Below are 72,089 nucleotides of genomic sequence, written 5' to 3' on the forward strand. Positions count from 1 at the left end.
GACATTTGCAAAGTAAATAGGGCCTCCTTTCTCACAGCAAATGTGTGCCTATAACTGCCGTTGCCATGGTACTGACTGTCAGCATCATTGTCGTCGTGGCGGTATGGGCTGATGTTAATCTTTTCTGCGGGTGACACTTTGCGTGGTCAGAGAGGGAGCTCCAGAAGCAGGGGTGTGGTAAATGTGTCCGTCAGCTACTGTCCAGGCAAAGGACCAAGACAAAGCTGAGGGGGAAGCGTGTTTAAAAAAACACTTTTAATGATGCTAAAATGTTAGCAACACTGTGCTTATTCATGCTCCACAGAGGGTAAATCTTCTTTTAGCACCACTCTGGGTGAGTTTTCAAACAGTAAAATATCTCACATCAGCCAGAGCTGATCCACACGTTCATGAAGCTGTTCATGGTTGCCTGAGGATACGTCCAGACTGTTCCTGTTTGATTATGTCAACACACAGAGTGTGCGCTCAACCCACCAATCAGCCAAAGCGTCAAAAGGTAACAAAAGCGGAGTCGAACAGGTTCCCCTCACAGCCCAGCTGGCTGAGGCTGGTTCAGATAAAAGGGAGTTTTTCCTTCCCACTGTCACCAAGTGCTTGCTCATAAGGGTCATCTGATTGGTTGGATTTTTGCTCTATAATTGTAGGGTCTGTGCTGTTGTTGTCATTTATTTAAAAATATAAATAATATATATCTAAAAACTGAACTGAACTCATTGTTGCAGTCACACTCTAATACACTATATGTACAAAGGTACTGGGCCGCCTACACGTTACACCTGTGGGAGCTGCTGCCATGGAAACTCACGCCAAAAAGCATGAGACTGCAAACACCTGCATTCAAAGATTAAGAAGTGTGGCCCTGAGGTTTTGTCCATGTGGTGTACTTAAGCAGGTTATAAATAAAAACTGCTTTTTAGAAAAGGGTGCAGACACGACAAGTTTATTGCTCTATTTTTACCCGGCAATCACACAGGCCATGATGGCATGCGACACAACAGTAATGTAAAGAGTAGTGTATTACTTTGTTCAGGGAGTAAATAAAAGTATCAACCCCAAAAATGGTGCCGAGCAGCCCAAGTTAGCATGCTCCAATATTCACAGTAAGAGTGTGTTCGGCAGCTTGTAGCATGTAGCTCAAAGCAAACCACAGCAAACGCCTGTCCCCCAAAGCTCCCAGCACGGTGTGGTTGGGGACTGCAGATAAAAGCATGGCTTGTGTAACGATGAAAGAGCCTTGAAATAATTCTATTCATCTAAAGAGGTGACAAGGTTTATAAGACAAGAGTCCCTTGTAAAGCACCCAGTGTGGTCTGCTCTGGTCTGGAGGAGCAGCGGTGGAATATGAAAGACATTTTTCTTTTCTCCACCTCTCTGTTTGTTCAGTTTCGCTCTTGTGGGGGAAACAGATCAGAGCATGAAACACATCTGGGACCGGACTGGTGCAGACTGTGTGTGTTGGATGGGGGGTACCTACTGTAGACTGGGAGCTGGAGAGAATCACCACTGTTTTCTTTCTCAGTAGCGTGCCCCACGCAGGTTTACACTGTAGCCCTGCCATACGCTCTACCCAGGAAATGGGCTTTATTAATACATTTAAAAGCACGTCAGGCTTTGGTGACTTATGGTCTATGTAAGCCAATGTGAAGGTGCATTGTCGGCAACTTTTCACCAATAACGACAGCGTGAGAGACGGAAAGAAAAACATTCTCTGCGGGCCCGACCAGTTTGGGCCTTGCACGGGGGGAGAAGGCTGTTTTAGCTGAGCCGTCGCGTTCCAGGTGTTGCTTTTTAATTGGCAATTCCACAAGCAATAAAGCATTTCACTTACCTTCGCTTGTAAAGTGCTTTCATTCCATCTCCAAATGATGTAATTACCCAGCCGTCCCAGGCGAGAGGGAGGCAGGAGAGGAGAGGAGAGGAAGGTCTGCTGGCCTCCGTGCCGCTCGCTCTCTCAGCGAGAACCCTGGCGAAGGGTTTCTCGGAGAATGTTTTCATTTAGGAATCCAAATACCGTAAAGCGAGGTAGTCATTTGCACAATAAACATACGCCGCTTTAATTTCATTTCAAGCTCAGTGTGGGTCTATTAAAGAAAACACATCAAAACAAAACCAAAAAAAGCCTGAATATAGGTTTGCAGTTGTGTTTGATGTATGAAGGTCAGCAGGGGATGTTTGTTCTTTGTTCCTGGACACAGATGGCGAGTGATTTTTGTGTGTAGCCAACACTGATTTCTTTTTATTGCTGTTCATAAACCTACAGAAGCTTTTTTTCTCATCACAGTTACAGTTTGACTTCTTAAGTCAGTACGTGGGCACAGCCACGCTTGCCAAATTCAGTGCTGAGATGCAAATGAGTTTTAAACCTGTCCACTTCTTCACCCTTTTTTCTTCTACTTCTTCCTGAAAAGGCTTCAAATTACAAATATGCTAATGAAGTCAGCTAACCCATGCGGCGATGTTATCGTTTGAAATTTTATGTGAAGGGGAGATTTTTTTTTTCTAAAAACCCAAAAACACATTTTCCTGTTTAGCTTGTGTGGAATTCCCTCCGAGACACAGAAAGGTCAGAACCGAAGCCAAGTGTCTGTCGGCCAAGCGTGCAGAGACGTGTAACACTAACCTGAAGTCATTTGACTAAAACCGATCTCGCGATCCACCTTGAGGGGGGGATTGTGAACCCTCAAGAACAAGTTCAGTCTGTCAGCTTGTGGCGTGGAGCAAGCTCTGAAACACAAACGCCGTTTGATCAACATCGGCCGACGATAGGTGGAAGAAAAAAAACAAGAAAAAAAGTGGAATTCCACCGAAGCCGTGTGACCAAATAGCTCAGCGTGGATTTAGAAACACAGAGGAGAAAGTCAAAGGGAAAACATTCTTTTCACATAAAGCCTACCTGGCAGAGATTTTGCATATCAGACCTCCCCAGCGCCTGTCAGTATTCCAGCAGTGGCAACACTGCCAAAAACCACAAAAACAAGCTGTTCGCTATCACTGCTGTTCCCATGGGAACAGGCCCGCTGAGGGTGTGCCCGCTCCGACACTCATCTGGACAAACAGTATATGAGCTCAGTCTCAGCATGCTACACAGACCGGGAGGGGAGGGAGGCAGGGGGTTGGGTGAGGGGTGTGTGTGTCCCGTCAGCCTCTTTCTCTGAGAAGCAGGGCCTCATACGCAAACTTGCTATCAGTATAAGCGATTAGCTGGCCCCCGCTTGTGAAAAGTGCCACAAGGGGAAAAAGGATCAAGACTCCTGAGATTTTGGGCCCGCGGTGCTCATTCGCACACTTCCTCTCCTTAATAAAGACCACACATTCCCGGCGACTGGAGCGGCTGCCAGGGCTGCAGTTCAAAGTTAGCCGGGCCGGCAGAAGAGGGGGAAAGAGTAAACAGCAGGAAAAACAGCAAATTAAAAAAACGCCAGGCTGCAGCTGTGATTCACCGTTATTATGATCATTTTTGTTTTACACAGGAATATAGTTTGATCATCTCTGAGAGAATTACTTTGCTCTCTCTATCTCTTTTTTCTGGTGTGTTGTCCATTTAGCTATCAGTGCAACCCCTGCTCACACCTCTGCAGCATCACCGCAGGTGCAGCAAACTGCATATAATTAGCACAAAGTGTAGTACGGAGGCAAACGTGCCACAAAACAGGTGCTGGTGATTGTTAGCAGCTCTGCATTTGCATATGAAACTGCAACAATATGGCCAAAGCTTTCACCCTCGAGTTGCAAGATTTGGCCACAAGCTAAAAGTTAAAAGTGGTCTTTTTGTTTTTTATGGCAGCCTAAGAATATGAAACTAAAAAATCTATTCATTGGGCATATTATTGGCATATACTTACAATATGAGAGAGTTTAAACAGAAAATTTCAGTTCAGTTCTATTTACATAGCAGCAAATCACAACAACAGTTACCTCAAAGTGCTTTACATATTCGATACCAGGGGGTCGTCTGATTGTTGGGGTTTTATCAGCAAACACTTGGCGACAGTGGGAAGGAAAAACTCCCTTTTGACAGGAAGAAACCTCAAACAGAACCGAGCTCAGGGAAGGCAGGACAAAAAACACACAGATAACATTGCTATGCTGCATTAATTTACTTATATAACAATAATAATAAAAATATACGCATCTTTCACCCAAACTGTGGAAAATATCTATGGACTTGTTGATTATAAAAAGCCAGTTGTTTTTCCACCATACAGTTTGCTAAAGTTGCCTTTGGATATAAATGTGTTATTACAGACACAGGTTCATGCAGATTTCCCCCCCTTATTTGTTAAATAAGGAATAAAATAAAGACAGAATAAAAAAAGGTTAAAAATAGAGTCTTTATGATCATTATGTGAGAGGTGAAAATCAATTCAGGCTCTGTAATTACAAGACAGATTTCATCCACTTGCTAAATATTTCTCACTTTGATTACAGCTTTAATAATTTATTCCCTGTTAATTTATTAATGGTATCCGGGTACAATATCAGGGACCTCACAGGATCTCAGCTCAGAGGCTTTCACGGAGACGTATACGACTGTATGGCAGCAGCACAGCTAGGAAATCAGAATTATGCGTGTGTTTCCTGTAGGAATGAGAAGGGCAGTGGTCCACGTCAGCTGCCTTGTGGATCACCTTAATTTGGTGAGATTCATACCTGCAGCTACCACACTTCTATCAAAGCTGCAGGTGGATCGATACTCAGGACACATGTGGGTAAGATTTCTCAAACACACACAGAGTGCACTCTGAATGTGTCAGGGGGAAATTTCAGCCTCTGGGGGTTTGTAAATTAGTTCCATTATGGAGTTTGAAAATAGGGTTTGACCTGATTAGGAATTTCTTACCATGCTCCTAAGTAGTCATCAAGACCCAGTGGTTGCATATTTTCAGAAACAAAGCGAATTATTGAGTCTGTAACAATCCCACACCTGACTGTTGTAAAACCATTAATGTGAAAAACAGCATTAACCGGGGTTTAGTTCACATTTGGTTGAGAAAATCCAGGGCAGGGACAGAACTTTCTATTTAACCGCACAACATCATTGTGATTTACGGTGGAGTCTTTATAAACAGTGACTAGGATATGCATTTTGGGCTTATTCGCTAAGCCACGGTGATATTTTACCTGTTCTTCTTAATCTTCAGTGTAGCTGCCTGATCGAGGGGGCATTAGGTGCCATTAAACATATCCCTGCTCTTCATAATCCTTGCTGAAGTTGCACTGTGCAAATGAACGTATTATTCTTTTATGTGTTTAATGTAATTTTATAATCCGTGCCTCTGACCCAACACTGCTCAAAATATGAAAACAGCAGAAGAAAAAAAAGCGTTTGTCCCTGAGGAAAACACCGACCCTCTAAGTGAGCAATAAATCTGGCACTTAGACATGAATATGTGTGTGTGTGTGTGTGTGTGTGTGTGAGCGTGTAAATGTACTCGGTGTTCCTGAAGTCTGTAGCCTCCAGAGATGTCAAATGTTGCCGGCAACATCCGTAACCCGTGACCCCTGAGACTCCTGTTTTGTTCTCGACTCTCCGGGGCCCCCTCTCGAGATATCCATCCGCTGGAACTCCCCGGGATGACGGACTCCCCTGTCATCCCCATTCCTCCGCACTACACCCCGGTAGCCTTTGACCTCCCCGCCACCTCTCGCCTCTTCGCATTCCAGCTAAAGGCGCTGAAACCTGAACCCGCGGTGAGCTCATCGAAAATCAAGAGTTAAATGATACCAAAAAACCCTGAGAAATGTGAGAGGGAGAAAAGGGGAGAGGCAAGCCGCCGGAGCAGGACAGGTCTGGAACTGGTTGTGTGTGTCTGCTCGCCGGAGCTCCTCGGGGGGGTCAAGTTACAGCAGAGAAAGCGAGGCGAAAGAGGAAGAAGAAACTGCTGGCGTCTTTGAATCCTCTCCGCTTTGTGTCCGCCTCGTTTTCCTGCTCCTCGCCGGCCTGACTGACTTGTGCCTGCAGTTTCCTCTTGACACACTTCAGCGAGCTCACCGCTCTCAAGTTAACGAGCCCGTCGGTGTCGTCCCGGTGTCTGTGAGCCGGGCTGACACGAGAGTGTAACCCCGTGAGGGCTTCTCTCCCTGCCTCTGTTCGCCTTTGACCCCGCTATGACCACCGAGTGCTCAAAGACGGTAAGTGTGTGTGTGTGTGTGTGTGTTTAAATTGCCCGCTGTGTTTGGATGTGTTTTAGTGTCTGTAAACAAAAAAGAACAGAAAAAAATAGCAGATTTTTTCCCAAAGCTTTATCGCAAATGTCACAGCTCTAAATCATTGTAAGTCATGTCTCATATTGTGATGAGTACCATTAAGATGCCTAATCACGGCAAACATAATTAAACTAATCAGTGTCTATCTCAAGCTGAGCTCGGAGTATGACTGCATAGAAGTTGGCAAAAAGGCGCTTTTTTGCTTTAATTTGAGAGCATCTTCAGCTGAAAGCCAAAATGAACTTTCACAAGTTGTTATTTATTTTTTTCCACGCATGTATTATTCATGGCTGCCTGTTTCTAGTTCACTGGCTGTTGTTCACAGTGCTTCTTCCTGACCTCCTGCACTTGTCTTGTCAACCTTTGGGATGACGAATGCCTTCTGAAGCAAAGTTTTAAACAGGGCTGATGAATTTAATGGGTGGTCTACAGGAGACGCTAAATAAAAGGTTGAGTACACATTATTGTTATTATTGTCTTTAAAGAGCGTGATGAAAAGAGTGCACCCACGGCCTCTGCAGGGGTGGTTTAAAAAAAAGAAAGCATTCAGAACAGGGTAAGGGCCGGTTTACGTTGTGTAATCTGCCACCAGCTCTTCCTTTTCCAGCAGAAAGCGATTGAGAATAATTGTGAGCATACCAGCAATAACTTTTAAAATGTCTGAGGTGAAATAGAAACAATTATCTCTAACATCTTTCGCAATGGTCTCATTATTTAAATGGGTGTGAAGTCCTCCTCCGCCTCTCACAGGTAAACACTCCACGCTTCTTTGGAAATAATGACATCTCTATGATCAAAAGCCTTTTTCCCTTTTTTACTGGGAAAAGCTGCCCTGATTGCACTCAATTTACAAAGCTGTTTTATTCACCGGCTTTTACTTAACAAGCCTCCAGAACGCCAAGTCCCAGACCATGACTGCCAATGGACGTGATTAATGAGTAAACATAAGGCTACAGCATACAGAGAATAGTGACACACACCTCTCCAGCATCAACATATCACCTCTAATATTTCATTTTCCTAATATGTTCACAGTTGTTCCATATTGTGTAGCAGTAGCCTGGATATGTCTTGTGGCTGATGCTGCTTTTGTCCCTGTAGATTTTATTTTCAGAATCATATTGTTCATACAGAGTCATCAAACAGCTGTGCAGGAAGGGAACACTCCACATATATGTATTTTAATTCACTGCAAAGTAATGCTATAAAAATAAAAAAGGACTGAACTGTCAGCGTTTAGTCGCTGGGTCCAGTTTGCTGCACCGTTGTCAGAGGCTGTATCTGTCTGACAGCAGTCTGTCTGCTTTGGAGCTTTTATCAGCACTTTATTCATCACGCTACTTTTTGCTGTTTTAACTTTTTATCTGTTGGGTTTAACTAACAACTTTAGAAAGTGTCTGTTTAAAATGCGTCTCCTCTCTTAGCTAACTGTTTGAACTTGTAGCCAAAGTCTTTGATCTGTTATTTTGGGTTAACCATTTAAAACGTTTACTCGGCTAGCTAATGTCATGTATTAAGCTAAGTGTTTGAAACCTGAATGCTTTCTTGGCTTACCATTTTAATAATTGTCATTAGTCTATTTTTAGCTAATTATTTAAACTAAATATGAGCTTTAGTGCTCTGTCAATTTAAACAGTTCTATTCCTATTTAAAATTTTAACTACTTTTACATAAACAATTAAAATTCTTTGCTAACTATTTCAGCAGTTTTTATATTGATTTTTTTCACCTGTCGTTGTTACATTTAGCAAACTTTTTGACTGCGTTTCTGGTTTACTAACAATCTTTGAGCCAAAAAAAAGACAGCACATCTGAAAATACATTTCAAAGAAATCTTATTTCATTATCATTTATGATGTTTTAGCAGTACAGGGAGAAAAATCCCTCAAAAAACAAAAATCAATTAAGTAGAATAAAACTGATGCAATAAGAGGTAATACTTCAAGAAGACAGCTGAGTGTTATTGAGTATTTTATACACAGAATCAGCTGTAACAGAATTGCCTGTCCTTCTGTAGTTTATACAGATTATTATTGAGTTAATACTACAGATGGCTTCACATGTAACCGTGAGTTTAATATTTTAATGGTCAAAGTGGTGTTTGTTCAACTTTTTTTTTTTTTTTTACAAAACATCAATTTTGAGGCTTCATAATTTTTCCATATAATTTTCACACTGTAAACTTGTACATGATCTCTTTGTTAAATGCAATGACGCGTAAGTGTAAAGTGTCCGTCTAAAGGAACTGACGTCTTCTGCAGATTTTCTGCATCATCATTTATGCATCAGTTCTTTAAAGTATGCATTGTGTAATGTGTCAGTTGACAGCTCAGCAGGCACCTTCCTGGAGCTCAGGTTAAAGTGAGCTCTTTCACCTCCACAGTATAATTGCTTTGGGGGAAGGCAGAAGGCTTTTACACATTCGACAGCTGCAGTGTGTTTTCTACAACATGGGGGATAAAAGACGCATCGATTCAAACTGTTTTTTAATTTTTTTTAAAAACATTTTAATACAATTGGTTGCAAAAAAAATCATTTCACATGACTTTGACATTAGGAATGGCTCACTGTGTCTGAGACTATTAGAGAAACGGGAAATGACAGTCTGATCTTTTTTTTTAAGCAGAGCTTTTAAGAAGTCTTGAATTACTTTATTTAGACTCAGAGCGCACTCTCATTTATTAACGTCCTGACAGAATATTGAATCCTACACAAGCCCAAACCTGTAGCACTGAAGAGTCAGCTGACGGCAGCGGCCGACTCAAAGCATGAATCAGACGTTGTCTGGTGCTGGACGCAGCCTGAGGGCAGAGCTCAGATATGCAGCGATGGAGGAGCAGGAAAGGACGAAGACGAGAGCGAGAAAGAGAGGGAGGGAGAAGGAAGACCATAGGCTGCCTCTATGGCCGACTGGGAGATCGGACACAAGGAGAAGCTTGTTCTCGCTCCGTCTCGCTGTTCTGTGGGCATGTAGCAGGAGGACATGGCCTCTCCTGAACGAAAGGAAAATAGAGTCAAATACCAGAGGATAATGTGATTATAGGCAAATAGGAGAACGAAGGTTAATTAGAGTTAAGTGTCTATAAAAAACGTCTCTGTGTATACATCTGCATTTCAGCCTCCATCCCATCGACGGGCTCGAATTCTTTCTGCCTCCGTTAAAACAAACATAACTCGGTAGTTCAGAAGGAATGTTGTGAATGTATATTTTTGGAAGATAATACCTGGACAGAGTCATTAGATTATAGTCAACGGCTTAGACATTAACATACCATAAAGACCGATGTACCTGGAAAAAAGCCCCAAAAAACACAAAGCTGCAACTGTGACCTCACGCGCACGTCTGGAGGTCGAACTGAGTCAACATCAGCCAAGATAAATCCCACCAATAGCTGTTTTCATCAAACACTCATAATCTCCCACTTGTGACCGCTGGCACCCCATTAATGTGGGACCTGTCGTTCAGACAGAGACGCTGCAGCCGTGACCTCTGAAAGATACGACCAGAACTGAACCAATGAGGGAACAGCAGCTGATTTTCTTTTCTGTCTTTGGTGGTGGCGGGCGCTGACATTCGCCATGTTGCATCAAATGTATCTGAAGATTAGACACGGTTTGTTTTTTTCACAAAGTGAGTCAGTCAACATTTAGCTGCACCTCTGATTGTTCTTTACAGAGCAGTTTAAAAGGAAAATCACAGCTTTGATTGCTGCAGTAACAATGTTCTGAAAAACACTGCAATTCAAACCACTTAGGGACAAAGAAACCCCGTAAACATTCAGAAGAGTCATTTCAATCTGGCCCTTCTTCCTTCTCTCTCTGTGGCTGCGACCCAGGAACCGCCACGCTGTAAATAAAAAGGCATTTTGAATATTAGTTGTGGAAAATGTGACCATGGATTCTGGATTAAAGCTGATTGGTCACACACACGAGTTGTTTTCATAATTCCTTCGTTCTATAACCTGCTTAATTAGTATTCTTCAAGAGCTGCGATATTTGGTTGTTGGCTCGTTACTGCCCCTGATGTTTAACTGTGTCTGAGGATACGTGCGCCACGCTGAGCCTAACCCTGAAGGTCTGTGGGCTTCCTCATGCCTTCTCCTTCTTGGACCTAGATCCAGCCACCAGCTGACTGTTATTACTGCATAAATCTAATTCTGATGAGTCAGTTTTGGTGGGTTGAACTGAAAAATGTAATTACCATTATACGTCTTGACAATGACTTTTTGCGTACATCGTGTAATGCATAACTAGAGTTCAGCCAGAATATGAAAAACCTCCTGAGGATGCAGCAAATGCTCATTTGTCTAATGCTGGAACCTTTGAGCGTATAGACCAAAGCAGCTCTGACACATCAGGACATCAGGACTGGCCCTTTGGGGGTATCGTGTGGTGGCTGGCAGTGATACACTGGCAGCAGGTCCTGTGGGGCTACAGACCTCTGAGGTGAGACCTCCGTTTATTCTGTGTTTTGTGCATCGTACTGCTGGGTGAGGCTGCTGCCTTTGGGGTGTGCTGCCGATAGAAACCCAGCAATCTTTAAAGTAACAGAGTAACAGCGTGAATGACAAAGCACGCATGTTGCAGCTGACTGCTGTAAAAAAAGCAGAACATCTAACTGCAGTCATGATACGCTAATGCTCCGTCTGTCTGAGTACAAGCTAGTCTCATAGTTGTTGGAGCGACTCGGATGTTTTGAGAATAAAGTTGTTCACCACAAAATAAGTTCTGCGTGTAAAAATTGGACGTTAGCTGAGATATGGACATTACATCTGTTTTTTTCTTGTTCCTTTGCTTCCTTTGTAAAACACTTAACGATACTTCTAAACTGCAAAATCTGCAGTATGAGTGTTGAGAGTTGGCAGGAAGTCTTCAGACACTTGAAGCTACTTGCACCTATTATTCCAGCAAGTGATGGGACAACATGTGTGCTAATGCATTTGGGTACTTTTGTGGTGCATACTGCCATATTGGTTCTGAACAGGCAGTATAACTATTATGGTATTATGCCACAGACATAAACACCACAGATCTTATCCCCTGTCTTAAAAACAATCTAGTATATTCCATGCTGCTACCATACCTGATGAAATGTGCAGTCGTTTTTTAAAAATAACTACAGATAATGTATAGTAATAATAATGATAATAATAATAATAATGATAATATATACAGCATTCTGAGTATTGCCTAAACCAGCATCATGATACCTCGTTATGGACCAAAACAGATGCTCCACATTTTAATGTAACTTATAGATTTTCAGCGTATTTGGAAGTTACTGAAGTACTTTAAACATTTTCGTACCCTTTGAGTACAGCGCTGCCTATAATTGAGGACAGGTTTTATGGCGCGTAAGCAGAGCCGTTCCTGTTTGCTTTGGAATCCTCTGAAAGTGGCCAAAAAAGCGCCGGCGAATGCCAGCCAGAAGGGCTGCCAGCAGGCGTACATAACACAACTCGGAGCTGCACTCCTTGATTTTCTGCTCCAGTCACACTGAACTTTTAACAGGCTTCGTGCTGCTGACGCATTCCCGACTCAGCCGCCCCCCCTCCACCCTCATCGCCCCCCCTTATCTTAGATTTTATGTTCACACCTCATAAAAACTCAATTTATTCCTCAAAGTTGAGCTTTAGTTGTGAAATCCTTGTTGTCATTTACAAGCAATGTTGCATTTGGTGTTCAGCTATCAGCATTAGTTTTTGTGGCAGCAGTGCTGCTACACACACACACACACACACACACACACACACACACACACACTGAAAAAGTGTGAGAGTGACTCGTAGGGTATTTCTCTCAAATGTAACCAAAACAGAAAGCTGCAGATTAGATGAATACGGGCGATGAATCGTCTCACACCACAGTAATGGTGGTGATGCGGGTCGTATCAGACACCAGGAATGTTTGTCTCTTTTTCTGCTTCTTTCAACGGCGAGTTCATTTCATTCCATGGAATCTTTTTATTCAGCTTTATGCGATGGTTCTTTTTCACATTTACTGGGTTGTTGCTCCACTTTCTTGTCACTTCTCAGATAGCTCAGAGTGGTTCGCTGTTTCAGCAGACCTCAGACCTTCCCAGAAGGCTTTATAAAATAACTGTTTACATTAGACTCCAAAAATGGACTCACATTTATGTGGCAAAACTTCCTTTTTTTGATGACAAAAAATAAATGTTTATATTTCCAAAGAACGTGGTTAAAATCGTCCTTCTTCATTCAAACCTCCCTCCTCTGATCTAACGGCAGTGATCCTACTACGGCTCAAGGTTTTATATTTAAAGTTGTAATAATAAGTTTCGACTGAAATGTAGGTTAGTGTTTTGTGGAGAAACTGTTGTTGGCAAGCACAGCAGCAAGATGTTTCTTGTACCTGGTCAAGAGGTTTGCACACATCTTATGAAGGTTTGGTTCTCTAATCTTTACAAACTCTCTAAATTCTCTAGCTTAAACTCTCTACACAGATTTTCTATAGGATGAAGGTCTGGAGACTTGCTAGGCCACTCTATGAGCTCAATGTTCTTCTTCTTTAGTGACTTCATTTTTGCCTGGGCCTTATGATTTGGGTCTTGCTGGAAGATCCATCCATGACCCGTCTTCATTGCTCTGTCCAAGATTTTACGGTCCATGACCTCCACTTTTGGCTTCTCGTTGTGGTGAAGTTGTCCTGTACCCTCAGTCCCGAAGCATAATAGTTCCACCTCCATGCTTGACTGTGTGCACGGTGGGGGGGGGGCAGTCTCTAACTGGTACTAATACCGTACCACTTTATTTCTTTGTCAGTCAGCAAACTTACAAATTCACTCCCGAAATCTCATCGACAGTCCATCAGCTCTGGTCGCCACATCGCTGTTCGGCGTTGACGCCTCTTTATTGAAGATAAAGTCGATGCCATTGTAACTTTGAGGCTGTTTGACATCGGCTGAAACCAATTCCATTTCTGGCAGCGTTTCCAGGGTGTATCCTGTTAATAATCTAAAGACTATTTGCCACTTCACTGCATCATTTGTTTAAAGCTGTTCAAATTGGCTCTATTTCGACCAGTAACATGCTAACGGTAACACTGAGGCACCACTAATAACAATAACTCAGGCCCCACACTTCTTTTTCCTCGTTCAGCAGAACAGTTAATTTTAGCCTTAGCATGTTGAGAGTGATGAAGGAGGGTATTTTACCTGAAGCTGCGTGCTTTCCCTTTTAGCACGAGCAGGTGAGATCAGCGCTATAGTGCGCTGTATATCTCAACATCTGGCAAAAACATCAGCGCTGGGCGTCCAAAAAGCACAACATCTCAGCACAGCAGGGGTCCATTTTGTTGTGTGTATGGACACAGTACACCCAAGGCAGTATAGAGATGTATTTTTACTTAAATAAAAGACTCACAGACCTCCTTGGTCTCCAGCAGTTGCAGCCAGGTGTGATGTTACCGTCATGTGTTCTGTGTTAGGTGCTGGCAGTGACGTAAAGGACAGTTGGAAATGTGATTTGAGTGGCTCTGGGCACCAAGTCGTTTAAAATTTGATTTGAATCAGATTCCTAACCACCGACAGCGTGACTTTTACAATCTGCAATCTGATTCCAATTTGGATATGCCAAAAAAAAAAACAACCAAATCCACGTCTTCACCCGTTTTCTTCACCTCCCACATTTTTATCACCTCTGTCTTCACCCCCCCCCCATTCTTCCCCCTTACCAGTCAACATGACATCATACCACGCTGTTGTTGTTGCTGCACCCAAACCCTCGACTGGGCGATGCGGGTGAAAACAAAGGCCCAGTTGACACAATACGCCGTCTACCTTTCCAAACTAAACAGCTCGCGGGCGTCGTGAAACTCCCCGCCGTTCTGTTAGTACTCACCTTAAAGTTTTGTCTTTATTAAACTTTGTGGCCTACGACGACGCTGCGGCTGAACACGGCAAACTGAAACAATCCTGTCGTGTGGGAAAAACATTGAATCATTTTGTTTATATGCATGAATCACTCTCAATAAAACCAAACCTAGTCTGAGACCCCCGCAGCGAACCCCCCCCCAGCCCTGCTTTCAGTCATGTTCACTTCTCTTTAGACGTCTCGTTGTTTGCAGGCGCTCCTTTTCTCTGTCTACATAAATCGCTTTTTCCTGTTCGTGTGCAGCCTTCTTGTGTCTCCGCGTTGGACCGACGCTCTTCACTTCTGGCACTCTAAGCCATTATTTTCCTATTTTGCATGTCGCTTGCTGAGTTAGCGCACGCTGTCGGCTGCCTGCTGAGTGATGCATTCCTCTCTATCTCAAAAGCTTCGCAGTAATTGCTAGGTAATTGTTTGTCCAGTTATGCAGCATGCAAAAGCCCAGCCTCACATTATGTCAGTTAAAATCTGTCGAAACAATGCACTGCCAAATAAAAACCCCCAACAAAACATAAAACACTGAGATCTTTGCCCCGTGGCGATGTAGCCTCGCATGCTTCAGAAACTCAATTATTCAAATAAACCTGGACAACAGTGAGGAATAATCTCTCCCAGGTGGCATACAGTTTTCACTTTGTTTTAAAAAAAATAAGCTTTTGTGACTGAACGCAGCCTCTGGCGAGCAACCGAGCCCGCCGCATTCCACTTTCACATGACCTTCTCGACAGACCTGGCCCGGAGCGAGAGCCGCGCAGCCCACCCCTCGCCACGCCTCCCGTTCGCCTGGCCTAGATAGGACCAGGGCCTGCTCGTCTTTTCTCCTCCTTCTCGTGTTTATTAGCTTGACTCAAGTCCAGGGAGGCAATTGGCTTGTAAATTTCATCTATGTATATTTACAGTTGTGTTTTACAAGGACAGATTCATATCCCTCTCAGAGGATGGGAGAGTGTAAAATTGGGCCTGGTGCAGGCGGTTTTCAGCCTGTTTGTGCACATGGATGTTTGGAGAGTTTGAGTGCTGCAAAGTGGCCGAGTAGTTTAATTGATTAGATAATATTTAGGGAATACAGTCGTGTCAGGGGTGATTTGTGACAGAAGGGTAACGGCGAGCGTGAAAGGGAAGGTTTACAAGAGGCTAGCTGCTGTGATTTATGGTTTGGCTAAGGTGGCAAGTCAGAGCTGAAGATGCTGACTGAGAGGGGACCAGAATGGACATGATTGGAAATGAATACATCAGAGGGACAGCTCAGGTCGAGTGGTTTGGAGACAAAGGTGGAGAGACAAGGCTAAGATGATTCGGACGTGGGAGAAGGGATATATTAGACAAAGACAACCGTAGCTTGCCTCCACCAGTGTATGAATGTGAGCGTGAATGAATAATGGCATTGTAAAGCGCTTTGGGTGCCTTGAAAAGCGCTATATAAATCCAATCCATTATAAAGGATGTTGAAGATGGAGCTGGCAGGCAGGAGGAAAAGAGGAAGACCACAGAGAAGAAGGACATGCAGATGTGACAGAAGAGGGTGTTTGGGATAGGATGAGATGGATGCAGACGATTCGCTGTGGTGACCCCTAAAGGCAGCAGCTGAAAGATCAAGAAGATTTCGTTAGCTTTCATTCTAGTAAAAACCAGCTAATTAATTAACATACAAACATCAGTTACATTATTAGGCCATGTGTTCATTGCCTGTTAATGTCAATATCTAATCAGCCAATAAAGTGGCAGGAACACAGCGTTCGAACCGAGCGTCAGAATGAGGAAAAAGTGGGATTTCAGTGACTTTGAACGCGGCACGGTTGTTGGTGCCAGACGACTGAGTATTTCAGAAACTGCTGACCTGCTGGGATTTTCCCACACAGCCATCAGTGAGCATTGTTTGAACACCATAGCCTTCACGAGTGTTGCTGCTGACTCAAATGTCCTGCACAGTCACCTGCTCTCAGTCCAGTCGAGCACCTTTGGGATGTGGTGGATTGGGAGATTTGCATCATGGATGTGCAGCTGCTATCATGTCAGCATCGTCCAAAATCTTTGCTGCTCTAAGAAGGCGTCCCTGCCTTTGGGACTCCTTTTATGGTTCTCTGGAGAACGTTCCATATGTGATACCAAGGGATGGTCTAGATATGTTTTTGCACTTTTAAACCCTATTTTGAGGACGCGTGTTAAGTATCTAATTGTTATTTAATACAATATAAATGCAGCAGATGCAGCTCCTCTCATGATTGGTAGTTTGCTTGGCTGTGTTGGTGGGGAGGCCACAGGGTTACAGCCCAGTGCAGAGCTGTTTCCTCACTTGTTACTGGATTGTCATCATTTCACTTTGACTTTGTTCACCTCTGTTTCTTAGCTTGAATTTGTGTCCAGTAGAGGCCAAACTGGCCGCACTGTAAACATCCTGCACTGAGCCGCTGCTGTAAAGAAGAAATGGTTCAAATATGAGCTTCCTGTCAGCTGACCCTCACATTTACTAACATGATATAACTTCAGAGGTACCAGTGAGCACCGCTCGCTGTTTCTGCCATTCAGTCAAATTTGAAAACTAGCCCATGAAGCTGTTGGAGTATAATTAGCGAAGCTTTGGAGATTCTCAGAGGCTGAATTTACTCCTGACTGAATGTGCTCGCTCTTTCTAATCTTCATGCTGTGGCGTTTCATCCAACTCGCTCCAAAGTCTGAAACTTTTCTCCAAAGGCATTCATTAAGAAAAAATAAATAAAAGTAAAACTTGCTCATTTCAGCTTCTTAAATATTGAGGATGTTCAGCTTTCTGTAAATGTTACACCTCACGATGTTGGTTAGAAAACAAGAAGCCGTTCCTTTATTCCCTGAAAAAGCGACATGTTATTATTAGCAATAAAATCATCATTATTTGCAGGACGCAAACTGCGCTGCCGTGTCTCTCACATAATCGAAAAGTTCCTCTCAGAAGTCCCAGTTTATATTTGTTTTCCGAAAAAAGCCAGGAGAAAGCTACAAAGCCGGTTTCTAAAACAGGAAATGGAATTGGCTTTTTTTTTGCAAATGACAGCATGAGTGTTTGTATTAAGGAGTCAGAGAGACAAAGAGAGAGAGGCAGCACTTTAATATCCTCAATAATGACGTGGGGGGAGCATCTGTTTGTGAATCCCACATCAAACGAGGCGCCGTGTCAGCAGAGGGTTATGCATATATTTCCCTTGTTCTTCCCGTGCAGCAGGAGCGAGCGCGCCGGCAGAAGCTGATGACTGGAAGGAGACACTGTTTTGATCGGGGCTAGAACGCGAGGACAGGAGAAACCAAACAGAGCGGACGCCGCGAGTAAACACGCGGACGCAGAGTCAAAACAGCTACAAGAGAAAACTTGCAAATCAATTACATTATCAAGGTCCTGCTCTTGTTTTTGCGGCGTTGGGGGGCGGGGGGGCGGTTTTCCCCCCACGAGGGCATCTGGAGGAGATTACGTTCCAAACTGAAACTGCAGGCCCCGTGAAACATGACTCAGGGATGAATGGAGGCTTTTAGACCAGTGTCTGCCTTCCCACACGCCGCTCTGCTATTCTTTATTTGTCCGTCACCCAATAAAACACGCACGGCATTATCTGATACCCGCACGCTGCGTGAGCAAAGAAGGATCTTTTATTAAGCAAGCCTTTATTGACGCAAGTTGTTTTTGTGAGAGAGACGCAAAAAAAAAAAAAAATGATACAGCTTCGCCTCTGAAGAACAAGATGTTACTGACGGTGTTATTAATCTCGAATCAGCTCTCAGCTCAGACCGTGCCTTATTGTGAGAGACTGTGATTTGTAAGGTCGCAAACGCCTGTTTTTGTCTCGTAAAAGCGGCGAACCGGAGTGTAAAAGAGAGCACGGCGAGCGTGAGGGAACGCGACAGAGCAACACGAGTTTGGGCCCATCGGAGGCCAAAGTATCGGCGAGAACAGGCGGAGCTCCGCGGTCAGAGCGCTACGTGGCAGCGGACGCTTATTAGATTCAACCCACGTTTTTACTTGTAGCTCAGGAGAAGCCGTCCAACAGCCTCTATCCAGTTACGCCTGGGGGTTCGTGCTCACATTTGCTCCTCCGTTCTGGGGGCAGAGGGGAACTAATGCATGTCACTGATGCCACCTGCAGTTAGAGTAAACAGAGCTGACCACCACTCAGCTGGGCACTAATGCGCCACACAAAGAAGGGGAGGTTGGAACAGGAGCAAGCCCATATTAGCTCCACATTACTACGTCAACTGACCCGGGCCACGTCGATGAAAGGGTGCATGTATAGAAATGTGACGCACGTGTGCGCATTCATGCATGTTTTAAGTATCGTACGGATTTTATCCAGCAGCCTCCACCTGAAAGCCGTTTTGTTGCCTCTGTAATTGCCAGACTTGCTGCTGCTCCTGTCAGCTGTATTTTTTTTATTTTTTTGCAAGAAAATATGCAAGCCGAGGTAGCAACTTGACACGTTAATCTAGAGGCGTATCAGTTGGCGAGCGTGCTCAGCCTAACAAACATTTTTTCATGGCCCGGAGAATACACGTATTCTCAAAAGGGAGAGAGGCAGAGATTCAGGAATTGTTTCCATTTCTTTAACTAGTCAGAGCTCTGCTCTCTCTGAGAGCGTGCTGCTGTCCCTGCATAGGTTTCAGTTTCAACCCTCTCAGCACATCGGCGACGCGATTGCTTCCTACTGCAATTTATTGTGGGCAAATTGAAAGATTCCAAGGTGCGAGTCGGTTTGCGTTGGCTCCGAGCGCGCTGGGCCGGTTGCTTCCACCTTTACTCCGTCTCCTCACACACAGACAGAGCTCCCTCCCATCTGGGTTTATCAGAGCTGGAGTTATTGTCACCAAGTCTTCAGGAAAGAAGGTGGGTTGGGGGAGATGGGGGGGCGGGAGGCTAGCTGGTTTTCCAAAGCAAAGAGGCAGGATGGCAGTGGTCCCATTAGCTGACCCCGAGGCGAGCTCTCTGGAGGCAGATAGACTTACCAGCGTCAGAGCGTAAGAATACGCACTGGGCGGCATCAAAGTGCTGCACCGCGGCAGCTGATAGCTTGTGGTGACATCGTGCCGTGGGACAGAACACTCTCTGCCATCATTACCGTGGATCCCTCACATCATCTATTTATAATCAATTTTCCATCCCGAGACATGCCGCGCCTGCGTCTCGCATATGGTGTCGAGAAAAAAAAGAGTGGGGGGGGGGCAAAGAGCAATAAAGGAGAGGGAACAACTGGAAAAATTACACAACTGGGACCGTTCATATAAATGGACCCAGACATGTAAAAGTAACAAGCGGTTTAGGGAAGCCGTTTCTTTAAAAAGCAGCTCTGACGAGGAATAAAACCACTCGGTTCCTAGTGGGTCGTGCTTCACAATAGTCCCTTTTCAAATTAGCCTGTAAACTGTGGAAAGCCGCATCGTTATTCGCAACAAAACGGCCTCATTTTCAGGCACACACATCAGCAGCCGGCGAGAGAGTCAGCATTGTTCTGCTGCTTCCATCCTCCCTGTATTTATTATCAGGGGACTTTTTACACTCACATTACTCCGGGTATCACTTTACACTTTTTTTTTCCATGTGTACTGAAAACGCACTCATGAGTGGAATTTGTTTTGCTTTGGTTAAATGTCAGTGGAGCCAAACTGTCAAGGGATGAGTGCTGTAGAGACATGTACATCTTAGTATGCCCAGATGACAAACTGAGATGTAGCCGTGTGTGTGTGTGTGTGTGTGTGTGTTCACTGCCTCCCTGAAAGGATGAGCTGCAGCATTCTTGATCGAGGTGATGAACCCACATCACAGTGACATTCTGTCTAAGTGTGTGTGTGTGTTTGTGCGTGCCTGTGGTGTGATGTTTTGACTCTGACACGTTGATGTTGTAAAGGAAGGAGGAGTTCAGCTCGGGCTGTGACGGGGAAATATGACTAAACCCAGAGACGATGGAGGGTCAAGTGCTGCTCTTCTTTCCCCTAATACTCGACACTTATTCATGCACACAAGCTGAGGTCTGTGGCCCCGTGCGTCACAGTAATAAGCCTGGAAGTGTAACTAGGTTCACAACTGATGCAGGTTAGGAGAAACAAATGGTGGTGCTGACCTTTGTGTTAATCTCTCTCATTTTTCAGCTCCTTCAGGCCCATCAGCACCATCAGATATGTGGTCCATAGCGACATTGTTGCGCCTTCTTGGGCTATCCTCGTAGATTCCTCGTCGGTCACTGTCATTCATGGGAGCGATGTGCCCGCCCCATCTCATGCTGAGTTTTTCTGGTTGTTTAGTTTGTTACAGATGCCACATGTGTCATTGATCCAAGGTGTTTGGGTTCCTAAAGTGCAGATTTTCACACAAAATTATTTATTTTTTTGGTGAGGCTGCACATAGAGGGGTTCGACCTCCAGCTACTCCTGTCTATGTGTTGAGGTGTCCTTGGGTGTGTGTGTGTGTGTGTGTGTGAAAGGAGTGCTTAATAAAAGTATAAAAACACTGTGTAAGCACAATTTAATTCATACAAAGTGCCACTAATATATAATGTGTATATATATAACAAGCAGCTTCTTTTTTAATTGAATTATAAAAACTTTTCATTCGTTTTCTACATGTTAGAAACGACACTACTGTAAAATTATGGCATCAGATTGTATCCATGTGATGGCTTCTTTTTTTTGTAAAGCAGTACGAAGCTTCACTGAAGTTTGACTCAGTCAGTTACACGTGTTTGATACTGCGCTCTTTTTTTTCAAAGTATTTCTGGGGAAAAAAACTGAGTTTACCTTTGCTACATTCTACACACACACACACACACACACACACACACACACACACACACACACACACACACACATATGTATATACATATATATATGTATATTCTGATTAATTTGTGATTAATTCATTTCACTGAATATGGAATTAAACAAGAATTATAAAATTATAAATTTTATAAAATAGCCAGTTTGAAAAACTAAGTTTGTCGTTTCCTGTGATCGGAGCAGCTGGTCGGTATGACAGGATGAGCTGACTGCATTATTATGTAATTGTGAAAACAATTTGAAAAGCAATTACTGAAAAATGATCAGTGACTTTGTAAATGACTATTTTCACATTTATGAGTGTTGGTCATAAGAGACTAATTATTTTTTTCCCACCTTCTATAATTCAGTAGCTGGGATGATCTGATTAACAGCAAAACTGACAGTAAATTTTCTGCATGGGAAAAATAAAAATAACCATTAATTTGATACGAAGGCAAAATCTGACCCTGTGACTCTGCTGTGAGAGGTCGGTAACTGAAAAGCTTCACATTGTATCAGTGAAAGTTCAGGTTTATGCTTAAACAGTGGAAAAATAGCTGTTTATGCACAAGTGCTTAAACTTGAAAATAAAGTCGTAGAAACAAAGTCATCAGTGACAGGTGCAGCACAACAGCAGCTGACCTTCAACGATAGGGCACCAAACACACAAATGAGGAAATTAATAAAAGACCAAGAAAAACAAACTAATAAGAAATCTTTTAAGCTTCTTGCAGAAAGACAGAGATGTCAGTGGAACCACACAGCTAATCAATTAAAATCCTGATACTTCAAGTTTTTAGACCAAAACAAACTAAAATGAAATAAAAGTTTAAAAAGTAAACTTTAGCAGGAATGCAGTGAAAGAAATCACAAAAACAGCTCTGTTGACCTCTTTTGTGTTTTAAAGAATCAAAGCAACAGAGAAAAGATGAGAATGAGAATTCTGAAATTAAACACCGACAAGGATTCCAGTTTACGGTGAATCTTTCCACCGTCATGCAGGATTGTTTCAGGTGTTTTTACAAATACTGATTTTTTATTTTTTATTTATTTTGCAAAAATCTGCAAAACTGAAATCTTGCAAAGTTTATAACTGAATCTGGAAACCTTAAGCATCAAACAGAGAAAAGACATCAACCCTCCTCTACCACTGTGCACAGCCATTGCCAACCTCAGTGTTACTTAACCCTCTCAGGCTCAAATTAAGTTTTTGTTGCTAATGCACAACCAAGTCCTGCAGTGGTACTTCTGAGTAAAAAAAACTCATAAAATATGTATGTGGGGTAATCAGGTTGTTAGTTTTTAACTGTTGCAAATCGGCAACGCCTGACTCGAGAGGGTTAAAAGCACAGGACCGTGTCAAAGTTAATATTTGGGACACAGTCCTCAGTATTCATGGATTACATTTGCAATAAGAAGGTAAATCCTCACTAAATTAAAAGAAAAGGGTTCCCTTAGGACATTATGGCCTAAAATGTTCCGAAAATATTCCGACATTTAAACAACGAGTTTTTAAAAAAAGCCATTGAGAGAGACTTTTCTAAAGCAGCCTGGGATCATTATACGACCCCGTCTCCTCACTCTCATCGAGGCTGAGCTTCCAGGACTCAGCACCCTCCCTGTGCTCTGCCTACACTCTGGAGTTATGCGACCAGTTGATGAGTAGCTGTGTCAAGTTGGAAGGTCCTTGGCAAGAGGCCTTGGGCACCACTGGAAGACTATCAGAGTGCAGAGTCATTAGAAATCCCTCATTCTCGCTCCTCTGTGTAAACGGCCCCGCGGCCTCCATCTGAACGAGCCCCGAGGAAGGATCACCTCCGTCGGGCTGAAATTGGATCGTGTGAGAGGAGGGAGCTCTGGGAGCTGAGAGTTAGCGAGGAAGAAAAAGAGAGAGAGAAAGTTATATGCTCCTATTTATTGACTCGGCTGCAGAGATCACTGCACTAAACTGTTTCAAAGGAGGTGTAGTTTGGGGAGTTTGTCCCATAAGCACTGCAGGCATTAGAGGCATGACAAGTTGCCTTCATAAAAACCTTAAGTGGCTTTTCAGAAGGAAAACTCAATTGGAAATGTACTTAAACAAATACCAGGTCAGCTATATGTTTTTGGTTTGTTTTTCCCGGAAATCGTATAACACGAGCAAAATGTGTCCCCAGGCGGAAACTGTGTGCACGCCGGGCTCTTGGAATAATGTTTTAATATATATTTTAAATAAATATCACCTAAATATCTAATACAAAACCGAAAGAATGAAATCCCAACAACTTCCTCATAGTATTTTATCTTGTAAAGGGGAGACAACTTCAGAGAGAGGGAACCCCAGCCATCAGATGATCCCTGTGAGCAGGACTTGGTGACAATGGGAAGGAAGACGGGAACAGACCTCGAGCAGAACCAGGCTCAGGGAGGGGAAGCCATCAACCACAACTGAAACCACATCAAAGCCGGTGTTCTTATTTCTTCTGAAATATATAAAAATGACACTTTGTGGGTGAAAATGGATCTGAACATCTACTGTTTAAAATCATGCAGAACCATGACCAATGCTGTCAAACGACTCTTATCTACATCGGGACATCAGACTGAGGGGTTATTTTTCCCCTGCAGATGCAGATATAAGTTAGCTTTGCAGTGGCTGTAGATGGCAGGATGTTCCCTGCAGCAACGCCACTGCTGCTAACATCACACTGACACTCGGAGACGTCCCCACGTTTTGTGCTTATATTGCCAATTGGCTGTAAGAACTCCAGCTTCAGGCATTACTGGGGCTGTGGGCATGGTTTGAATGAATGCAGAGCCGTGCTGGTCCTCCACCACACCAATGCAGCTTTAGGAAATTCTGGAGGGCAAAAGCCATCAAGAGAGCCCTTTGGCAGAAATGCCACTCTGTGTCCCTCTCCATTGTTCTCTGACCAGGGGAAGTCACAAAGTAACCACCTCACAGATAAATTTTAGGTAAATTAGTTTGAGCATTTTTCACTTTTTTTCAAACGAGTCGAGTTGATTTGGCGCACGGTGCTGCCTTTACTGCTCATTCTTCTCTTCAGTTTGGTCCTTAACACTAAAAAATTTTTTGTTAAGGTCAGCAAGTATACCACACCATAATGAGGCCACCTATCTTTGTTGCCATGGCAGTAGTTATAATGTAGTTTACACTTGACTGTCAAAAGAAATAACGATTTTTGCACAGAGACACAAAAGTGAAAATCTGATTCCCACTTGTGTTTTTTAAATATTCTTTCATGAGTGAAGAAAGAGCAGCAGCCTTGTGTGTGTAATCAGTTCATTTAATTAACTGTTGCAGAGGGATACATGTGGACATTGGCAGAACAAATATCATCTAGACCGTCAAGGACCTGAACATTATGTCTAAGTGCTAAAACAGACCCAAAAATCTCGTGTGGGTCGTCGTACCTCCCAGAAAACAGGCTCCTGTTCAAAAACTGGTCTGGCCATGAATGTCTAATTTAATCCATCATTTACAGCATCACATGTACTGTGTCCAGATGTGGCTTCACAGCGCCACAACTGCTGCACTGAGTTTTCATATCAAACCCACTTCTGTGCTGCAACAATAGAAGTGGAATGAGACGATGCAGAGATTGTGTGTAATCGCCAAACACTTTATGTTCACCAGAAGAACTGAAAGTATGTGCATCGTAAAAGTGCTCCGCAATGGAACAAGTGAAAACAGTCCTCATTAAATACGATAATGAGCTGTGCGATTAAGTCACATAAATAAAGGAAAATAAGATACACGTGTTAAAGAAACGACGGCGTGTATCAGTGATGGCGGGCGTGCGCTTTCTGCTCTGCAGGTTGTTTCTAAACGCTTTCTGAAAACCAAAAAGAAACGTGACATCCGGGGTGGAAGGCGCCGAGCGCAACAGATGAAAAACAAAAAGGTTTCTTGCAGCATAGCAGCACCTTTACACTTTTTCCAGCAAAAATAGAGCAGTTGGTTGGAAAAGGTGGGGGTATTAGCACCTTTCCTCCACGCACACCTGTACTCTTCATTAAGTGCCAGAGTGTGAGTAATGCAGCGTTTGGCCTTGGTGCTTGAGAGTGGTAGCTTTATTTTACACGTACTGTACTTGTGTTTGTGCTGCACGTGGGCAGCAGTCCGAGCTGTGGAAAAAAGAAAAACATCAAGGTTTTTTTATTGGCATGAATAAAGAGGGCTGATTGCAGAGGAAGAGGAAGTATGAGAGGTCGGCAGCCAAACAAGCGAGAGAGGAAGAAAAAACAGAGGTTTATAATTAAATTCTGAGAGGAAGCCTTGTCATTGAGGTAGGCCATGTCGAGACATTAGCAGGGCAGCGGATGGCTGTGCACTTTTTCACCTTAAAGGCAGCGGCAGCCAAGGAGGTGACAGAGATGTGCACTCTCCCTGCTTTTACTCCTATTACTCCTGGCAATGGCAGACAAATGCACAAATGCCATTTGCTTTCCAAGGGTATTATCAATGTGCAAGGACCTTAATGCCTCTGGACACAGCTGGATAGACCAGCTCCGACCAGTCGAGCAACAAAACACTGCGGCTACCTCCACACGCACACGGGCTTTCTTTTTCTAAACCAGAATTTTCTTTTTTTTCGTTTGTTTTTGAAAACACAAAATGACCTCAAGAGCACCAAAATCAGTTTTTCCTTGTCAACATATAAATGCAAAAGTTTATGAAAGTTTTCACTTTGGAAGGATTTTCTGAAAAGCTCCGTTTTCACTGGTGTAAAATGGCATTGACGTTTTCACAAAAGGGCCAAAACACGTAAAAAAAATAAAACACTGGCGTACGTGTGGACAGTCTCACGTCCGTCGCATGTATGGTAAATATATAACCGTGACCTGATCTCAGGCCGTGTTTCCTTTCTGTCTCTTTCACATTAAATATCAACAGTCTCATGGAAAAATGTGAAATAGTAACAAAAAGCAATTATTTGTTTGTGTTTTTCAGAGTCAGCAAGACTTTGAACTTAATTTATTTCAGCAGGAAGAATGGTTAATGTCATGGCAATGATCATATTTTTTTATTGAATTGAGTCCTTTTCAGTCATAACTAATAACACATTTGAATTACAAAAGTCTGTGTGGGATTCAAACTGAGGTAAACGGCCAATTTAATTCATACAAATCACAAAGCTCGCACTCTTGGCTCAAACTGTCGATGTTTTTGCCATTTAAAAGTGAAAACTTTTATTTTGTGTGCATTGACACAAATCGATTATATCAGACTAATAGATACAAACACAGAAGTCAAAGTCAGACGTAGCTCTATCAAAAAGAAGCATCTGATTTCAAAAGGTTACATTTTTTAAAGTAATGGACATAAAAGCTTGCAGTAACTTTTAAAATACTGCAAGCTTCCATGCAGTAGTATATAAAGTTGAATATAAAGTTTTACATAACAAAACAATATTCATAAGTGCTCAGCGTGTCCCCATCTGGGTGCACAGTGAACATCCATGGCTGGAAGCACTGCGGCCATCGATGTTGTGATGCTAGCTCCTCTTTCTAACAGTACATGTTTTGATCCTTGACAAATTAAAACATATGAAAGACATTAATAACTTTTCAACCATTTTCTCCTAAAAAGTCCTTTTTTTGCCCAAAGCACGAGGTTATGTTTAGGGTTGGGCACTTTGGTCTCATGGGGTTAATTGTTTGTTCCATCAATCCCATCAAGGGAGAGGAACAGCCTTTCTTAACAACCACAGCAGTTTGTTCTTTGTTCCTCGTGTTATAGTCGTTGAAAAACTAGAGAGGATGGATCAATATTGAAAGTATCAAGATGACTAAAGTCTTGTTTTAATATTGACACCATCATTAGGGTAAACAGCAGAAAATGGATCAATCTAAGGCTGATTCCACCAACAATACAGCACATTAGCTACAAAAAAATAACATTATCGGTGGAATTATTTGGCATTCTGACTCTGCTGTTTGTTTATGTGAGATGCAAATTCAAATTTTTTTGTTTGTGTTTTTTACATGGCCCGGTATGCGCACCGACCAAAACACTACGACACCGCTGGTGTAAACTGATGCAAATCTGCACTTTTTGTTACCATTCTGTCTTTTTTGCATATTTTTTTCTAGTTGAAAGATTCAGTTTCCCCTCACTGGGAATAACAACAAGCAGGCGGTGTGTGTGTGTGTGTGTGTGTGTGAGGTGCTGTGATAAAGGGCATTCCTGATGTCCCCACTGTTTCTGTACTGGCAGACTGTGTGTTTGTGTGTCCGTCTGTCCGTGTGTGTGTTTATCAGCCTGAGACCAGTTTATGTGCTCTACTGTCTGTTTGTCTGTCAGTGTATCGGTCAGCTGTGTGTATTTGTTGTGTGTGTGTGTGTGTGTCTTTATTGGAATGTTTGATGTTTGCATTTCTGTGTGTGTTGATCAGGGAGCACGTGCATGTGTGTGTGTGTGTGTGTGTGTGTGTGTGTGTACAGCAGGGATAAAGCGCCCCATTGATAAGAACAAGTTCTTCTTGTTAATGTATCAGTAGAGCTGGACCCACGCCAGAGCTGAAGTCCCAGGGGCGTATTTCTGCACAGCCCCCGCTGTGACACGGCAGTTAGTATTCACACACACACACACACACACACACGCACACACTCAGGGCTAGATAGCCCAGGAACCAAACATGTGTTAACACTCTTTCCAAGAGATACATTGAAGAGGACATTGAGCAATGTTTCGTCTTACATCTCTCCGGTGGACGCCTGCTCTGCAGCCGTCTAAAATGCTTCCATGTGCAGTCCCTGCATTCCGCCTACCTTTCTGGATCATTCCGAGACTATGCCTGAAGATACCCGATACCCGGGGGAAAGCAGATAGTCATGAGAAATACCTGCTAGCTCTTAACAGTTTTAAATAACATGGGGGGAATTTTTGCCATTCCCTTAGTCTTGTTTTGTTTTTTTGTTTTCTGTCAGGCACATGTGCCAGCTATTGTTTTTCCTCCCTTATACACCAGGGAGATGGAGCCAAGGCTGTTTTATGACAGTCATAATCACCACCCCTGGCAGCTGCATAGGGACATCAGCTCCAATCGGCTGTTGCGGGGCACACCTTGTTGTCAAATAAAAGTGTCTGGATGAAGGTCAGGGGGAGAACAAAGAAGTTCAGTGTGCGGAATAAACACCTACAAACTCCCACCGGTGCACAGCGAGCACGCTCTGCCTCGCGGCCATTTGTTTAACCGTTCCAGGCCACTGTGGATGTTGTAGAGACGTCCGTGCACGCAGTCTCTGACAGCAGGGGCTATCAGTGTAAATCTGTGCAGAGACACACAATTAATCACATCGGCGTGTTGAACAAGTGGCTCGCCCTGACAAATGCATGCGGGCAGCAGCCGCTGGGAGCCCAAACATAGCATTTAGTGTACAAATGACATTCCATCAAGGTGGCGTTTAATAAAAAACAGGCACGCTCTAATACAGGACACCGGAGAGCGTATTCAAAAGCAGCGTGCTGTTTTGGTACACACACAAGGGTTTAGTGTACTGCAGTCCAAATTTAGCTCGTTATCATCATCCTCATGTCGTTTGGAATCGTGAAGAACATTTACACTTTTGCTAACTTGCCTGTTTAACACGGGATGTGACGCTGAAACTCAAGAAACAGTATTTACAGAGCACAAAACGCACTTTTAAAGGCAAGCGGGCAAGTTTTATTTTCCAGATGGCTTTGATATAGATCATAGCGGTGTCACCGCTAAAGCATGCTTTCCATTATTGAGTGCATTTAAAAGCTTTACCTCTTAAGGCTAATGCAAAGTGACAAATCCAAAGGGGTTCAAACAAAGAAAGGCAGCAGATCTTACAAATGGAATTGTCCCCATGGGCAAACCACATAATATTCATATCAAACCCGATGCATCCAACATTTGAATTTCTAACCATGCAATCAGGGGCTTTGCCAAGTTAGTGAATACACCGTGATGAGTGTGATGATAAGAGGCGACCAACGGGGCACTGTGGCTTTTGTGAAAGGCTGTGTTCTCATTAGCCAGCAAACATCTCGAGTCGGTATAAAATATTAGCTCACAGGCAGTAAACACTTCCTGTGCTGCAGAGCTTGGAAATCTAATTTGATAAGTGGGAATTGTGGTTTTTTTAAACTGTTCACAAGAGCAGTTTTTCACTGGTGACTCTGAAATTTGTTTTTTTCCCCTCAGGATGTACATCGCAGAGACCTTACAGTTATGACATATTATCGGTCTGAAATATGGGATTAATGCACTTTACAGTCGAGGTATTTGGTGCATTCTGGAATTTTCTTTGGACGTTGACTGTCCGTTTTTGCTCTACATGTTTGAGGCCTGGGCTCTGGGGAGGCCGATCCATGACTGGGTTGTTTTTACTCATGTTTAAAGTCCTAAAATTCAGTTTTCTGTGAAAATTTTATAAAAATGTGTTTTTTTGTTTTATGTAATTATCTTATTAAAAACCACAACCAATACAGTCTTCATTCTCACAATATCATATAATTGATTGTCCCAAAAATCAGAACAGAATTGTGGAAAAAGGCTTTTTTCTGCCCCTTTAATGTTGCTCCTAATTTCATCTTAATTTGATCTGTTATTGTATATTTTTCACACGTTCGTACACGATATTGTATTTGTTTTAAATGTTATATACTTCTGTGGTACATGCATTTTGACTTTTGTTGCCATGGTGCCAGGCCTCTCTTGGAAATGAGATTTTTAACCTCAATGAGAGTTTTTACCTGGATAAATAAAGGACTAATAATAATAATATTCAGGAGAAAAGCATGTTTGTTACAAATGAACACTGGATAGATAATAATACACGTTACAGTATTACTGCCGACACCAACAACTACTCGTGTCTGCAGACAAATGAATCCTGTCACATGGCCTCGACGACGCCTGACGTTTACGTGATCCACCGCGCTGTGTTGACACGAGAGTCGGATGCAGCCAGCTGACAGGACGCTGTGGCTGATGTCACTGTGGTCAACGCTTTCGTATTACTTAAAAAACGCTGTTGGCGCCTGTTCGCTCCGTCCCTTTCCTTTAGCGCTGTTATTCTGGGCAGTGGGTCTTATAAATAACTAATAAAGACAAATCCGTGACGTATTCATCTTAATGCTCAGTGGCAACAGGGCAGGTGTGCTGGCTTATTTCTACCTTTTGTAGGACAGCGCAATTAATCTGCTTTGTGCCAAGTTAAGAGCAGAGAGAGGGATGTGGAAAGAGACAAATGAAAAACCAAAAGGGAAAGTCATGAATTTTACAGTGAACTCAACCCAACGAGCACCTGACCTCGGTTACCTTTACACTCACACCTCCATCGAGAATCACTTCCTTAGAAAATAAGAGGCACGGGTGAAGTCGTCTGTTCCCGAAATAGAAAAACAATGAAGATAGGTGATGCTAGTCGTGTGTGTGTGTCGGAGAGAGGGTAAAGTGGGGAGATATTAGCCATATGTGATTCATTTACAACAGCATGCTTCAATTAATCTGGGCAGGGTGGCAGGCGCCAGGGTTGGGCCCCGTGCCACCTGAGCAAGAAAGGAGGAGTGATCTGCTGCTCAGCGAGGGATGAGCGATGAAAACAGATCCCTTCGAATCGATCGCTCTGCTCTTCCTCTCTCGCTGAGCCTCTTTGTTCTCCCTCTTCACGGGACACGAGGCCAGAAGAGGCTCGACGAGACGCTCTGAATCACCGGGCGTCCCTGAAGCACCCTGAGAGGAGTGCTAACTCTCGTGTAGGCGTTCACCTCTAGAGACGCCCTCGGGATGTTTCGTGAGACCGCTCTCAGAGTGGGGTGGGCGCGCTGCGGCAGTTAGTGAAAGCAGAGTGGGGAGGCAGGGAGAGGAGGCAACCAGACCAAGGGCCAAAAACCACAGCGACCAGATGGAAGTGCAGATTGTTTAAAGGGGCTACTGCCTCAGCAAAACCACCTTTATTGAAATCTCATGTATGTGTTTTACGACATAGTGAGCAGTACTTTGGGATCCTGCAAACAAAAAGATGAGAGATTTTTAAAAAAGCGTGCATGTGCATATCTCCGGGGCATGTTGTTTAATTTCAACTCCAAAATAAGAGCAAAAGAACACTTGCCAGGCTTTTTAATACCATCACGCATTAGGTTACACTGAAGCTCGCCAAGTCCAATAGTGTGATTGTTGCAAGAATAAATAAAGTGGAACAAAAAAAATGTGATGATGATGAATTAACCAGAGGAAAGAAACGTATATTAAGACACGGGATAAGGATATTAAATTACAGCACTTGATGGGAAAAGACAACCAAACGGCATCGGCGTGGCAGAGGATTAAAGGCTGTAGCTTAGTGGTGTCTGACAGCGTAATTATATTTTTAGCTGACTGTTTTGTGAGCCGTTTCACCTGCCTTCTGATGTAATCTGGATTTATCCAAAGTCCTGCCTCACGCATCGGGGGATTTTTCACACCCAAAGGGCGAGAGGAGGGCTAAAACGGATAATAGGAGCCTTTCGCACATCCACCGCAATGCCTACTTTTTGGACGTACCGCAGGCTGAAGTGTCTCCTCGCTTCCCAGGCAATTAAACATTTCCACGAGGAATAGAGATTGGCAGAGTGTTTAATCTGAAAGTGAAGACGTGGGAGCACATAAGCAAAGAGGAAGTGAAGAACCGCCTTCGCGTGTGCGTCTGTGCCTGGCGTGCGCGACTGTTTGGATAATTTAAGCTGCTGAATTAAAAAAAAAAAAAGGAAGCAATGATCGTAATAAGGACGACAACAACAATTATCTCTTCATTTTACTCAGGGTTATATAAATAAGGAAGATTTACAATGAAACCCCCATTATATGCTTAGGTAGTGTAATTATCTTTAATTAAAATATAGCAATTAATAAGTGTCTCAGGTCGTGCGAGCATAAATTGTCTGGAGACGTCCTCCACTTGGCTCTAATTTGAAATGGTGCATTAATAAATCAGCTGTCAGAAGAGGAAAAGGTTCAGGGGACTGTGGTGTTTTGGTGTTCCGGGGATTTAGTTAATTAGTTGGAGGGGAAAGCCAAAGATAAACACAGATTGTCATTCGAGCACAGGCAGAGCCTTTAAGCAGCTGCTGAGACCTGATCAAATCAAGTTGGTGGTCAGAGCTGAGCGGTGCAGGGCTGCAGCGCATTTTCTTCTTCTTAGTTTGTTACCGATCGAGTTTGGCAAAACTGTTTTATTGCCGCGTTCCTCGTTTTCAGACGAGTTTCATTTTATTCATGAAAAAGAGGAATATGTGCTGGGCTCATTGGATGTGTAGCAGTCTTTGTGTGTTATTACATAAAGTATTTGTCATCTTTACTGTAAACCAAGCTTGTAATTGTGTTTTGGCAGCTCGATTAACTCGTTTATTGGCTCTGAGGACCCCTTTAAAGGCTTCCTGCACTCATTTACCATCGCTGATATCAAAGCCGCCAAAGTCTAGATTCTCTAACTTTTATGATGCCAAAAAAATTCCTTCATTTCCCATAATGCAACCCAATAATATCATTCGTATGTCCATTTAACAGCTTCTTTAAAAAACAAAGAGTATGTTTTGGGCCGAGGCGACCCCGAAGGACATCAGAAAAACTTGAACCAAGCGTTTTCTCTTATGTAAAATCAGTGGAGTGGCCCTTAACTGTTTACTTCAGAGTTCTTAATTAGTACTGCACTTCTACAAAGTTATTTCTCCACTCACGTGGGCATTTCCCATAATGCAGTTATTATTACCTCATAGAGAAGCAGCTCAAACTGTTTCATCAGTGTTGCAACCCTTTGTGTACAGGCCAATAGAATAATGTGCATGTGACTTCCTCCTCGCAGACAGTAAGACCGTCATGACCTGTGTGATGAAATAAGTCATGAGTTGTACCTTGTCTCTGGTGTGATAACTGTTGTGATCTTTTGAACCTGTTAAACTGATTGCATCTGTCTGACTACAGTCAAAACATGCGTTTGCTAACATGTCACAAGAGTGACTAGTCTGTATCAGTCATCATGGACTGATGAGCACTGAATCAGGGTCTGGATATAGGATTGTACAGTGCCTGGTTCAGTGACTCATAGATCTACAGTATTTAGAAGTGTTTAGCCTGGGAGGCAGGAGCGGCCCCGAGACCCTTTTCCACCCACCCAGAAGACTTCCTCTGTGCTCCGTGTAGAAGGGGAAATTTAGCCCAGATGTGACTTCAAACAAAAGAAAAGCTGCAGGGATTGGAGGTGGGATCAGGCCCATCTTTCGCGTGACCCTGAGACCTGCTCCTTCCTGGCATCTGTCTATTTTTCTCCTCTACTGTTCCTTCTCTGCTGATCTCTTGTAAGTTTCTCTCTTGCAGGTCTTTTTACTTTTACTCCTAAACATCCTGGCTGTTTTTAACAAGCCTGCGCTGTGTCAAGGAAATCCTGTGAGGAAGCACATTTTTCACCAAATAAAGTGAAATTCCGGGATTTGTAAAGGTGAACACACTTCAAGCCTTTTAGCTAAAAACAGCTACACAAAGTTGGCCTGCTTTACGCTTTTCAGCCGGGTATTTTATTTCTTCTCAGAAATATCGAATGAGCTGTGGGTTAAAATGGGGATGTTTAAGGAAAGGTTCAAATATGAAGATAAAACATATGTAGTCATTAAATATCAGAATAAAAATTCTGCAGTCGTTCTTTATTTCCTTTATGAAGAAAAAAAACTTTCTTTTTTGCATTAAAATGACAGTTTTTGACTTTGTGTTTTGAACACTGTGGTATGACACTACACTGCTCTCTTCCCAGTTTAAATTCTTAGGAACTTCCTTACTTCATACGGGTTGAGAGCTCCAAAATTCCCAAGAAACTGCCTGAAGTCATCTTTAAAAATGCAAATACTAGCAGCTCCATGAGGCTCCACCTAAACATGAAATGCTAATAAGGCAGTGCTCGCATGCTTCACAGTGACAGAGCTAACGTACTCGTGATTAATGGTGTTTTCTGTTGTTCACACTGTGGATCTGTAGTTTCAGAGGGATAGTTCAGAATACATGGAAATTTGACGCATTTTTTTTTATAAACGGGGTTGAGATGATAAAGTTCAATTTTTTATTTTTTTTTAATTTCATATTTTTAACATGTTGTGAAAAAAACGAATGAGCATCAGAATTTCAGGCAGCAGCAACCTGACAGCCATCACCTTTGACCACTGCAGTCATCTTCTTATACAAATGTCCACGTTTCTCTATGGCTGAACTTACTTCCAACATCTACCTCTGGTTTACAAATGAGTGCCATTAAAGGAGTATGTCGTGTCATAAATCCTTAACTGACCTGTTAGCATAGATTAGCAGAACACTTGCCTTTCAGGCACGTTTTGCCCTCCAAAAAAATGATTGAATATAATTTAGATTTGTTTCCATTTTTAAGGAATTACTGGAATAGCTCTCCTAGTTTGGCTTTTAATATGTTCATGGCAATTACAAATGGTTACCTGGAAGTTGACACCCTCCACCCCTAGGGTGACTCGAGCTGATTGAAAAGGTCAACCGGTCTCCAAACAATCACGGTCTGACTCGGATTGACTGCTATCACTCTTAGACAGTTTTGTAATAGTTTGCAAATAACTGCAGACATATTGCCAGCTCGTTGCAATCAATTGGAGTGAGTCTGTACCGACGAGCACAAGTCATCTGCAGTGCATTTCCTTGCAATAGGCGACTGGATTGGGTTGGTTGCAGACCAATTAATCATCATATTGTTGCAAACAGACTGCATGTAAGTGTCAGCTTGACTCAGTCATATTGGTGTTTCATTGCTATGTTGATGCACCAAAGACAGCAAGTGGGTGCAGTTTCCATTTTCAAAACAGCCATTTCAGAGGCAACTAAACTGCAAGTTCATTGTACAGGGTCGCAGTGATTTTAGTCTCCAACCACGACCTTCCATTATTATCACTAAACATGGACTACAGCTAAGAAACTGCAAGCTCAATCGTTTTTACCCATTTTTTTCCTTCCTTTGTTGAGAAACCAAAGTACTGGGATAAAATGCAAACTTGTGGGACCCTCACAGGCATTCAGCTATATGAATATGATTAATCTTCTAAGGACCATTAAAGTTTGATTGTTTGCTCCAGACAAAAATATGTCAGCAACTATCAAAGTGTTGGACCAACGAGGCCATAGCAAGGCCAAAAAAGCAGCTATGATTGGAAAACTGCTTATGTCTTTATTGCTCAACAGAGAGTATTTTTTAATTGGGATGGTCTTGAAGGCTTTGGAGGATTGAAGAAATAAAGTAAAGAAAAAAACAAAGTATTTTCACTCTGTGAGCAGAATGCACTGCTGTAGTGCTTTGAGACGCACTGACTGCGACATACTGGCAGAGATAAATATCACAGACCTGTTGTGTTAACTAAAGTAAAGATTTCCCAGGGTGGACGGCACCTTTAAGATATTTTTCACAGCAGAGAGCAGCACACGTCAGCAAAAAAGCCGCCACTTATCTTCACAATTAGACACTGCACGGCACTTGTCAGAGGTATTAAATCGTAGAAGGGCAGCGATGACATGGCAGCCACATATCAAGAACCAGTCCTCTTTTGACCTCTTTTGATTTCAAACCTCTCCGCCCCTTTTCTCTCTCCACCCCCTCCGCTCCCCCTTCCTCTGCTGCTCTCTCCCCCATCCCTCCCTCAGCAGAACTACAGGGGCTTGCTTGTTGTCAAGTCAGTGTTTTTACAGCCTGGCATTAGCACAGGGCAGCATTCAGTCAGGACCCTGCATTCAGTCTGGCTCCCCTATAATTCACATGCTCACGTTGGAGCGCGCTGCCTTCGGTGCTGCTCGTGAAACGACCCTGATTGAGCCCCGACAGTTCCGCTGACCATTTTGCTCATTTTATTAAACAACTTTTATGCCTCGCCGATAAATCTTTTTACATTTTAAATGCCAACATGAAACACCCCCCATGACATTATAGAGGGAGATGGAGTGGAGCTGGATTCGTACAGGACGCTGTGGGCTCGACTTTTTCCTCCACTTTTAAAGAGGGCCTGTTATTATGCTCGTTTCCAGCTCCATATTTTCATTCTTGGACTGTACCAGAGTAGCTTTGCATGATTCATAGCTCAAAATAATCCTCTTTTTTTACCTTTTGTTTTTATGATGGGTGCCTGTGGCTAATTGGAAGGTTGGTGGTTCAATTGCTGATCCGGTCTGCATGCCAAAGTATCCAAAGTATCCTTAGCCAAGATGCTGAACCCTGATGTCTTCATCTGAGTATGAATGAGTGCGAATGTTAGATTGAAAGCACTCGGGCGTAGAAAAAAATACTTGTATGAATGTGTGTGTGAATTATTGAATGAGACATTTTGTATAAAGTAGAAAAGCTCTATATGAGAAGAAGTCCCATTACCTTATACGAGACCTTGGTGCGCCCCATCATCTGCTATTGAAAACAAGCTTTTTTGGTTTCCTAATCTTTCCTTTAATCTTCCAACCTTTGTTCTGATTGGCTGCCCCTGGCAAACAGAAACCCGTGTTTCAGATGTCAGGATGCTCTAAATGACATAATCCAGAGCCACAAATTTAACAAAAAAATGTTGGAAACTGAGTAATTAGAGTACAAGATACACGAGCTTGTGGCTTATAGTTATGTGTGTGTGTGCTTATTTTTGTGTTTGTGCCTGTTAAAAAATATAAAGATCAAAAAATTAAAAGTGGTAAAAAAAGGACTAAATCTGGAGGGGTTAAAGAGTTTGTTCACAGCCCCCTGCCTCCTCCCAGCTCAGTCCTTGGTGATATAATATACATCGTGTTGTTGGCCAAGTTATTTCCCTTGGCTGTGAAAAAGCGGCCCTTCTAGGAGTCGCGCCGTGCTGTTAGATGCATGTGGATTGATAATCGACGAGGGCAAACATAATTACATTGCCTGAGAAATTAATGAACGCATTGATCTCCCACTCTAAACCTAATCAGCATATTTTTCTTTAAGCCACTGGAATCTGGAGCGGCAGGCCCCCGATTGCATCACAGCTTGCAATATTACTGTGGTTTCCCACAGTTAGTGCTTTTCAGAGATCCTGCCAATACGTGCACGTAGGGTTTTTAAACACTGATGTTGTTGCCACCTTTGAAGTGCCTTTCGGTGTCCAGATGTAAATTCATGCAGGGAGAAACGTGATAAGCTAATGATGTCTCTCGGGGACTGCGGCGAACATAACCATGGGATAAACATATCTGCATATCTAAGTGGACTTTCCCCCCCGCTTCTCCTTCCTCTGCCCTCCTTTAACACTGTTTGGGGCCCTGAACAGGAGCAGATGGACAGAGCAGGCTTTGATGTGCGCTCAGGTCATGTGTGTATCTGCAGTTTTATCAAGGTACACAAGCGTGCAGAGTAAATACGCCACACCAAAAAAACAAAAATCCCTGGGAAGGTCTCTGGACAAGTGAAGGGGAATTTCCACTTCCAGTATATTCCTGCATTTGTCTGATATAGTTTCAAACATATGCAGAAGGAATCCTGATGAATTTGATCCGCTGCGACTATTTATTTATTTTGCAGGTCATTTTACATCTGACTTCTGCTCTGTTATTTTGCTTGACAACAATGAGCAAAACCAAATTAACAAGCCAGATAATGGCTTCAGCGTATTTGCCCATAGGCCCCCCCCACCACCACCTTTCTTTGCTCATCTAAATGTCTGTCATTTCATCCCCATTTGCGTGCTCGAGAGAGAACGAGACATTCCACCGCACTGCACCGACCGTGAACGTAGCGCACCGCTGCAAAACACGTCCATCAAGGAGAAAATAAAAATAGGCTGTTTCCTCTAAATTCACTTTATCAATAATTCATGGCGTGCGGAGACGCTTGATTTATGAAGGAATTAAATGTTGTGGACTGGGCCTCGCAACGGCCGCCCATCTGTCTCAGGGACGCGGCGGACAAAATTAAACATGAAAGGCAAACGCCGAGAACAAGCGAATCATCTCGTGGAAGGGTTGACGCTTTTAGAAGGCTTGAGCGGCACGTGCTCGCCGGACGGGCCTGACTGGACGATATGACGGGGATGATTAAGCGGGATCTGCCTGATTTGTTGGAAAGGTTGTTCATGACTTATGTGCGTTGTTGAAATGGGTCACAGCAAGTCAATCATTAATGCTATCTGGCAAATGGAGGCAAAGATCAAAGGCAGGCGCACCTGCTGACCTGAACGGCTCCTGTGACCCCTGCGTGGCTTCCTGGCCCCGGCTCTGACTCACACAGCACACAGATCATGACAGCTTTTAGTGTTTCTAAGGCAAAAGCTGACATTTGAATCCCTCCTCTTTTGTTAGTAATTTATATTTCTTTCCTTTCCTGTGAAAGCTAATATAAATTAGAATGACATCCTCGCAGGATCAGAGTGGTTTTGCCTCTGACATCTGTTTGCTAGCCCTCCGAGGCGACGCACTGTAAACCTCCACCGTTCATGAAAGGCACACATCATAGCCTACAAATGCTGTTTGCATGTTTCCCTACCTTCTTAGGCACAAATCAGCTGTCAAACCCTTTACGACTTTCAGCACTCTGCTGTTTAGACTGCAGTTCACTGAGGACGGGGAAACTAGCAAACTACTAGTAGCCGGCCTGCTAGTCAGCCTGGCTTTGCAAGGTTGGAGAACACTGAGAGTTGACACTACAGGATAAATCCCAGTAAATAAATAATTGGAAAGCAACATATTGTTATTTTGTATATTTGGCTCAATACTTACATGGACAAAAGTAGAGTTATAAGTAGGTGTTCCCATCTTGAAGACCTCATAGTAACATAGTAACAGTAACAATGTCAGACTGCTGGTTTACTTAGAATATTTTATTCAGAATGGGAGGCAGAGCCCTCAGCTTTCAGGTCCTTCTTCTTCTTTTAATATTAGGCTTCAAACTTTCCTTGTTGATAAAGCATATAGTTATGGCTGGATCAGATGACCCTGAGTCCTCCCTTAGTTACGATGCAATAGCTGTAGGCTGCTGGGAGCTTCCCATGAAGTACTGACTGTTTCTTCTTCACTCACCTCTTTTCACTCTCTCTGTGTTTAGACACCACTCTGCAGTTAATCATTAGTTATTATAAATCTCTGGCTCCCTTCCACAGTGTGTCTTTTGTCCTGTCTCGTTGCCCTCATCCCCAACCGTCGATGGCTGCTCCTCATTTTCTTCTTTTTAAAAGGGTGTTTTTCCTTCCTACTGTCTAGAAAATGTTACCTCTCAGGGGGTCGTCTGATTGTTTGGGTGTTTATGTTACCTTGGGATGACTGTTGTTGGGATTTATATTAAAACTGAATTGAATTCAACTAAAAATTATACCACATATATGCATGTAGTTATATTTTTGTTTAGCTGCAGCCATGTTGGCAGTTGTAAATGCCTAGCATTGTGGCGTTTGCTAACAGTAGCATAGGCTATCACACTGCAGGTCTTAATGCTCAATTCTGATTTTTTGATCAAATCCGATTTTTTTGTCTGCTTGTTCACACTACAAATAAAATGCGACAGCAAACGCGCTCTAGTGTGAACCCTCAAAGCGGCCCGCATGCGCAAAAGAAGACGTCACACACAACGCGCTCTGTTTAGACCCAGACCAACAGTATTGTTTGACTGATGGCCCTTAATATAAAGACTTCGGACTTTACGTTTCCCAATTTTTGCTTTAAGTTATTTTGTTATTTACATAATAATGTAAATAACCTAATAATGATCCTTATTGCAGTTTTAGAGGAGCGGTGCTTCAAAGGATGGAATCTGCAGATTATACAGTACAAATAAAATGTTCACGTTGTCTTCCCAACAGTTTCACTGACATCTACACTGGATGGCCAGGAAGCGTTTGCGATGTCTTCTCCGGCGCTGATAATTGGCGTCTGTCTTGTGTCAGTGATGTAAAAGACGGATTTAATGCAACCTGACCGTTCAAACAGCAGTCGCTTTCTAAAACATCAGATATGTATCGGATTCAGTACCACATACGAAAGTGACCCAGATCGGATTTGAAAATATCGGATTTGTGGCGTTCACACTGTCATACCATGATCGGATATGGGTCGCATAGAGTCAGAAAAATCGGATTTGATGCACTTTCGCCTGCAGTGTGAACGTAGCCATAAAGTCAGCAAATTATTTGGGAGGTTATACAAAGAGGATAGGAGTTGTCTGCGCTTCCTAAGACCAAAACCATTATTGGGGTGAAAGTGAAATGGTCACATCTTACTTGGGTGTCATTATAGATCAGAATGTGTCATTTAAAACAATTCAAGTTAAAACTTAAACTAATTTATTTTTAGGAATAAATCTCGTTTCACTGCACACGTAGGGAAACACTTGTTTTTAGCCCACAGTGGATTACACTGATCTGCTCTTTATGAATGCTCGTGGAGAGTACCTAAAAAAGATGATTATGTTGTCTATGTTTTACGACGCCATGGAAATCGAGTACATCACAGTTCCCTGTATGCTGCTGCTGAGTGACCGTCTCTGTAAAGTTTCCCATTGGTTGGTTTTTATCTGTAAATCTTTGCTAGGGCTGGTTCGTTCTTATCTGTGCATATATATGTACGAAAACACAAACAGTATATCCTGCACTCTCCCAGCATTACACAAACATTTGTCCCCAGATTCAGAACTGAATTAGGGAAGAAAAAAAAAGCTTTTAAATGTGCTGCTGCTGTTTCCTGGAAGAATTTACAGAATGAGCTGAAAGGTCGAGATAGTCCAGTTTACAACATCTGATTCCATGACAAAATTCTCTTGTTTGTAATTATAATACTTACATAAACTACTGTTTAAATATTATAATTCTGTTGCTGCTTTTCTTGTCTTCCGTTGACTTAAAGTTACTCCCAACATGTCTGTGAGTTGCCCAACCTGTCCTGTCAAAGTTGACTTGAAGCGAGAGTTGACACGATTCATTTAGTGGCTTCTCCTCGTTTCTGCCATCCATTATCGACTTCTGACTTTATCTTTTGGCAATCTAACCACAAAACCGAACCATTTAAAGAGCGTTTTGCAGCTCTGCGTTTTTCCTAGCTTCAGGTGCACACCTGAAAAAAATATTTGAAACACAAACAGGTAAATCAGGCCTTCTTACGACAATAACACATGGAGTGATGCAAGCTGACTGACAAATTTAAATCATTGCTATTTCTGATACATTTATCAGTTATCATTAATAATAATAATAATGATTGACATGGCAGTTGGCTTTAAACATATTATGCTATGTCACATGACACATTTGTAGCAGAAAAACATGGAATCATTTCATGTCTGTGGAAGGTTATTCCCTCTGGTAGCTTTGACATTTCTTTCATCCGAACATAAAAAACAGTACAAAACTCTGGCATTTTACACAAGAATGAGTCAGAACCGTGAATCAGACCTCTTGAGCAAAATGGCGTCAGAGGCTCATCTCACAACAGGACCTGTGTGTGGCAACAGCAGGCCAGCTGTTTGCTAACATTAGCCACTTTAAGCTGTTAGTCATGCCGCACTAACAGCTAGCCAGGCTGCAACACACTGACTGTACTTATGAATGTGTGTGACTTATGAATTTCATATATTTTAAACGTCCTCACTTTTTTCTTTACGTGGTGCATGAGTGGGAGAAGCGTCACGTGAGCAATTAGGCAAAGTTTGGCGCACTGATGCACGAGGACCCAACTACAGTTAGATGCAGGCAAGCGCGTTAGCGCACGCCGGGGACGTGCGTGGGCACGGCAGCAGTGCACCGGTGAGCCGGTATTAACGCCAGGGTGCAATGTAGTCTGATGAAATTACCGTGGCTGTCAGCGCCTGTCTGGAAGCCTTGAGTCAGTACAAGAGAGTGGCTACAGGCGAGCAAAGATGAAGCCGTACTTTTGGGTTTAATTATCCAGCTTTAAGCTAATTAGAGGAACACTTCACAAAAAGAACAGGGGTTAAAGAGGCCTTAGACATTACAGCGGGCCAACAGAATAGCACAGAAGCACCGTAGCTAAAGAGAAAGCCCCGTTTCCCTGACACTGGAACTTAAAATCCAGGATGATATAGAAGAAAAATGCTGATTTTTTTCCTTTTGCTTTTTTTCACCGGGAATGTGACTCCAGGACTAATTTGGATTCAGGATTTGGTGATTAAAATGTAAATGTGTGTGTGTGTGTGTGTGTGTGTGTGGTTAGGGAGCTCGGATCTGACATCAGTGGCGAGGGTTAAGGTAGGCCGGGCAAAATAGCGTGTGTGGGGATAGAGTGTGTTTGAGAGACAAACTATTTTCTGCAGTGTGAGGGCAGCGGGGAGGATCTGTGGCTTAAAGCCATCACGGAGCCGCTCTGGAGGAGATGCATTCTTTATTCTGAGGAGGGGAGGAGGGACAGGAGAGAGAGAGGGGGGGGAGAGAGAGAGGTGAGCGGAGAAGGCGCGTCGCACTATCAGCTGAATCCATCTAAGAAAACAACTAGCAGGGAGTCCGGGTCTGAGCTGCGCCAAGCACTGAAAGGCAAGTCTGACCTCCCCACCGAAAACAGCGCATAGGACGGACGCAGCTGGCCGTCATGGCCCGTGGCGGATCAGGCGGCGGACAGTTCAGCCAGTGCGTCCTCACCGTTCGGCCAGAGTGTGGGAGGCGAGAGAAGTGCCCGCTGCCGCTGTCTCCGGTGCTTTTGCGCCGCTCACGGTGTTGAGTCAAAGCGGAGGGAGCTCTCCTTTTAGAAGCTGGGAAAAACGCAGGAGAGAAAAAAAAAAGTACCAACAGCAGTGCGGACGGACTCGCAGCCACATTCGAGAGACGCACACGGGAGGCAGAGGGGGACATAACCCATGCGGGCAAATATGCTCCTCGCCGGGTTCGAGCTGCTCGTAGGAACCGACTCCCACAAGCGTCGCCGAACAGAGCTTTACGCACGGGTTTGCAGCAGGACCGCATGAAGGACGGCGGCGTAAAGACGGGGGAAAAGTTGACTGCGGTAGCGGGGTTTGGGATGGATAAAGGCTCAGCAAAGGTACGATGGATGCTTTTCGGTCAATACTGAAAGTGTGTGTTAAAAATGCAGCTTTACATCGGGCCCGGGCTGCGTTTAAACGAACCACTTTTCACTCGAAATTCGTTATTGCAGCGCAGAAAGCGTAACCGAACCCACATCCAGCAGAACTACCTATGGTAAGGAAAGCCGTTCAGGGTCCCAGACACTTTTAGAGAGAAAAAACAAAGGAAAAACGCGTGGTCCGTTTATATTTGTGCGGTTCATGAGACATTTCATCGAGTTTTTGGCGCTAACAAAACACGCAGCTCCACATTTTTCTCTCTGAAAACCTGAGTTTTTTTTTTTTCTTCTTTTCCTCTTTTTTTTGTAAAGGGGCTTTCACCCTCAGTGCACTGCACGGTTTTCGACCCCCCCTCTCTCGTTCCCCGCTTTGAAATAATTCATTCAGATGAACACCGCTCACTGGGCAGCCTTTGAAGTGTACCTGATCCGCCTCTTATCGCCTCTTAAATACCTTATCCATTTTTAAACTTTTAATTGCGTTTCTGGGGCTAAATCCAGTTCTAATCGGATTGTCCTGGCCACATATCACGGCGTTCATCTGGTGGTGAGAAACTGTGCTCCCTGGGCTGAAAATTAAATTAAAAAGAAAATCAAGACGGAAAAAAGCAGAGTGGTGGTGGGGTAGTTTTTTTTTCTCTTTTTTGTCAAGCCACTCCAACTCATTGATCTGTTTTTTTTTGGCGGTGTTAAGTAAACTCGACACTGTGTTTCTTTGAATCTGGAATCTTGGTGACATTTTATTTATGCACCTATCGTAATCTTGATGCTGCTGCCTTCTGCTGTTGATTCTGTCGCTGTGGCAGCACATTTTATCGCTTCATGTGGTTGCTTATCCCCCCCACCACCACCCCAAGCTTATTTGATTAAATTTAGCTCTTTCAATTTAGAAAAGTAGATCACAGATGTGTGTCAGAGGATTGTTTCTCCATCTCCGCCGCAAAGAGCCCATGCGGGTTTCCATGTAGTCAACAAACAAACGGGGGAATTTAAGGAAGCGGTGCCGTGAAGGCGTATAGATTTCTTCTTCTTTCTTTTCCCCCCTCCTTCTACTAAATATAGCTGCTTGTCTGATGTAACAAGTCTGGATTTAGTTGTTTAACACCGGCCCCTAAAATGAACAGATTCCTCTGAGCTCGCTGAATGATGTGGGGCCCCATAACCCTGCAAGGCTCCTTAATCCACAGTCACGGCCGTTGCAGTGCTTAACATTCAACCAGTCATTCCCACCGTTGTGTGTCATCCAACGGTGACTTCGGGTGGAGCTTCATTTAAGCTGAAAGCTCCAGATGACTGTCATTCGATCATGTGGGGGTGGGGGGCGAGGGAAATGTTTGATGGCTCATAAAAGTTGGAATAATGCATTTTAGGGAGGGGTGGTCTACTGTAATCCAGTGGCCTTGTGCTTCACTACAAACCTCTCCGAGGTGAAAAACAGCCTTTATCGATTATTTATCGCAGGTGGAGGGGCTAAATTATTTTCCAATCCCATTTCTTTTGACAGTTTGTGCATGTCACTCCATCCGGGGAGCGAGGGGAGGTGGAGCTGATATGTTGCGTCTCTGTTCCTCGATTGCCTCGTCTTTGTTTTCCAAATGTCCACGGCCTCAAAATCTCCAGTTTGGCCACGTTAGGTTCAGGCCTCGCACGTAATAACGAGCTCTTCCTCAGGCCACCGGCAAAAACAATTGGCTGTGTTTACTGTAAGCACTTGTGTGTTTACCCGTGTACCTCTGCTCGAGAGTCTGCTCAGGCAGCTGGGAAGCAGAAAAGCAAAAAGAGGCAGTTGCAGCTTGTTTTCTGTTCGGCATTGTTTTCTCTTCCCAGGAAATATCCTCCGTGTCCGTGTTGGCACACAGAGAGCTCATATCTTTATTAACCTCGCCTCTTTTTAGCATGTTTTCCATTAAGCAGCGCTGATGTTGCCGAGAACCCCTGTGAATCCACGAGTGTGTGTCCTTGCAGTGCTCTATTACCGCCTTTGATAGAGCGCAAGGGATAAAAGCCTTCTTTATGTCTGTGAAACCGGATGTGCAGGAGCTGTTCTGAATATTTATCAGACTCCTTTTTTTTTACATAGTCAGTGCATAATTCCACAGTGCAATGTTTTGTGCCTCTGTCTGTCTTGGGAAAGAAGGGAGGAGTGAGAGCAAAAAGGGAGACAGTTGGTATGTGTTTGTTTGTATTTTAAATAAAGAGACAGAGGGAAAAGGGAGGCCCCCTATTTTTCTTTTTTTTTTTTCAGAGAACAGGCCACCTCTGAAAATACTCATCTAGCTTCTCTGTGTTTTCCTGCAGGTCTCTGGATCCAAATGTCACCCCCCTTGGACTCTGCCCTGGTCTGGGACCAGCAGTGTGTGACGGACAGGCGAGCGGAGCCTGCGGTGGCGCTCAAATTGGCCCTGGCTGAGCTCTGCATGGAGCAGCGAGAGAAGAGTCCTGCTATGGTCTGATGTCTCAGCATGGATGGAGTCAGTCAGAGGACTGGCCACCACTAATGAGACCATCGCTCTTCGGCTGAGGACTAGCATTTACAGGATTACTCCCACAGTTTCCTGCTCTTTTCCTAGCTAACTGCATCATTACTTAACAATCCTAGTTGGACGTTTTTTTTTATATTTTCATGGGTCTGGTTTTTGGTGGATATATACGTCATTTGCCTCTCTGATTTTCATTTTTTTTTATTCCCTCCCACCAGTTTTTTTTTTTTTTTAAATTGTTGGTTTGCCTTTTTCCCCCTGTTTGTTTTTCCACTATGGAGTTTCTGGCTGGACCCTGGAATAAAGATTGGGCTTCATTCTTGCAATTTTGGTTGACTGTCATCCTAAGCCTCCAAATGCAATTCAGCCCAGGTGCCTCTTGTCCGCAAGAGTGTCGTTGTGACAAAGGGTTTGTGTACTGCAACGAACGCAGCCTGACATCAGTGCCTCTGGGGATACAGGAGGGCTACAAGGTCCTCTACCTCCACAACAACCAGATCAACAATGCTGGTTTCCCTGTGGAACTTCACAATCTGGCCTCCGTAGAAACTGTGTACCTTTACGGCAACCAGCTCGACGAATTCCCCGTGAATCTGCCCAAAAACACAAAGGTCCTGCACCTCCAGGAGAACAATATCCAAACGATCTCCAAGGCAGCTCTTGCCCAGTTGACTAAACTAGAGGAGCTACACCTTGACGATAACTCCATCTCCACAGTAGGGGTGGAAGAAGGGGCCTTCAGGGAGGCGGTCAGCCTCAAACTCCTCTTCCTCACCAAGAACCACTTAAGCAGCGTTCCCATTGGTCTTCCCGAAGACCTGAAGGAGCTGCGGTTAGATGAGAACCGCATTGCTGTCATTGCAGAGGAGGCCTTCCAGAATGTGACACGTCTACAGCGCCTCCTGCTGGACGGGAACCTGCTGACAGACGAGGGCATCGCACCAGGGACCTTCCAGGACCTGGCCAACCTCCGCGAGTTGGCTCTGGCCCGCAATTCACTGACTTTCCCCCCTCCTCTCCTGCCCAGCCAGTCGCTGGTCAAACTCAGCCTACAGGAGAACCAGATCGACCAGATCCCCGTGGCGGCGTTTGCGGGTCTGAACAGGCTGGAAAGACTGGATATCTCCAGCAACCAGCTTCAGACTCTCACGCAAGGTGTGTTCGATGGCCTGTCCAGCCTGAGGCACCTCATAGTGCGAAACAACCCGTGGCGCTGCGACTGCACCGTAAAATGGGTGGTGGTGTGGCTCAAATCGCTGCCTTCCTCTGTCAACGCCCGCGGGTTTACGTGCTCGAGTCCGGAGAAGGTGCGTGGCATGACAATCAGAGAGCTCACGCTGGATATTATCGAGTGCCCCATTCAACCCGACCAGCCGCCCTGGCCCACCCTCCGCTCCACACCCCCTCCCCCACCCACCACCACCCCTGTCACCACCATGATTTCCACCCTCATCACTTCATCCATCCCTTACTACTTTGACTCCCCCTCCCCCACGCTGCCCCCCTTACTTAACAACCCCGCCGGACCCCTGCCTCCTTACGAGGACCCCCTTCAGATCTCCTTCCACGTGGTCAACTCCACCAACATCGACGTGAGCTGGGCTTCCTACTTTACTGTCACTGCCTACAAGGTCACTTGGGTCAAAAGGGGCCAAAGCCAAATCAACGAAGGAATGCGGGAGAGGACGGTGAGCGGGGACCTGCGGCGCATCAGCCTCACCAACCTGGATCCCCGGTCTGTGTATCGGATCTGCGTGCACGTCCTGGACACCCTTAACTCCTATAGGCCCGGGGAGGATACTATATGCTCCGAGGCCAGGACCAAGCCGCCAGTGACCACCAAGCCTCCGGGCAGAGAGCAGGCTCCTCAGGACAGCATCAGCTCCACGCTGCTAATGGCTGGGATCATAGGAGGGGCTGTTCTTATCGTCCTGGTTACGCTGCTCAGCTTGTTCTGCTGGCACATGCACAGGAAGAACCGGTCGTCTTCGACCAAGTGGAAATACAACCGCGGCAGGAGAAAAGACGACTACTGCGAGGCTGGAACCAAGAAGGATAACTCCATTCTGGAGATGACTGAGACCAGTTTCCAGATAGTGGCGCTGAACAATGAGCAGCTGCTCAAGGGAGATTTCCGCATCCAGCCCATCTACACTCCCAACGGGGGCATTGGATTTAGAGACTGTCACCTCAGTAACAACAGCATAGCCTACTGCAAGAGCAGCAACGTGCCCAGTACAGAGTTCTGCCACACGTGATGCTGCAGACACTCAGTACAGCAGCATTCACACACACACACACACACACACACACACACACACACACACACACACACAAAGCAAAAAGACTTGCATAAACACACACACACACTGTTTGTCTAGACATTGAAAAATATAAAAAATTATAGTGAAATATAACTGTATTATATATATTTCCAAGTTCTGTCTACGATGTAATTTATACTGTGGATAATAATGTGGGATTCTCTGCTATCTTTTTTATTCCTAGAAAAACAGACACAAGTGTTTCTTTTTTTTATAACCAGCAGGGTTTTGGAAGTTGTTTTAACGGTCAGTACTGTACATGAACATGGATTTGTACAATCACGGCACCCTGGGTGTAGCTTCTGACAAAAAAAAATTTGCTGTCAGCCTTGGAAATGTTTTTTGGGGGAGGGGGCGCTTTAGGAGGGCTGGGATCCTTTGCTAACCACAGAAGCAAAATACGACCTTTTCACACTTTGAAACCCTGCAAAAAAATCAAAAGAATAATAAAAACAGCCTCCCCAGAACAACACAGCAGACGGGGAAATCCAAACACTGCTGATTAGAGGAAATATGGCGCTGGTTCAGTGACGGCGTGTTTAAAAGGAAAAAAAGAAAACGTGAGAATTGAAGTGCACTTTCTTATTAATGGCAGCAAGGCAGGAAATGAGCAGAGGTAGGTGGTGGTGTGTGACGGGGGTTGTGCACGGCCGTGCAGGTTGGGAATATCATCGGTGTTGTTAAAAAGCCTGGACTGAAGTTTCTTAACACTAAAAGCATCTTTGTTCTGTTCGTTTCCAGGTAGAATTGGTGGGTTTTGGAAAAGATGTCACCAAAAAATGGTTTTTAATGTGAGCTTAAAAGCAACAAGCGACTATTGTTTCTAAAATCATGCTTGAATGTGCTGATTCTTGCTGATCCTTTCCTTTGAAGAAACATTCGTTAGTTCAGCTTCTTTTTTCCCCCAATGTTTTAGCAAGTGAGGCCACAAGGGGGCAGTTTTCCTCAGCGTTGTGTGTGTGTGTGTGTGTGTGTGTGTGTGTGGTACATAGAAAGACAGGCCAGAGAGATCACTTTACCTCCACCATTTCCCCCGAGCCCATTACCCAGACAACATTACTCATGCTTGAACAGCATTGTGTCGAGTATTTTTGCTCATTGGGCTACTTAATGATGTGGAATCATTTAAAACTAACAGTGTTTCTGTGTTTGGTGGCTAAATGATATGGATTTTCACCACTCCGGTCCATTATGAGATGATTTGTGTGTGTGTGTGTGTGTGTGTGTGTGTGTGTGTGTGTGTGTGTGTGGAGAGCATGATGAATTTTGATATGGCTCACACATAACACTAATTATACAGCCACTTATCTCAACCTTGTCCCATCGTCCATTAGACTTTGTGATAAATTAGGAAATTACAACAATGGACTCGCACCCCGCCCGTGATCGCACACTGCGCTGCGACCGAGCGCTTCATCTAGCTTCTCATTATTTATCCTTTTGTCCGCACTTATAGTGTGGCCTTTTTAATTCACGCTTTGCTCAGCCTAAACAATGCAGCTGCTCACTTCACAACAGCATCTCTGAGAGGATGATTGCCACTCTGTCTGCCTTCCAGTGTCAGCGTCCGACTCTTCGCTCCGATCCGTGCACGGCTCAAAAAAACCACTTTCCTTGCCCTTCAGCTTGTAAGCGTTGGTGGCTTCTCTTTGCATTGAATGTGAGGGTGCCAGTGTGAGGTCTTCATTATGCACTTCTTAAGGAAGCTTTATTTGATTTGACAAGATTTTATTTTGAGGGGCCAAGCTTAAAGAGCTCCTTCCCTTTTCTTTCCCCCCTTCGTATAATCCTCAACCAAAAAAGGGAGAGAAATATGTAGGCCTTATTTTCACATGGCTGCCCGAAGCTCATGCAGAGAGGCAGTTTTTAACTCTTTGCGAGGCACACAGATTCAGCTGTTCAAATGCACTGTACCCGACAGAGAGTCGGCACAACCTAAGATCAATTTTTACAATCCAGAGATTTTTTAAGGGCTCGTGCTAAGCGTTGAGATTAAAAGTAAGCGCTCTTCCTATGACTCCAGCAATAGCTCAGATTGTGATAAATTGGCCTGTTTGCTATTCCAGTGCTTAAAATCTGTTCAACTATTAATTGAATACTTTAATGAATTAAATCATCCATCTTAAAATGTAATTTAGGGTCGCTCTAAAATTATTTTTATGTAATGAAAATTAATTTGGTTTTTAGATGGAAGTGGTAATTTTTTTAAAAGATAAAATCTCTGTCATTAAATTTTGTTTAATGGTTTTCTGAGTGTTTAGCTGGAAAAAAAATCTAGAGTTTAATCATAAAATATTTTTGTAACATTTCAGAATATCGTATATTATCATGTAGCCTAATTGTTCTTTGTTGTACACTTTTTGTGTATTTAGGTCACAGATTTACTCTTTGCAGTTCATTTGCCCAAAAAAAGAAACAAAACCCAAGATATATAATTTCAGCAAGATATGAATCAGTAGCTTTGTTTTCTCAGAAAAGCGTTATAGCTAGCATAGCAATGAACAAGGATCAATAGCAAATATGTTTTAGCTATCACAACAACATTGTCATTGTCAGTTGTGTTTTTTGGTCATGATAGTTGTGCAGTAAAATCTCCTATTAAAAAACTAATCAACACCACTTTACTGTTAGCATGCTAAAAAACAGTGCTAGCACCGGCAGCCAGCTAGCCTAACCTAGCATAGCTTAGAAAGTGAAACCATGAAAACAGCTTGTTTGCACTCGCAAACAAACTATGAAGTCTTCTACGCTGTAAAACCACAAGGTCATTTTTAGACTTCAAATTTTTGTACAGATTAAACAATTGTGATCTAATGTAGATATTGGACATAGCGAGATTAGCTGTAGCCCTGTCTGCTTCAAGCTAAGCTCATCTGCTCTTGACTCTAGCTTCATGTCTATGGCGTCAATCTTCTCCTTACTTTTGTAAGAAACCACCTATTATTCCTCAACTTCTAAATTAATATGCAGGTGGCTTAGATAATTTATGTAAAGCTAAGGATGATTGATAGCAATGATTGATTTGTTGATAGGGTTTTTTAATTTCTTTTTTGCCATCATATCCAAATGTCTATTTTTGTGAATATTTTTGGCGAAATAATAACGTTATCAATCATGTGAAAAAAGGCACAATCATACTACTCTGCTCACTATAAGGGACACTGTCACCGGCTGCCTGTTATCCTAGTTGAGCTTCAAGTCTGAAAACTGGAAAATAGCTAGCGTGCTCAGGCTAAGGCTAATAAAATTTACTGTAAAATGTTGTTTTTAGACTTCATATTTTTGCACAGATTAAAAACAAATGTGAACTAATGTGCTAATTAGTGGTGTTGACTTTGGTGCTGGTAAATGGTGAGTTGAACATAACAGTTTTAGCTTATCCTTGAACTAAGCTATACAGATATGAAAGTGATGCGAGTCTTCTCATCAGTCTCAGCAAAAAAAGTGAACTTTGTAAAACGGCAAACCCGTCTTTCACTTCTCAGCTCCTCTTTAAGTATGTAAATCATTTAAAAAAATAATTTCAAGTTGTTCTACATCTTCTGTGGTTATCAAAGTGTCTCCACTTTTTGTTTAAATCTTTTTCTACTAATACACATATCAGCCAACCCAATACACGCTGTCCATCGAGACACACCAGGCTGCCCTGACCTGTGCTCGGCTTTCCCCTGCTGGGTACCTAACCGACAGTTCACCATGTACGGTTCGCTACATGCTTTAACAGCTGACCATAATCCCACGCAGTACACTTGAACATGTACAACTGCTACCGCTGGGAATTTTTTTTCTTTCATTTTAGATATAAAGCCCTATTTTAGTCCCACGATCAAGCAAGCCAGGTGAATCCATTGCAACATTTAGCATCTCCCCCTGTCTGTGAATGTGTAACGGAGACAGATATTTGCCTTACCTTTTATGCAGGAATGAATGATTAACGAGAGGGAGAGAGAGCGAGGGAGTTAAGTGGGAGGAAGAAAGGGGAGTAGAAAGATGAGACATAAAGAGACGGCGGCAAGAACAGAAAGCACATTTCTCCGACCGACTGCAGCAACAATAACAGCGTTAACAGGAAGCGTGACACACACAGTAGCTAACGAAGAGACTGTTCGTCCATAGTGCCAGAAATTAAGCGGTGCACTGCTAATGATTCAGCCAGACTGGGAAAGGCTTTGGTGGTTGTTTTGCAGCACACATTAGTCTTAATTTCGATCAAGACACTGCAGTGCCATAGCCAATGGAATTTACACACGGCTGCGAGTGTGGGCTTATTACAGTTTCAGGGTGCCGAGAAGCTCATTGATTCACGTTGAAATAATTACGTTTAATCATTGAGAGGTCACCTCAGACAGAACACGTGAAATTGAGAAGGTGGAAAGTCGCCCTTTGCTTCCTGCAGGCAGAACCTTTGCTGCAAATATCTATTAGCCAGTGATGTTCATTCAAGAATTTTTTGCATGTACTGTATTTAGCTTCATAGCCTTTCATTTGTTATCACACCAGGGTTTGGACTTTCAAATATTTCTTCTTCCCGATCGATCGCCACACGCGGTTGAGATGCAGCGCGAGCAACCAGATTTTCTTTGGTGTAGAGGAAGTAGGCTGGAAACTTACAGTGCATGTAAAATGGCTATGTTTGGATACGTCGCCATCCTGGCTTCTCATCCGAGACACAGTGTTACGTTAGCCATCCACACCGAGACGTTTTCTTAGGAACCAAAGTTAAATTTCTGTTCTCATGATGAAATATTGATGTTGTTCCATGTATGTGCCTTGAGGTTGAACTTACAATGTAAAGTCCTTGAAACCTTTAAATGTTTTTGCACAAACTGTAAATACTTAAGTGAAGCTTTTTGAAAATAAAAGAGCCATTGGATTTGAGCGATCACTCTTTTCCTTGTATCCAGCAAAGAAGTGAATGTGCTCTTTGGAGTGATCCTGCATTCTTGTTGCTCTACATGTTCCCCAAAAACACACTCGGAGTGAAATCTATTTTGGGTCAGAAACTGGCAATTCTGTGTCAAAGATTTGTGCTGTACGCACCATGCCAAGTTATCCTCTTATTTCTATATGGGAAGCTTGTGCCATCTTAGCGTAGCCACTGCAGCTTAGCATTCAGCTGGGGAGAATCCAGGAAACTCTCTTATTCTGCTTGTATGGCACAACTAAACCCCAGGATGGGCTCGATCTCTCAATCCCTGTGTTTTACCAAAGTCCAACGTTTTTCCCTCCACGTGACCGCATCCCAGTGTGGCCTCTGTAACCTCCAGCCTGCTAAGAAGCCCACGTTAGCCTAGTCTTAATTCACTCTGACAATTAACCACAGCTGAAACAAAAGGGTGTGCCACTCTGGTATTTTGAGCTGGAAATGGGTATATTTCTCAAAATCCCCAAATGTCAAAATGTGATTTGTTATTGCGGAATTGTCGGCTTTACGTGGAGGCCAAGTGGTTAAAAGAATCGAGGTTTTGGCACTCGCATCATCTGCTGTCTGTTCCTCCCTCTTTCTGTGTTGTGCAACTCTTGCCTTGAAAGATTTAGTGTATAATCTCCCCCCTGTGCATTTACCAGGACTGGCTTCTTCACTGAGGTGAAGCTAGTCATAAAGGAATTATTCACGCAGTTTGGATTAATCATTAAAATCTTTTGTGATGTGTACAAATGTTTGCAAGAAAATCAGGACTGCCATCGAGAAATGTAACAAACTGTATCAAATGTTTAAAAGTACAATTTCAGGAGGGAAATTATATGTTAAAAGAAACTTCCAATCCATGTAAAGTATTCAAAGTTAAGAAACAGCTTTTCAGAGTAAATAATAATTGAAGACTGAGAACTGTCAAATTTTGCTAAGCTAGCTGATTTTAGCTAATTTTATTGTTATATAATTTAAAATAGTTTACAGTTGTTACAGTGGTCTAGTTATGACATTAAATAGCATTTTATTAAATGTCAGGTTCCAGACGCATCAACCACACGACCTTAAATTTGAACCTGTTAGCGGCCGTTTTCTGAATGGGTCAGATTAGCTAACGATACTGTAGCAAGTTCATTGTGTTAGTTACACGTTACACAGGTGCTTCATCCTTTGTCAGTGTTGGAGCTTAAAGCCTACATTTAATCGAGCAGGTATATTTGAAGTATTGACTTTGTTGTTTTCTTGCTGCTTTATATTTTACATTGAAGTATAAAATAGACACTGCTAAAATTAGCAACACATATAATTAACTGTAGAAATTCATCAGATTTTTAACCACATGATTATCACGTTAGGCTATGCAGATGAGAACAACAATATTCTGAATGTGTTAAATTTGCTAGTTTAATTATATGATCTATTATTTCCCTTAGCTGTCGCCAAATTTCAGTGTTGCTCTGCATTATAGAGGGAGGTTTATGTGCATAAAGCTATAACATCTATTATTATGGTAAAGTGCTGCTTAGCCATTAGTTATAAAAATTAGTGTATAAGGTAATAGCACTTATTTTTTAATATTAGTGCTGCTTAAGTAGCATTTCACTGTTATATATTTATTTTATGCTCTTATGTATTGTAAGTAAAGGACTATTCTGTCGTACAGTCTGGTGAAAACTAATCTCTTGTTAAAAACTCTTATTTGTGCTACAACCATCTTATCTATTGATTTGGTAAGCTCTGCTGAGTAGTCACCTACCCAGTGAGTACTTATCTGAAAACCCAGAGATAAGTACTCACTAGGAACAGAGTTGGTACGCTCAGTTTTCTAGAACATGTTTTTTGTGAACACTGTAAATCATTTCAAAGAAAGTGGTTTGTCATATTCCATATGGCAGCAACTAATCAAATGTGAATTTCTGCCTTTGAATCGTTCCGTGAACAGGTGTTAGCGCCGAGTAGCTTTATTTTTTTCGCCCCGCTAAAGGAATATTCAATTTTGTGCCTTGTAAAAGCTCCATAACAGCCTTACTTTGTGATCCACATTTAAGCATCTTCTAATCAGCCTCAATATGGTGGAAAAGTCATTAAAGCATGCAATTTAAAGCAATCTTATTCCAGGTATTACAAACGTCGACATCTGGCAGAATTAACATTGAACTGATTGGTTTAAAGCTGCGCTCCAGCGTTATCCCGTCTTTCATTGCCCTCAGTAGTCTTTAATTAAAGCCTGAATGCAGGTGAAGCCTTTGCCTCTTTCACAATATGTCGAGCTAATCGTGTGTCACAGTGGGTCACTGGACTCTGCCTATTGGTTGCCAAGAGTGGACGCAATGAACATTAAGTAAAAACCACCCAAATCAATTTAGGATCACCTTGCTGTGTGATGAAATTATATGAAAAGTAAATGAATGGAAAATTGGTCTGAACAGGCAGCACTGTGTGTGATTATTCCTGCGTGAAGGTGAAGGAGGAAAAAAGGCCCGGCGACTTTTCCCTTTTCCGAAGCAACACTGTTTGCTGAAGGTGCTCGCCCTTTTTGATGCCAGCCATTAAAATGTGATGTTCCGAGTTTAAAGCCACCCAAACGCAGCACAGACAGCGCGGGAATTCCTCTGGCAGTGTTTAAGGGTTGAACGCGGGGTGATATTTTCAGCGGTTGTCGATCAGGGGACCGTTTTGAAATGTAAATTCAATTTGTCCTTCTGAATTTAGATTTTTCAGCGCCAGATTGCCATGTGAGCTGCGAACAGCCTTTTTTTTCTTTCTCTGTATCTCAGCACAGAAAATGTGCTCGGCACCATTAAAATAAGAAAGATATTTTCAGCACTGAAATGAGTGCATTAAATCAGGCCTGACAAGCTGTTTAGTGTCTGTGAGGAGACTTGCCTTTAAAAACTGCAGCACTCTCCATAATATGAACTGTTTTCTTTCCTTTTACAACTTATGAAAAGTTGGCCACCGGCTATACGGAGCACTGTAATTGGTGACAAGATAAGGGGTTACACTGAAAACTGCTGTCTGGCTGCCTGACCTGGGTGGTGTTTACAGGTGCAGACACACTAAAAAGCAGCCCCCGCTGTTTACAGTGTGATGCAACCCACAACCAGACTCCTGCAACAAATGGTGCCATTGTGAAGCTTATAATGGTCAGTTTGTGTTGCGGCAGTTTCCTGGAGGCGATGATAGAGTTGACCGGCCAATGGTAACAGATTGCAGTGAACTGTATCTAAGGTATGAATCAAGATGGTTAGTAATCATTTTAATAGGTTTTGCCATCATCTACTAATATTATTTGTTTTATTTTGGCCATGTGTTAAAACTACTGTAGCCATAATCTGGACACTTTGTGCATCAATAGGAAGTATAATGTTGCACATTTTACAAACTTAGGCCCACTTTATCCAACCCCGTCTTTTAAAGTGGAAGTATTAATGGTGCATATTGCGTGCTGAGAGGTTTGAATGCACTTTTACCTCACAGTCTCAACTTTCTATAGCCAACTCACTTGCACCCCCCTCAGGATGTGCACCTCACATGAAAAAAGCGTATATATTTACTGAGATCTATGAAGTGTAGCATGTTGGTTTTAATGTTTCATAGAAAGATAAGTAACCTGCCATGCTAGCTCGGTGAGTTTACAGAGATTATTACAAACTGCAGCATCCACAGTATTAGAAACACTGCCTAAACTGCTTTTGATTGGACGCCTGTAACTGCACGGCTCTGTGGCTTACTGCCAGGTAAAAACTCTCACGTTGACCTGGCAATTTAGCTTGTTTTTCAAGCTCACAATATATGTACATGTCCTCGCTGTCTTTTTTCCGTGAAGCTGCGCGGAGTGGAACTTCTGCGCATTTGTATGCTAATTGGTGATTTCTCTGTCTAGCTTACATTGCGGTGTTGGGTTCCTCGGGGAGCCTGTTATCATAAGAAAGGTGATGTCTTCTAACACAAGTATAGAGGAATAATTGGCTTGGACCTGAACAGCACTTCGTCTCTGTCTGGTTTGCTTGATTGAAAGGAATTGTGCGTCTGGTACGCTTGAAATTAAAAAAAAAACAACAATATTAATGATGTTGAGCTGGATGAGTTTTTTTTTAATAGAGAAGATGTTTATGCATGCACAGCAATCACAACAAGGAGGAAGGGCGAAATGGAATAAATTGGCTGTTCTGGCTTCGAGTTGTTGTTCTTCAGAAGTCATTTGTGGCAAGACTAAATGTGAACATTTTAAATAATTAAAACGCCACCTGCCAAGGAAACTTTGAGCAAATTCCCCAGTAGCCAGCCAGATTAAAGTTTAACTTTCTCTCCCGGAGCACATGGAGCAAGATAGCACTTCCATATGCCGGGCCAGTGGGTCAGAGGAGTCGCTGTTCCAGGTGGGACGGAGCAGCTGTGACCTTGAGCGCTAGTCGCCGTCTGGTAGTGCCCATAATGAATGGAGACGGTGATGAATAGTGAAAGCAAAAGGCTCCCAGCTTTCTGGAGGTGACCAGGAGGAAATGGGCTCTCTCTCTTTGTTTTCATGTTAGATCTAAGTTCAGCATGTGCAACGTCTCAGCCCACAGAGGTTCACCGACATCACTGAAGCTCTGCTGAGACTCAAAACCCAGGACGACTGGGTGAAGTTTTGCTTTAGAGAAAACAAAAGCAAATGTGTTATAATTATTCTTTTGCTTACATTTAGAAACATCTTCCCTAAAGAAGCAGAAAATCTAACCTCTGTAGGGTTGAAGCATTTATGAGGGTGAATATCACTGATGGAAGGAAATCCTGAGACTAAACTTTTCAATAAGTGGCTGTTGTTTGAGTTTCACCTCAGTTTTGTTTTAGAGTTCAGCTGTGTTTATCTGACCAATCAAAAGACTAAGAAATAATATTAGCTAATTTGCCCCTTTCTGGAGCTATAATAGGTTCCTCAGAACAAGATTTAAAAGATGATGATAGTTATCCCCACCCGAGTGTGACGTGGGTCAAACCTCACCGCTGCTTTGAAATGGTCCAATAGTGATATATAAAAAGTAAGTCAGCAACCAAACTGATTTAACTGGCAATTAAAATTGGTAAATGAAACACAACCTGTGCTGGTCGTGTTTCATTTAAACGATATTTAAACTATTCATCTTGTCAGCTTTCTACTTTTCTACGTACATTATCGAAGAAGCAAATGTAGGTTTGCATACAAAGCTGCCTCCAAGTTTCACCACAGCGACATGAGAAAGTGCTCAACTGCGATGCGAGACCGCAGCGAGGATCGTTGCGAGTCACATAATCTCCCCGAGTCATGAACTCCTTGTTCACAGCTGCATTCTTCAGGCCGAAGTCATAAATACCCTCCTTGGAGAAAGTAAAACCCGTGGTGCTGCAGTACTGCTGGCCCAGAAACAAGGCTTTGATGAGCAAAACATTCCCCCATTTGTGATGGAAAGAGTGCTGAGTGGTTGTCGCCAGGCAAACATCTGCAGTCGATGTAACACAGGAAAGTTGCTTTTGATGTGCGCTCATTTACAGTCTGTTAGAAATCACGAGTTGCTGTGCACGTCGTTGGTAATTGACTTTACTGAATTGATCCAAAACTGCATCCAAAGAAGGGATTCTTAAATAAATACAGTTCACTTGATTTACCTTCGAGAAATTATATTTATGTTTAGCTGCGAGCGCCGTCATCATTGACGTTCTCTGTGGGATGGCAGTTTTTGGTTCTGACTGACAGTGTTTGTTTATAGTATATAAAAAAATGATAAATCATTAAGGAGTAAATGTGGAATACATTGTGCAGAAGTCTATAGGACAGCAGGTTTCTGTCTTTACCTCTGTATGCACTGTCTTGTCGAGGTTATGGGCTCAGTCTCTCATTTTGGGTTCTACTGAATAAATAAATCTCTTTTGTAAATCTTGATCATGCTGTGTTTCAGATTGGAGGATTATCTGCGGTATGAAGATGCACATTTATTGGCTAACAGTTTGTCAACTGCAAGTTGTTTGCCAATTTCACATTCAGGCCCACCCGTCCGCATCACGTCCAGTCTCAAAATGGGACTCCACAAACCGGCGGGCGACGTCCACTCTCAAGACTCTAATCCTGTTGGCAGCAGTAGCAGTTAATGATGCAAGCTAACGCTCTCTGACGATCACTCCTTCATGATACCCTTGCTGTTTGTGAATCTGGATATGAACAAAGGGTCATGGCTACACTTCTTAGCTTTTCCTGTCAGCTTGGACAATTCAGTCACAGAGCTTACAGTAAACATTACATTACACCCAGGATATTTATCCTAACACCTTGCAAGTGGGTGCTTGGTAGCCAAGAGTGCACATGCTTCAGCCTTAATATTATAAACAATAGTAACAAACAGCAAATTATGAATAAATACATCCATCTTGTTGAAATTCACCTTTAGGTTAGGTACAGGAGAATGCACTACAGCTAGCTTTCTTAATGTAGACAGTAAAAACAACCACCGTGATCTCACACACTGGTTACTGAAGCCCCAGTATGAAACCTTGAGTTAAGCGTGTTCTCCATTCCCATTGGGCGCTGATCTGACTTAAAATCAAAGACAGCACTGAGTTAGCGTACACTGGGATAGCCCTCCTTTCTGATTCTAAAATGGCGCTAATTTACAAAATAACGCTCAGATTTTATTCAGTATTACCTGGAAACTAGCTGTTGAGCCCATAAAGCTATAAAGAAAGTCACAGAGCAGGGGGGCGGAGTTCCATTTGTCCATAAACTTCTATACAATCAAAAGTCTTTTTTTTATGCCCCCTGCTGGCCATTTAAAAGTATGCAGGCTTAAGGCACCTTCTATACTTTTATAGCATTCATAGCCTGAACAATACAAATATATGATTCTCTCCAATATTCAACATTATCATGTAAATCTCTATAAGACACATCTCTAACTTTAGGCAGTTTTTTTGGAGAGGGTGGTAGGGTAATCCAGCAATCCTGGCATGTAACACTGCTGCCACAAATACTCTGTATCCCTAATTTGACCTCTTACTCTTTTGAATACTAGAGTTTATATTTTCTTCCCAAAGCAGAGGAAAAAAAATGGGAAAAATCCAGACACTTGTTTCCAAATATTTATCTCTTCGTGATCATGTTGTTTCCAAATCATGTGGAAAATTTTGGTTTCCACATAATTGAAGAATATTATTTTTTTTCATTTCCTGTCATGCAATAGTTGTTTTCTTTTTTCCTGGAGCTTGCAGTAGCTAATGAGCTCTAAGCTCTTCACATGATTTTAACAAAGTATGTGTGTGTGTGTGTGTGTGTGTGTGTGTGTGTGTGTGTGTGTGTGTGTGTGTGTGTGTGTGTTAGCTACAGTGCATGTTTTTATTGATGATTCCTGTAGCATTTGCTTTACTTTGAGGAATACACCATTCTTTAACTACATGTGCACACAAAATATCTAAACCTGTTGGAAATTAAAGAGCCTGTTTTATTCTCTTAAACCACCTTTTTTATTTATTTTTTGGTCTTTTCCCTGAACCTGCCTACTTCCTCTCAGAAAGAACAAATTTTTCCAGCCCCAAACAAACATTTCAGTCTAAATTGGGAGCTCATTAGGGTCTCACACATCCACTCAAAGCACGGAACAGTGAGATATTATGAATTGATTTTCTCTATATCTGGACTATAAAAGCTGAGTGCATTAGCATTAGAGAAGACAAACGCTGCATTTGAGACCGGCGGAGGGTGAGAGTGGTGTTGAATTAAACAGACATGTTTAACAAGCTGTTAACAACTCTCGCTTTTCCGCGTCCTCTCTTTCCTCTCTCCTTTTGCTGTAAATAGCAGAGACAAAAAACAGCCGTGGCCTGAATGGGAGCGCGATCCCACGAGAAAATGCAGTGAAAGGAGGCTTTCGCTGGGGGAGAGGTGGTGACAGTTCACACGGTGATACTGGAGAGGAGACTGTGCACGACAAAAAGCAGAAGCTCTTTGTCTCACAGCTGGGGGAAGTGCGCCTCAAAGCTGTTTAAATGTTATGGCGACTAGGAATGGTTCTTACGAGCCCCGGGTCCGGAGTGCACATTACATGTTAATGACTTGGAACACACGGCAGAGCAGAGGCTCAAACTGCCAATTAAGCATATGCTACAGACGCCACTGGTGTTCACACACAAGCATCTGATAGCGCTCAAGCTTGGCCTGCAGATCTGAATCTCTCCATGGGACGTGGAGGCACTCCAATGGTGAGTCATTAGCCACAGACAACCCCTGAAAACCACAGAGGAATAAAAGCAGCTGCTGATTGGATACCGCTCAATCAGCGCCGTCCTTTTATGACGGGCTCACTGTTCGTCACTCATCTGTTTAGTCAAACACTTGGTGGTGATGATGATGGTGTTTGCCTGTAAACATGTAAGCAAACAACACTCCAGCGCCTTACCTCTTCAATTGCTCTGCAAAGTGCTGAGTGGCTTGTGATTAAAGTGCATTAAGTCGGCGGAGGTGTTAATACTGATGTGGAGGGAAAATACTCTTTCTATGCACTGCACTCTAATATGGATTACCTTTTAGAAATATTGATACCCTTTCAGAGTTTTCTTGTGTGTTTTTGTAGCTCATGTATACAATCAGAGTGGATTTAGAAACTTTTGAATTGAGGTTTCAGCCTGAGGCACCGTTTTAACGAAGAGCTGTAGATTTATAAACTGCATACAAGATCCAGATAAGCTGCGGTTATAGCTAAACGCTGTATTATTAATAAATGCATTGCATATAAAATGAAATATACAGCTTGAGTTATTCTACGGTGACAGTTTAGGCAATATAGAAAAACATAAACCTGTTTTGGTCCTCAGCTCTGGTATGACAGTTATTAGATTAAATGATGTGCTATTAATACAAATATCTCACAGTCATGAACAGATTATCCAATTAGGTGCTCCAGGCCACAGACTTCCAAAGGGTCCTCGCCCGTCTTAGGATCAATGTGAGGCTGCATACCCCCTCCAAGCACGAAACTCCATTAGCACAATGCATGAATTGAGTGCCTGGATCCAGACAGATATCTAAATTTGGAGCAGTTTTTGATATTTTTCTTAAGAAGATGAAAACATTGGGGCTCATTCACTAATACTGTGTTTGCCCCCTCCTCATTTCCTATTTTTTGGTATGTTTTTCACACTCAAATGTTTTAGATCATCAAAAAATCACATCTTCACACAGGATCACACAGGTTTGGATCTTTGTCACATCAATGTATATGCATAGAAATACTCATACCTTGTGCACAAAATACGGACATAAAACAGCTTAGTTCTTATCTTTGTGTAGCTGTTAGTGAATCACAATCATTCTAAATGGATCAATGAAAAATCTGAACATTTTATGAGTGTAGAAACTGAAACGACAGCGTCTGAGGTGAAATCCTAAAAAGGCAAATAGAGCAAATACTCTGTTTGATCAGGTAAAACAGAGAAACTTTGACGTCTAACAATGTTAAAACGTAATACTAGTCGAGTCTTTATTGTCATTCAAACCATGTACAGTGGTACAGTACATGGTAAAATGAGACCATGGTGCTACATATGAAATATAACAGACAATCAACACAGGACTACTGACGTGCAAGTGTGCAAAAATTGCAAAAACCAAACAAAGTGCAACAGCAGACAGAACAGAACGATACAGACACAACAGTGCAATAACAATGTGCAAAAGACTGAGCGTTGTGCACCATTTTGGTCTGGAGCGCCGCCACCGCACCGCCTGAATCATACGAGTACTAGTAATAATAATAATAACAAAGTTTAATTATTTCTGGTCACATTTTCCATGACAGGCCTTCATCATCTGTAGGGACACATGGGCTGACACAGATCTTAATTTGTTCACCAGGTAAAAACAAGCTACAAGTAATTATCCTCATTCCAAACCCAGTTGAGTTAAATCTTCACTTTCAACAAACAACTGAAAACAAATGCATGAAACATATTTTCTGTTTGCTTTTTTTAAATCCTGTTTTTGGTTAGTGTATGTTGGTATTTGTTCAGTGAGCCGTTGTGGTTGCTTAGCTCTCCTTTTGATGGTATTTAGAGCGTCTTTGTGGTCGTTTAGTTTCTCTTTGTGGCTTTTTAGATTTCTTTGTAGTTATTTAGTTTCTCTTTGTGGTCGTTTAGAGTTTTCTTATTGCTATTTAGTGCATTTTTGTGTTTGTTTAGCGAGTCTTTGTGGTTGTTTTGATCTCTTCTGGTATTTATTGTATCTTTTAGTTGTTTAATGTATTTTCTGGTGTTTAGTTTGTCTTTGTGTCTGTTTTGAGCTCTTTGTAGCTATTTAGTGTGTCTTTTGGGGTTGTTTAGAGTATCCTTGTTGCTGTTTAGTGCATCTTTGTGTCTCCAAAGCCTGGAGTTTTGATCTCTTTGTAGTTCCTTTGTAGTTTAGTATCTTTGTTGTTTACGGCATCTCTCTGGTTGTTTTGATTTGTTTGTGGTTGTTGAGTCAGTCTTTGTGGTTGTTTAGTGTCCCTTTGTGGTTGTTTAGTGTCTCTTTGTGGTTGTTTAGTGAGTCTTTGTGTCTTTAGTGTCCCTGTTTAGTACATCTTTGTGTGTGTGTGTGTGTGTGTGTGTGTGTGTGTGTGTGTGTGTGTGTGTGTATGCGCGCGCATGTGCACATCCAAGAAAGTGTCACATTGTCTTGCATGGCAGGAGAGAGAGCACCGGTGGTGTGCCACTGAGCAGTGTTTACTACATTGACTCAGAGTATGTTTAATTAAGCTTTATTTTAAAGAAAGGAAAAAACCTCAAAGTGAAAAGAAATCTCTACAAATTGATCTAAATTAAGCCCAAGGATAAAACACAAAACAATTGATTGCATAATTCACCCACTTTAAATCAATACTTAGTCGAGGCGTCTTTGGCAGCAGTTGTAGGCCTGCCTCTGTGTGTATCAGTCTGTCTCAGGTTTTAGCCAAGACGCTGCAGAATTTCCCCATTTTTCTTTGCCAAAGTGTTCAAGCTCTGTGAAGCTGCGTGAGGCATTAAGTGCATCTGCACTCTTGTGTGTCATGACAGGCACATAGTCGGTGTGATAATGTTTTGGTGTTACTTGACCTTAATTTTTTTATCTTCTTAGAGACTGATTTGCACACTTTATTATTATTTGATTTTTAGCTGACCTTTTCTTTCACAAGTTGTTCAGAACAAGCTGCAGAGACGCTTCCCCTGCAGCATAATGACTGCCACCAGACTTTGGGGATAGTGTTTTTGCTTATGTAGCAGTCAGTGTGCTATTATCAGACAACTCTATCTCTACCATATCTCAACAGGGCCTCTTTTAATCGTGCCTTTCTCATATAGACTTTTAACAATGAAAACTTAATCTTCAAATGTGATGACTACTGAAACGTACAGAAAAAAAAAAAAAAAAAAAAAAAAAGCAAAAAAAAGACTTTAATTAACTTAAATAAATGTAATATATTTAAATACATTCATATATTTGTTTTTGGTTAGACATTTAGAATTGTGTTCTGTGTTCTTGTTACACAGTATTTTAATAGGGACCGAATGAAGCAACAGTCTCTCAAATGATGTTCGCTCATGTGGTGTTTTGATGTTGAAGAGCGTATTCCTCTGAATTCTCATGTAGGAGTTTAATTGGATTCTGGGAGATTGGGTGACTTTGAAGGCTATAGCATACTGCATGTTTCAGATCTTTTAGCACTCATTAAACCACTCAGTGACACTGTGTACCCTGCATGGAAGCATCTGTGTTCACCAAACACGATCAATAATGCAATATGCTGTACACTAAATTGGTGAAAAGGACTAAGAACATATGGGCTATAGAATGAGTTCATTTCTGAACCTACAGGTGGAATCGTCACTAGAGAAGGTGGAAGGTGAGACAGTCTGTGGTGCCCCCCTCCCCGAAAAGGAAGAAATTCATATGAATGTCAATTTCACATTTAGATATTCTTCATTTAAATGAAATGAAAAGCAGTGAATACTTTGAGACATGCTTTCTTCTGTATATGTTTACGTGTCATCAGCGTGATAGAATAGAATAGAATAGAATAGAATTCAACTTTATTGTCATTGCACATGCACAGGTACAGGGCAACGAAATGCAGTTTGCATCCATCCAGAAGTGCTTTAGCCATGATATAGATATATTACAATATATATTAGCAATAATATAGATATGTAAGTATATTACAGAAATGGGTCTATTATGGTATGTTATAATGTACACGGTATGAAGTATGTTATGAATATTCTATAACTATAAGTATGTACAGGCTATGAACAGGATATAAATATGAAAAACTATACAGAATATGAGATATACAGTTATACAGAAATGTGAACTATGCAAGTTATGAACAGTTGTAGGATTAAAAATTATCATATGTACAGAATGATTATTTACACAGAACTATACAGTAGTGCAGTTAAGATAAGTGAAATATGTGGATAATTTCTACAGAGGCTATATAAAGTGCTAGTGGTTGTGAGTGGTGGTTCAGTCCATGTTATTATTGTGTGTATGAGGGTACAGTTGTCCATTGTGTGTGTGTGTGTGTGTGTAGGTGGTTGTGGGTGTGTGTATGTTCAGTCCATGAGTTTAACGTGGGTCAGATGTCAGGAGGCAGAGTTCAGGAGTCTGACAGCTGTGGGGAAGAAGCTGTTCCAGTACCTGGTGGTCTTAGTCCGGAGGCTCCTGTAGCGCCTCCCAGAGGGCAGGAGGGTGAAGAGTCCATGTGATGGGTGACTGGGGTCTTTGATGATTTTCCCAGCCCTTTTCAGACACCGCTTCCTGTAGATCTCCTTTATGGCAGGAAGTGGTGCTCCGGCGATGCGCTGGGCAGTTTTCACGACCCTCTGCAACGCCTTCCGGTCCGAGGCAGAGCAGTTCCCGTACCAGACTGTTATACAGTTGGTCAGGATGCTCTCGATGGTGCAGCGATAGAAGTTCACCAGGATGTCTGAGGACAGGTGGTTCTTCCTCAGAGTCCTCAAGAAGAAGAGGCGCTGGTGAGCCTTCTTGACCAGCTTGGAGCAGTTGGTCGTCCAGATGAGATCCTCGGAGATGTGGACACCCAGGAACTTGAAGCTGCTCACAGGCTCCACAGCCGTCCCTTTAATGTAGATGGGTGGATGTGGGTCAGCATTCCTCCTGTAGTCCACGATGAGCTCCTTGGTCTTCTCGGTGTTAAGCAGCAGGTTGTTTGTGTCGCACCACTCAGCCAGACGATCCACCTCCTCCCTGTAGGCGGTATCATCGTTGTCACTGATGAGGCCAATCACCGTGGTGTCATATGCAAACTTAATGATGGTGTTGGAACCATCAGCAGGTCTGCAGTCGTGGGTGAAGAGGGAGTAGAGGAAAGGGCTCATCACACAGCCTTGTGGTACACCGGTGTTCATTGTGATGGTAGATGAGCAGTGGTTATCCAGCCGGACATGTTGGGGGCGGTTGGTCAGGAAGTCCAGTAACCATTTGCAGATGAGGGAACTGATGCCCAGGTCTGTCAGTTTCCTGATGAGTTGTGAGGGGTGGATTGTATTGAATGTTGAACTGAAGTCTATAAACAGCATTCTGGCGTAGGTGTTGTTGTTGTCCAGGTGTGAGAGGACAGAGTGCAGTGCGATGGAGACTGCATCCTCTGTGCTCCTGTTCTGGCGGTATGCGAATGGTGGTGGGGGTCCAGGGTGCGGGGAGACAGGATTTGAAGTGTGCTAGGACCAGCTGCTCTAAGCACTTAGTGATGATGGGGGTGAGTGCTACTGGGTGGTAGTCATTGAGGCTAGATGGGTTGGAGTTTTTGGGTATCGGGACGATGGAGGTGGATTTGAAGCAGGCCGGTACCACAGCGTGGGCCAAGGACAGGTTGAATATGTCTGTGAGCACTCCTGCAAGCTCCCCAGAACACGCTCTGAGAACACGCCTGGGATGCCATCAGGACCTGCAGCCTTGTGGACATTGATCCTGCTCAGCACCGCTCCTACATCGGTGGGGGAGAGAGTCAGAGGTTGGTGGTCTGGCGTCACGTCTGCTTTGGTTGTGGTTGTGGGGTTCCCTCGCTCAAAACGAGCATAAAAGTTGTTGAGCTCATTGAGGAAGGAGACATCAGAGGATGCGGGGGAGGGTTTGGTGGTCCTGTAGTCTGTAATGGTCTGGAGTCCTTGCCACATGCGTCGGGGTTGGAGTTGGAGAAGTGTTCTTCTACCTTCTTTTGTAATGGTGTTTGGCTTTTTGATGCCCTTCTTTAGATTAGCCCTGGCTGTACTGTAGGCGTGTGCATCTCCTGACCTAAAGGCGGTGTTGCGGGCCTTCAGGAGGAGACGAACATCCCGGTTCATCCAAGGCTTCTGGTTGGGGTACATGGTGATCCGTTTCTGGGTGGTGACACTGTCTGTGGTTTCGGAGATGTAATCCAGTACAGATGAGGCGTACTGGTCCAGGTCTGTGTGGGTGAACATATTCCAGTCTGTGTTTTTAAATCTGTCCTGGAGCACTGCGTCTGTCCCCTCTGGCCACACTTTAATTGTCCTCACAGCAGGTTTCACACGCTGGATGAGTGGTGAATACCTAGGTGTGAGGAACAGGGAGAGATGGTCCGATTGTCCAATGTGGGGGAGGGGTGTTGCTTTGTAGGCTACAGCCAGGTTGGAATACACATGGTCTAAAGTCTTGTCTCCTCTGGTGTGGCAGAGGAGATGATGAAGAGGTTAGCACTGATACGCTGTTGGTGCAGACGATCCTTTGAGTGGTCATTAAGACTAAAACAAAGTGGTATACAAATACAAATCTAAAGCTAGCTACTTAATAGCTAATTAAATTTAAAAAAAAAAATACTGGTTGCCCCTGTGCTCAAACTTTTTTTTTTCACTGTTACATTAAGGCGCAAATTTGTTATTAGAGGTAGTAATTATTGGACTTATTTAGTATTGTTGCACTTTTAATAGCCAGCTCGATCACAGTAAGAAACACAGAAAAGGGTTTGCATTTATGAGGCCACAGAGAGGACAGACAAACAATAACTGTGCAGCCACTTCTTGTGTCAACACCACAAGAAGCCGAGTCACAGGCGAGGTCCTCAAACAAGGCAGTTGTTCTGCGTAAACAAGCAAATATGAACGAGGTGGACTTAAGAGTAATCAAATGCATTAAGGGAGCTTGCTGCAGCGATGGCATTTTTCCCTCTGTTTTATCTTTCCACCAGACAGAAAACCTTTTGTATCGATTTTGCTTTATTCTGAAGGCTCCGTTCGCCACCACACTTAAATCAGCAGCATCGTTTTAGCCAAGGTTTTAGAGTCGGGGGAAAATTCTCTCAGGGAAGTGATCAAGAGTCACCACAAGTCTCTGAATGTGAGACTTTGTGGTCCTGCCAACACTCACTTCACTGAGAGGAAATTCTACAGTAAGCACTCTTTCTGCACAAGGGAGCTGCTGAACCTTTCACCCTGTAGTGGCCACAGATGCGTTTCAAAGCCTTGATGGAGAATTCTACAATGCATGTTTAAAGCTATGTTAAGAAAGAGCCGGACCACCGACGCTGCCGGCACTGCTGTGCGCTGTGTTACTTGTGTTTCTTTTTTAATTCGACATGGCTGTTCTGATCTGTCCAGACGACAGGCAAGCTTCAAATTTTTACGTCTTGTTTAAAAAATTATTGTTATAAAAGATTTGTCACCACCTCAGCTGTAAGGTACAAAGCAAAAACATGTACCTCCTTTCAAGCGTACAATGGCAGCACTTTAGAGGGTAGCACCCCAGTGACAAGCTATTGTACCCTAAGAGGTTGTTTATTTTCTGAGTATTCTAAAGAATAATGTTAGGCACTCATATTCAAAAATGATTCCACTTTTAGGTTTGTTGGTCTGACAATAATTTTGCAGCATTACCTGCCTGACGGTGTAATGGGATGGAAAAGAATCATAGTACTCTAAACAGTAAATAGTGGTTGACGTATATACGTGTGATATTTAATTTAAATCCCTCGAATGGTTTTGATTTTTGGTGGCATACAAAACAGCTCTTTGTCTCTTTAACTTTCCAGTCAATTTGTTAACGTTATGACTCACTATATGCTACTGTTAGCATATGCGGTAATGCTAGGCAACTGCCACAGCGCCTCCTGCTTAACAAAAATATAACTACACTACAGCGTTCAATACAATTTTATTTATATAGCATCAAATCACAACAACAGTCATCTCAAGATGCTTTATCATGTACAATAGTACAGAGAAAGCCCCAACAATAAGGCAACAGAGCAGCTGGCAACAGTGGGGAGGAAAAACTCCCTTTAAGCAGGAAGACACCTCTGGTAGACTCAAGCTCCAGGAAACCTTTTCATCTCCCATGAATGGTTGGAGCTGAATGGAGGGAGACAGGACAAAAGACACACGGTGTAAGAAACCAAAAACAAGAAAAAAACCAACAACAACCAAAAACACTGAATCTCACTGATACAAGCAGGGCCCATTGTCTCGCTCGTCTTTGTCATCCAAAGTGCAGACCAGGACCTCATATTGTGCTATTGTTGAAAGTTCATTTTCTCCCTGATATGCAAGCAGCAAAATCAACAGTGACAATTCAATTTTCCACGTTCCACGAGCGTTCAGCCACTACCGAAACCAAACCACACACATCTGCTGATAAGCGTCTCCGCACACCGAGGAAAGTTGGTGCCAAAAGCAGTTTGCACAGCATCTCTTTGACCTTGGCATGATTGCCTGTGAGGCACTTTAATTTAATCAGCTTCCCCAAGCTTGAAGCTGTGCTCATTGTTAAGGAGAGCAGGACCAGGGAACACTGTCCACACATGTACACACACACACACACACACACACACACACACACACACACACACACACACACACACACACACACACACACACACCGGCACATGAAGGCATGCTCCTCTTTGTGCTGAGGCAAGGTTAGCGACACACCAAAGCTCTGGGGACCTGGGCCTCACAGCCTCACAAAGGCCAACAGACAGAAGAGTTTGCCAGGCATCTCCATCAAACAGGCCCGTCTCGAATTATGTCATCAATCAGGGACGAGATGATGGGCAGGTACTCAATTAATGGCCATTGGAATGCAGCGAAGGGTCTTCGGGCACCGTGCCATCTCTGTCATCTTAGACAGGCAGCAGGACATACACATCAATGCACTTGGAGAATGTGCGAGGTTGGGGCTAGGACAAACACATGGAGCCATTGTACCGGACCCAAAGAATGTTAAGGCTGCATTCTTGGTGCACTGCAGAACTGATCAACTGCTTCTGAGAGAATTCACAAGTGCGGGTCTTAAAGGTTGTTATGCCTCTTCGCTAGACACAACTGTGATAGCATCTTTCCTTTGTTGTTACTCCAGTTAATATTTGATGGCTTTGGCTACGTCTGCATATTTGAAAGACTGCCCTAATATCAGTGCTGCATAATATTCACTACCTGGTGCAGTGTGGCACTGTGCTTCGTTAACACCAACTGTTTCGATTGGGTTGCTAAAGTTAAACAGTTAAAGTCAAAGCTTTGTGGAGTTCTACACCTGACTAGTGACCTGACTAAACACTTTCATGATGTGAGACTCCATATTTATCCTGATGTTTGTTCAAGTACCCTGAACACCAGCTATTAAGGGAACTGGATGTGCCCCAAGGTTGTTCGCCATTGTTTCCAGTATAATTTGCTGACTGCTCACAGGCTTATTTGGTTCCACTGAACTGACACACTTCCTGCTGACTCCTCACACACACAAATGCCTGTACTGATGGCAAACTTTTTAGCGTGGGCAGTTGCTCCCAAATGATCTAGTATTATGGCCCCTTTTCACCTTTCTTTAAGAAAAGCTCAATCTTTTACATATATCAGTGACATTTTATAATGTAGAATTCTTTATTCCCTTTGCTTCAGTCCAATTTTCCTCTTTGCTGTTTACATAGAATTTGCTCTAACTGGTTCCAAGTGTTCCTCTGGGTGCCCCAGCTTCCAGCCAGAGTCCAGTGCTTGTTGAGCTATCTGATGATACTGCATAGTTGTCTGTCTCCATGTGTTGGTGACCTATCCGGGTTACACCTGGCCTGTCACAGCCACACCCTGAGCTCAAGGTAGATATAGGGAGAGAAAAAAAAATGGATGTAGGGATGTATGGTTCAGGGGACGTCCCTAGGAAGAAGTTGCTGTTGCTGATATTGCTGTGGCATGCTGCTTGATGAGAGTAAGGTAGCTCATTCCTGGTGTAATGTTCCTCCTCTTAAAGGCTGACCAACCAGCAGTAGTACACTTCTAATGCCATCCTTTATGCGTTGGCACCTTGGCTAGCTCCAAGGCAAACTTCAAAAGAAGTTAGTAATGCAGGGTGGGGTGGACTTCCTAAAGCTTCCTTAAATATTTGGTTTGACTTTGGCCTATATCTTTTGTCTTAACACTTTCACTCTGTTTTTGCTCCATCATGTTCTCAACCAAATGAACAAAAGGGTGAAAGTGTCTCATAAAGCCCACCAGTAGAGTTTTCATTGATACAGGCATACAAAACACTTCATAATACCTCATCATTTTATTGTTATAATTACTACCATAAAAGAAGGCTCAGAGGTGGGAGCATCTTGTAAACACTGAATGAGGCTGAAATGGAATAATTGCATTTTCCCATAAGCGCTACAGCTGAGCTTAACCTGCTGCATGCTCTGCAGCATAGCATAGTGCTGAAGTGACTCAGGATGGCAAGAAAATCTTGAACAAACCAGGTCAGGTTTTATTGCAAATGACTGAGTGTGCAGTTCACTGAAAACATTCAAGGGATGCAATAAAAAACAAGAAAGAAAGCAAACTGCAAAAAAGGTGGTGAACAGGAAACGACGTAAACAAGTGATGAACAAAGTTAGTTTTGTTTAAAACTGTTTGCACTGGTTTAGCAAAAAAAAAAAAAAAATCTGTGTGTCAGGTGATTAAATTTCTTGCTTGTATAACTTTGTTGGCGTTAAAAAACCCAACACATAAAATATTTCTGTAGTACGTAAGAAACCTGTCCATGTATGGACTATAAAGTCAGATTTGATAGGTAAGTGTGTGCACAGTACAGGACACAGAAGCTTACGGTACCATCCATCCATCCATTCGCTTCCACTTATCCTTTCCAGGGTCGCGGGGGGCGCTGGAGCCTATCCCAGCTGTCATAGGGCGAGAGGCGGGGTACACCCTGGACAGGTCGCCAGTCTGTCGCAGGGCCAACACACAGGGACAGACAACCATTCACGCTCACATTCACACCTAGTGACAATTTGGATTATCCAATTAACCTATCCCCTCAAACTGCATGTCTTTGGACGGTGGGAGGAAGCCGGAGTCCCCGGAGGGAACCCACGCAAACACGGGGAGAACATGCAAACTCCACACAGAAAGACCCCGGCCTGATGGTGGAATTGAACTCAGGACCTTCTTGCTGTGCGGCAACAGTGCTAACCACCGTGCCACCGTGCTGCCCCCGTGGTACCATTTCATAATATTCACGGTTG

At 43.1% G+C, this 72,089-nt stretch overlaps 1 protein-coding gene and 1 long non-coding RNA gene across 5 annotated transcripts; one reads left to right on the top strand and one right to left on the bottom strand.

Annotated features, from left to right (window-relative positions):
* The first annotated feature begins 5,257 nt into the window (after positions 1-5,257).
* Positions 5,258-58,496, top strand: flrt2 (fibronectin leucine rich transmembrane protein 2). Of its 4 annotated transcripts, none has more exons than XM_039598476.1 (2): positions 5,258-6,132; positions 45,179-58,496. In XM_039598476.1, the coding sequence occupies exon 2, from the start codon at positions 45,636-45,638 to the stop codon at positions 47,616-47,618; it is 1,983 nt and encodes a 660-aa protein (XP_039454410.1). In that variant the 5' UTR covers positions 5,258-6,132; positions 45,179-45,635; the 3' UTR covers positions 47,619-58,496. The 4 variants fall into 4 exon arrangements, with proteins under 4 accessions (XP_039454410.1, XP_039454409.1, XP_039454412.1 ...); XM_039598475.1 differs by lacking the exon at positions 5,258-6,132 and adding an exon at positions 42,135-42,838; XM_039598478.1 differs by lacking the exon at positions 5,258-6,132 and adding an exon at positions 42,930-42,996.
* On the bottom strand, positions 35,968-38,756 carry LOC120433033. Its single transcript, XR_005608260.1, has 3 exons — positions 38,582-38,756; positions 36,237-36,342; positions 35,968-36,096 (listed from the first exon to the last, which is right to left on the bottom strand). It is a non-coding gene; the product is annotated as an uncharacterized LOC120433033 (long non-coding RNA).
* Positions 58,497-72,089: the final 13,593 nt, after the last annotated feature.

The sequence above is a fragment of the Oreochromis aureus genome, linkage group 15 (assembly GCF_013358895.1).
Source record: "Oreochromis aureus strain Israel breed Guangdong linkage group 15, ZZ_aureus, whole genome shotgun sequence".
In the NCBI taxonomy this organism is placed as follows: domain Eukaryota; kingdom Metazoa; phylum Chordata; class Actinopteri; order Cichliformes; family Cichlidae; genus Oreochromis; species Oreochromis aureus.

Excerpts from the sequence above, each read along its gene's own strand:
- flrt2 (XM_039598476.1), top strand. The coding sequence starts at position 45,636 with ATGGAGTTTCTGGCTGGACCCTGGAATAAAGATTGGGCTTCATTCTTG.